This window comes from Lissotriton helveticus, chromosome 2_1, assembly GCF_964261635.1.
Source record: "Lissotriton helveticus chromosome 2_1, aLisHel1.1, whole genome shotgun sequence".
In the NCBI taxonomy this organism is placed as follows: domain Eukaryota; kingdom Metazoa; phylum Chordata; class Amphibia; order Caudata; family Salamandridae; genus Lissotriton; species Lissotriton helveticus.
The window spans coordinates 1,465,205,937-1,465,278,025 of record NC_136059.1 but is presented as its reverse complement, the minus strand read 5'-3'; positions in this window follow the sequence as shown (position 1 = coordinate 1,465,278,025).

Genomic DNA, 72,089 nt, shown 5'->3' with positions numbered 1-72,089 from the left:
GTATGACAATATATTAGCAATAAATTGACTCAAAAAAGGAAAAGCCCCTGGACCTGACTGGATACCAGGCGATTTATACAAATCTGATCCTATGATATGGGCTCCTTACATAAATCTCTTGTCAAAATTGTGCATCAACCGGTGGGGATACTCCAATACCTTGGAAGGGAGCTGAGATAATCACAATATACAACAAGCATTGGCAAAGCCAATAGGTCTCGCTTTTGGGACCTATTGGTTTGCCAATACCAGTTACCCATGCTACGAGCATCCACACTGTTGTGTAGCATCGCTATATAAGAAAAAAACATGTACCTACAAAATTATGAAGCTTAGTTTCTTCTTTTTATTTGCTACTTCAACTCTGATTGGCAAATAAAATGCACAGAATTGTTTAAATATATATATATATTGGTCGATGATTTGAGAAAATAAATATTTGATTGGCACAAGAGATGTGGGTCCATTTTTAGTTCCTGGCCTAAAAATCGACGTTTGAAAGTGACGATTTTGAATATATATATATATTACCTACTGGCGGTCGCCAGTAGGTATATATAGTTAGGATTTTTTCCCTATGGGATTTTTGAAAATTCTATGTCTAATAACTTTGGCGTTTGTGGACGGAATTGGCTGAAATTTTCTGGAAAATGGAACATTTTGTTTCTGAGGAGCCCCTGAAAATTTGGGGGGGGTTTGTCAAGGGGGGGCCGAGAAAAAAGGGGGGTCCCAAAACGTGTTTTTAACATTGAGTTTTCCATAGGGCGGTTAGCCTCACTTTTAGCCCGAATGGCTGAATGGATTTGCACGAAACTTGGCAAAATTGTAGGGACTGGTAGCCCGATGTGCCTTTTGTAGGTCTCATTATATGTGCTGCAGTGGATTTTGAGAAATTAACGTTCAAAAAAAGATATATATCTGTAAGCGCGGACCAGGCAGCGCCCCGGTTCGCGTACCTTACGCGTATCGGAACTTCGCGTAGCGAAGCTGATTGGCTCTCCGGTGTCTGTCAACATTCTAAACAGTCCGGAGCGGCCGCCATCTTGTCTCTCGGTAGGATCGAGAGACAAGAGGAGGCCAAAAAAAAAAGGGGAAATAACTATAAAGGGGCATAGTAGATCCTCGCTGACCCCCTAGGTTTAATGTGGAGGTTTTAAAGGGGACCCGCAGGGCAAAAAAAAAAAAAAAATTTTTTTTGTTTTTTTTCGTGGTTAGCGCCCGGTCCGCGAACCGGGAAGCGTTCTGGGGAGCGTACTACAATGAAAAATGAATGATAGTCTTTTCAAATGCTGTATGTTAATTGATTGTTGGATTTTAATTATTTTTTATTTCCTTTATCTTCCCAGGGAGTGACCAGGTACGCGAACCGTTGAGCGCCTCGGTTCGCGGACCTTAAGCGTTCCGGGAGTCCACCATTTTGTGTTTCGGTCGAATTAAGATACAAGATGGAGGGCAATTAATGTTCGGAATGGGTAGAAGGGGGCACGGTAGAGTTATCTTGACCCCCTAGGTTTTCTGAGGGTGGCTGAGGAGGTTTATATGTGCGAAAAAAAAACATTTTTTAAAAAAATTTTTGCGAGGTTAGCTCCCGGTACGCGTACCGGGTAGCGCCCCAGGGAGCGTACTTTGTTGAAAATTAGTGAAAAAAGTTAGAGTAAAATAATAATTGTGAGTGATTAGATGTAGGGTAGCTCTGAGAAGAGCTTTTGGGTTTATGGTACATTTAGGTACTTATAAGTAGGTACCAATGCACATTCTTAAATTCAGAGTGAAAACTCTGTTGCCCTCATCTGAGAAGTGAACTCCATCTCCTCTGTAGATATCTTGCATGTAGTAACGCAAGTTATTGTTGTACAGGGAGCCCATTCCATGGTCTCTCATGTAAGCTGAAACAGATTTGTTTACATGCTTCCTCGACTTCTCAATTTGTGGACAAAATTGGTTTGACCACCTCCATTTCTGTCTTTGGCATATATTTGAATATACCAAGGCAGTCTGAGGAAAAAGTGCCATTAATTGCTCAAAGGTGTCCTTTAAAAGCATTTCCAGACCTACACCAGTCAAAGTGCCCAAGTCATTACCTCCACAGTGCACAATTAACAGGTCAGGTTTTGGCAAATGCATAAAGGTTTTCACCAATGGTATCAATTGGTGACATTTTAATCCTCTGTGGCCAAACCACTTAATTTCCACATCTTGTAAATTGAGGTTAGGTAAATTCCTGCTTTCAACGTACCTTTGAGCCCAGTGAATATAACTATGACCAACAATCCAGACAGAAAACATGGTGAGAGAAGGTTCTCCTGCAGTCAGATGAAGTGTGGCAATGAAATGGCAGTTGAAAAAATGAGAGTGTAAAATGAAAAAAAAACTGTGGAGTTTCTGTGTTCATGAAGCAGTAACAGTGATTGGTGGATTTTGATTGATGAAAACAGAAAGTTAGGGTGCAGAGATGTGTTCTTTGAAAGATGTATTTTGAGTGGTCAATAAAAAATCATTAAATGAAAGAATGCACTGGATATGCAGGTGCACTGAGAGTTCAGAGTTCAATTGCAACATTGTTGTGTGAACTTGCAAACACCAGAGTTTTTCCAAGAGGTGGTTGCTATGGAAAATAGGCAGAAAGGGCAGAGGGGGAAGGGTTTTCATTTGAAAAAAAGTGAGGGAAGAGTTTTGATTGGGTGACATGAGAAATATGTGTGAAGAATTACAGCATTTCTGTGCTTTTGATAGCTGCAGACTCTGGAGTGCATACCTTTTGCTCTGCTGAAGACAAATTGGTGTGTTTCTTAGACTGTTTTCAAACTCAAAGTATTTGCTAAGGTGAGAAAATATTTCTTTACTTTAGATAGAGAATAGTGTGCTTTAAGGAGAAAATTATGATTTATGTGGCGCAAATTGCTTGTAAATATGCTCTCACATGTGTATGGAAAATTTTGATTTTGAATGTTTGTGTTACATAGCCATGTTAAAAGTGACCCAACCATGCTGGAAAGCCAATCAAAAAATGATTTCATGTGTTTTAATGACATTTTAAGTCATTTTCCCATGTGCAGTGTTTAGAAATTATGATTTGAAAATCGTTTTTGGGGAAAAGGAATTGTTTTTAAATTCATGACAAGGACATAATGGTGTATGGTTCTTTATAAGGCAATTGACTGTCCCTGATGTTATTTTTCTCATTTTAGTGTAAGACCTTTCTCTGTGGCGCAAATTGCTTGTAAATATGCTCTCACATGTGCATGGAAAATTTAGATTTTGAATGTTTGTGTTACATAGCCATGTTAAAAGTGACCCAACCATGCTGGAAAGGCAATCAAAAAACGCTTTCATGTGTTTTAATGACATTTTAAGTCATTTTCTCATGTGCAGTGTTTTGAAATTATGATTTGAAAATCGTTTTTGGGGAAAAGGAATTGTTTTTAAATTCATGACAAGGACATAATGGTGTATGGTTCTTTATAAGGCAATTGACTGTCCCTGATGTTATTTTTCCCATTTAAATATAAGAACTTTCTCTGTGGCGCAAATTGCTTGTAAATATGCTCCCACCTGTGCATGGAAAATTTTGATTTTGAATGTTTGTGTTACATAGCCATGTTAAAAGTGACCCTACCATGCAGGAAAGCCAATCAAAAAACGCTTTTATGTGTCTTAAGGACAATTTAAGTAATTTTCCCATGTGTAGTGTTTTGAAGTTATGATTTGAAAATCGTTGTTGAGGTAAAGGAATGTTGTTAAAATTTATGTGCGCCATATGCCCCCAAATTTCTTTTTTAGGGTTGCAGCAGGGTGTTCTTGAGACACCCCTGCACCTTTGGAATAAATTCCTAATTTGTGATGAGCAAATTGTTAATCGCAAATTGCACCTTCATTTATATGAGCCTCCTAGCCCATGGAAATGAATGGGTAAAATAGCAATTAGCAATTTGCTCATTGCAAATTAGGAATGGTAAAGAATTGCTATTTATTCCTTAAAATTCGCTATTTAGGAAATGCAAAGTAGTTTGATGATACATATGGCGGTTGATCTCTAACAAGATAAGAAGCTTATGGATTCATTTATGGTGACTGGCGCAATGAAGTAGACATCACTTACTTCATTGGTAGAGCTTTACATATATTATCTCCTCTGTATTCTTCATCAAGCGTAAATTTAATCTGCAATCCTGAGTAGGCCTCACTTTAAACAAACCTCTGGATAGGCTACATCTTATTGTTATCCTGTATTAATCATTTAAAATGCTAGGGACAGATTTATGATAGGTGTATACCTCTTTTGTGCCACTTAGAAAACATTGTCCATGGGGAAATGACTTAAAATGTCCTTAAGACACATGAATGTGTTATTTTAAAACGTTTGCAATTTTTTTGGGTCACTTTCAACATGGCTATGTGACTGAAACAGTCAAAATCTAAATTCGCAATGCACAGGTGGGAGCATATTTACAAGGAATGTGCTTCATGGGGAAAGGTCTTATAATGTAATATGGGAAAAATGACATCAGAGACACTGAAATGCCTTATAGAGAAGCATACACCATTATGTCCTTGTCATAAATTTGCAAACCATTACTTTTCCCCAAAAACGATTTTCAAATTATATTTTGAAAACACTGCACATGTGGAAATGACTTAAAATGTCAATAATTCAAAATTTGCGATTCCTTAAATGCAATGTATCAAAAAAAAAATATGTAAAAAATGATATTAAGGATTTGGAAACTACCACCAACTTCTAGTTTGTGGTAATTTGCGAATTCTTTTCAAAAAGCATTTTTTTCAAAAAAAAAAAAGGTCCCATATGACGCCCATACATGCCATTAGGGCATGTAGGTTTGCCATATGCTCCCAAATTTCTTTTTCAGGGGTGCAGCAGGGTGTTCTTGAGATACCCCTGCACGCTTGAAAAAAATCCTATTTTGTGATGAGCTAATTGCTAATCACAAATTGCAACCTTCATTCCTATGAGCCTCCTAGCCCATGGAAATGAATGGGTAATTTGCAATTAGCAATTTGCTCATTGCAAATTAGGAATAGTAAAGAATTGCTATTTATTCCTTAAAATTTGCTATTTAGGAAATGCAAAATAGTTTGATGGTACATATGGTGGTTCATCTGTAACAAGATAAGAAGCTTAGGGATACATTTATGATGACTGGCGCAATAAAGTGCACATTACTTACTTCATTGGTAGTCCTTTATATGTATTATCTCCTCTGTATTCTTCATCAAGCGTAACTTTAATCTGCAATCCTGAGTAGGCCTCACCTTAAACAAACCTCTGGATACGACACACTTTATTGTCATCCTGGATTAATCATTTAAAATGCTAGGGACAGATTTATGATAGGTGTATGCCTTTTTTGTGCCACTGTGCGTCACTTTTATGATGCAGCGGTGGTGCAAAAGATTTGCTATGAGGTGACAACATTAAAAATTGATGCATTTAGGCAGATATGTCATGTTGTAAAAAAAACGTACCACATAAAACCCAAGCAGCAGTGATGCAAAAGATGCACCATGTCGCAAGACAGGCCTCACTTGGGGCCATACGTATCAAGCTAATTAGCATTTGCAAAGATCAAAATTCTATGAATTTCGGCCTTTGCGAATGTTAATTAGACAAATGGTATGTATCAAACAACTTTGATGCAAAATAAGGAGTAGCAAAATTTGCTATTTTTTATTTTGCGATTGCACTGAAGCATTTGCAAATTTTGTGACTACTTAAATGCAATGTATCAAACAAAAACTATGTAAAAAATGACATTAAGGATTTGGAAACTATTGTGGTAAATTAGTGGTAATTTGTGAATTCTTTTCAAAAAGCTTTTTTTCAAAAAAACAAAAGGTGCCATATGACGCCAACACATGCCCTTAGGGCATGTATGTGTGCCATATGCCCCCAAATTTGTTTTTCAGGGGTGCAGCAGGTGTTCTTGAGACACCCCTGCACCCTTGGAAAAATTCCTACTTCGTGATGAGCAAATTGCTAATCGCAAATTAAACCTTCATTCATATTAGCCTCCTAGGCTATGGAAATGAATGGGTAACTTGCAATTAGCAATTTGCTCATCGCAAATTAGGAATGGTAAAGAATCGCTATTTATTCCTTAAAATTCGCTATTTAGAAAATGTAAAATATTTTGATGATACATATGGCAGTTCATCTGTAACAAGATAAGAAGCTTAGGGATAGATTTATGATGACTGGCGCATCACCAGGGATGTGACAGTCATCCTGCGCCACTGTTCCGCCACCCATGTTGTGCTGCATTTACAATGTGGCGCAGCATGGGGCAAAAACGGCACAGATGCGTGACGCATCTGTGCCGTAAAGGTGGTGCATTGCTGGAGTTGTATCGCAAGTGCGATGCAGCTCCAGCAAGGCTCAGGGGTGCCCCATCTCCACAATGCTGCGTCAAGACCTATGCCAGCTTCAATCAGGCGCAGGGTTTTGACGCAGCTTTCTCCTATCTGATTGTAAATGCGGCACACCATGGGTGGTAAAGCAGTGGTGCACATTAACTGGTGCATGCCTGGGGATGTGCCATTTAATATAAATCTGCCCTTTAACATTTAAGTATGTGCAGGGGGCACAGAGTCGTTGAGGCTTATCCAAGGTTAAGAAGAGATGAGTCCTGTTCAGTGAAAAATTAGACATAGGCTTCACCTGCTCAGCATTGCTGGACATGGCTAAATAATAGCTGCAAAATGTTAATCTTGTTAAACAATTTTACTATTATAATCTCTGAGATTTGTTTCTTACTCTGCAACATCTCATTGTTGTTATCTTTCTTTAAAGATAAAGACAACCTCAACATGAGCGACAATCTGCAATCAGTTGATTTTGACCTCATCATTGAACTTGTAATTGAAACATCAGTGGATGTTGATCCTTTGGATGATTTAAATCCTGAGGATGAAGAAGAGCGTGATGAGGATGCAGATTTGTCCGAATTATATGATATAGGATGGGAAGCTGACCTGCTTGAGCCTTTGGAATTATAAACATTTATTTTTAAAATTTATAATCAATAAAAAGTAAAAAGGTAAACCGTTTAATTTAAAAATAAAGACACCTTCAAAAACAGGTTATGTGTAGTGTCTTCAATAAAATATTAAAATATGCTCATAAAATTAGATCAGATTCACATATAAAATAGCATAGGTAACATAAATATAAATGTCATTTCTTTTCTGGTATTTCTGTATTGTAAAATTGCCAATGACTAAAAAATCTTCAAATTAAAATGTCAAGTAGTGTGTTATGTTTTTGATCACTATTACTGATTTACTGTTTGATAATAATGTTTATTAACATTTTTTATTATATTTTTCCTCAGATTCAACTGCAGATCATTTCAAGATTTTAATATGCCTACAATACAAAGACAGATAAAGGCTGCAAAACGTCAAAGACAGCAGGAGAAAAAAAAAACGCAGCAGTCCTCTAACAAAAAGATTTCTCAAGCCACGAAGAAAGCACCGGGTAAGAGCTCTAAATATTTCATAAGAAATATTTGTAATAAAAAAAATATTACTACAGAAAATGTTTCAGTCCATAACACGAGAAGGAAATCAAATGGAAAGAAAAGGACAATGAAAAATGTTACTGCTAGAGCAAGAGATAAATCTGTGCATGATAGTAGAAGGAAACAACAGTTTAGGGAGATTCGTAAACGAATGTTCCGCAACAGGATAATTGGCAATTTGTTAAAAAATATTAAGAAAGGTCAACAGAAACTAGTTTTTTATAAGAGAAAAAAAAAAGTTGAGAAAGTTATTGATCAGGCATTTGAAATTAAACGTAAGTTATTTATTTTGATAATCAATAGAATTAGGAAGCTAAACAAGGCAATTTTTGATTTCAAAAGAAATAGTAGATGGAAGAGAATAGTTAATCGTAGTAATTTTTGTGAAGTTTTTTCTGGAGAATGGATGCATAGTTCAAGCTGTGAGGCATTTTTTAATGAAGAGAGTTATTTCCAGGATAATGATTTGGTGCATGCAGTTGACACCAGTGGTCGTGCTTATGAAGTGAAAGATGGTTGTCCAGTTGAAAAAGAAAAACTTGTGACAACAGAGGCAGAAGAGTTGTTAGGTAATGAGGTTTTAGGAAGACGTGCTAAGGGTCCTGTGTACACCTGGAAGTGTAGTAGTATTTGCAGTGTGCGACAGGATTCCATCAATTTGCTTTGTGATTTTGTACGGTCATTTAACAAAAAAAGTTTGAAGCAGAAAATGAGGTTCTTGCAAGAATTAGATCCTTGCAGAGTAAGAGAAGTGACAGGTTTGCATGGTCATTCACTGGCTTGTCTTTCCAGGAGAGTATGCCAGAGTGTTTTTCATCATTTCAGGATGCTAGCAGTGCATCATAACAAAGTGAGGAAATTAGTTAGAATGTTGTATTATGCTAAGAGTCCAGCAATTATGCTGAAACAATTATGCGCTGCTCTTTTGCATGGTTCTGAAATAGATGTGAAGAATATATGTGAAGAAATTGAGTTTTGTTACTTTGGAAGTAAAGAGGAGAATGTTGAAATTGAGCAAGAAGTAGAGGGTCATTTGGAAGATAGTGTACATGTTTCCAGTACAGATAATTTCCAGAGGGAAATTGCGACGTTTGACGTGAAATCAAGTGAGAGGCCTAATTTCACTTGTGTGTGTTGTAGACGCACTTATTATAAGAATCAGACTAAGTTAGTGGATTTATATGCAAAAAGTGAAAGGGAAAATAATAGTGAATGGAAGGATTTTGCAACATACTTGATGGTAGAAAATTGTTTTGATTTGGGATTGGATCAACCTGTGTGTACTTATTGTTGTAACAAATTAAAACAAAACCAGATGCCCGCTAGAGCAGTTCATAATAATCTGGAATTGGTTGAGATTCCTTCTGAATTGAAGGACTTAAATACTTATGAATCTATTTTGATACAAAGTATCCATCCCTTTCAGGCTATTGTAAGAATGGAGCCAAAGACAGGGAAATTGCCTCCATCAGATTTACAGAGAGGATTAAAGGGAAGAGTTGTTTATTTGCCTCTAGATTTGAAGAAAAACATTAACACAATTGGAGTAGAAAAAGTGGACGAGGAACCTCTGGTTATCTTAGTTAATGGGGTTCCGACAAAGAATAAGAAAATATGGCAAGATTTAGTAGATGTTAGGAAAGTTAAAAAGGCAACATTGTATTTGAAAAAAAATAATAAATACTATAAGAATGTATATGTTGCAGAAGAGGAAGTAAGTGAGGAAGAGGATAGCGATTTGTGTGCTGGTCAAATTGAGAAAGTAGAACCCTCTACTAGCGAAGAAATATATGAACATTATAGTGTTCATCCTTTGCATTCCAAGGAAGTTGTGGGGAATGCTATTGAGTTGTTTCAAATGAAACAAGCCAAAGGGAGTCCCATTAGTGTTTGGGAGGAAAGTTTGGAAGCTCGGTGTTTCCCACAGCTTTTTCCAACAGGTCAAGGAGGAAGATATGATGAGCGACCTCATCAAATTCCTGCTTCTGAATACCGGACTTTGCGATTGTATGCAGGAGATGCTAGGTTTCGACAATGCATTCCTTATTTGTTTCATCTCCTGTTTGAAAGCGATCTGTCTGGACTGTCATATGCAGTGAACCACATCTTGAAAAGTGGTATACACATGCAAAACATCTCGGCAAGTGATTTTATGGATAAAGTGAATGTCCAAGATAGTATTTTGGATTCTCACCTGATTAATCTCATGGCGTGTCAGCGTGGTACTAATGAGTACTGGTACCGTCGTCATGGTGATTTAAAATGTATGCTGAGGAACTTAGGTACTCCCACATGGTTCCTCACTCTGAGTTGTGCCGAGTATGGCTGGGAAGACTTACTTCAATTTCTACGAGAGGCAAATGCTAACGTAGATAACATCGAATTCAAGACACCCGGAGAACTGTGCTCTTTGGATCCAGTCAATGTATGTAGGTACTTCAATCATAGATTTGAAGCTATGATGTCTTTCATCATGAATAAGAAGAATCCACCTCTTGGAGAGGTGTTGGATTTCTTCTGGAGAAAGGAGTACCAAGCAAGAGGTGCTCCTCATATACATATGTTGCTGTGGATCAAGGATGCACCTAAATTTGGAACGGATCCAGAAGACTCAGTGATGAGTTTCATCCAACAGTATTCTACGTGTGCTGTTCCAAACGCAAAGGAGAAGAAAAGCCTAAGAGAAAAAGTTCTGCGTTTCCAAAGCCATCGATGTGGAAAGTACTGCCGTCGTAAATTCCGAAACAAAGACAAGTTCTACACCAAATGTCGTTTCGGCTTTCCACGACCGGTGATTTCTAAAGGAAGAGTAAACAGTTTGATGTCTTCGCTGCGACATAATGTGATGAAGAAATCACCTAAAAACACATACAATTTGAAGAGGAACGAAGAGTCCAAGTACATCAACGACTACAACCCGGTGATTTTGTCCATGTGGAATGCTAACATGGATATACAGTTTGTGGCTGATAACTGTATGGCTGTGGCTCGGTATGTGACGTCTTACATCACCAAAAAAGAGAAGACAGAATTGAAGGATATGTGGGAGGATATTTCCCATGAAAAGAGCCTCAGCAAGAAGTTGTACAGTTTCAGTCTGAAGATGTTGTCGCATCGAGAAATCGGAGCGTACGAATGTTCTGACCGGTTGTCTTCAGCAAGTCTCTATGCCAAGTCCAGGAGTATCGTTTGGGCGAGTCTTGGTCTTGCTGCAACGCGTAATCGAGTTCTCAAACCTGTGCGGGAAATTGAGTATTTGGCGGAAAAGGAGCCAAACAGTACCGACATTTTGAAGACAAACATGTTAGATACATATTATCCAAATCGAAGCAGTCACCTCGAGAATGTTTGTCTGTATGAGGTTCTGCAAAATTACATATTCAAGGAACATCAAAGAAGATACTGAGAAAGGAGTGTATGCTGTAATAGGAAGTGAGGGATGTCTGGTCAAGCAAAGAAAATGCCACTTGATAAACCATCGAAAATTGAGTGGCGAATCTCCTGAAAAAAAGGAGTTTTTCTATTTAGCACTTTTGCAACTTTTCAAGCCTTGGCGTGCAGAAGAGGAACTGCTTGGAGATTTCCTCTGTTACGAAGACTCTTTCAATGCCGCCAAGGAGACCATAGAATGTCCTGCTTTTCCCAAATATGTAGAAATGTTGAATGCGGAAATTGAGCAGGAAGCAACGATTGCAGCCGAGATTGCCAGAGACAGTTCTCAGGACAGTCAGAGTTCTGCTTCATTGAGTCAGGATCCACTAGGAGGACCTCTTATTGAAAATGAAGCTGCCACTGCTATGAATGAAGTGGAAAGAGCCATGGCACATGCTCAAGAGGATGCGGTTAACTTAGAAGAGTTGGAAAGGCAACTCAACGTTGAGCAGAGGAAAATATATGACGAAGTTACCATGCAAATTGATCATGGATTAAGTCATGATAAGAAAGAGTGCTCATGTACGTCGTTGAAGCCTGTCCGACTGTACGTGAGTGGAGAAGCGGGAACTGGAAAAAGTTTCCTCATTAAAGCAATTTCATGCTATTTGCAGGAAAGGACAGAGTCATCGCTGTCTTGTGTTGTCACTGCTCCAACTGGACTGGTGGCACATAATATTAAAGGGATTACTTTACATTGTTTACTGATGCTGCCAGTGGAGCATGACAACAAATTAGAATATCACAAGCTATCTGGAGATGCTTGTTTTGAAGTTTCAAGAATCTTGAGGAAAATGAAACTTCTTATCATTGACGAAGTAAGCATGGTTTCCAATGTCATGCTTGCCTTTGTGCATTTGAGGATGCAAGAAGTTCTCAAAACAGAGTATGATGTGTTATTTGGTGGCAAACACATCATTGTTTTCAGAGATCTTCTGCAGCTGACACCAGTGAAAGGGCAACCTGTGTTCAAAATGCTCACGCATGAAGATACCAGGAAGTGCCTAGGCAGCATTGGCAACGTCAATATATGGTTAAACTTCAATTATGCTGAACTGCATGAAAATATGCGTCAGGCGAAGGATGAAGTTTACAAGACTATTCTACAAGATGTTAGAATTGGAAAAGTGACTGAGCATGGGAAAGAAGTTTTAAATGCACGATTACTGTCAAATTTATATCCAGAACAAGATGTTGTGCCTGAGAATATTTTTCAGAAAATTACTGAAAAGAAATCTGGAATATGTTTGATGCCAACTCTTGCAGAATGTGCCAAATTTAACAACAAAATGTTGCATTTAGAAAAGCAAGAGATTGTGAAACTGGAAGCTATTGATAGAGTAGAGCATATGGGATCAACAATTATTTTGTCTGAGAATCTGAAAACTAAATTGGATTCATTAGAGAAGAGTATATCTAAAACTGCAGGTTTTGAAAAGACTCTGAATGTGTGCTTGAACTGCCGTATAATTTTAAGAAGGAATTTACATGTTGAAAGAGGTCTGGTAAATGGATCAATGGGTAATGTTGTTGATTTTGTGAAATACAGAAATAGAGATGGAATTGAATTTTTAAAAATTAAATTTGATGGCATTGAGGAAGTACAGCTAATTGCTCGTTGTTCTGCTAGATTTTTGCTTGTAAAAGACTTATATGTTCGCCGTAAGCAGTTCCCTGTTTGCTTGGCATATGCGGTGACAATCCATAAATCGCAAGGTTTAAGTGTAGACAGTGCATTGGTGAATATTGGCAGTTCTGTGTTCAAGGAGGGTATGGCATATGTGGCATTGTCACGAGTTAGAACTTTATCGGGATTGTACTTGATTGAGTGTGATGTCACAAACATTTGTGCAGATCTAGATTGTGTTAAGGAATACAATAGGTTAAGAAGAGAGTATGCGCCACATTTGCCTCAGTTTCCTTTGTTTGAGAAACGTCTGGTAGGCCGGAAACGAAGAAATGAGAACAATACTGGGGAGGTTGTAGCAAAAAGACAAAAAGTGAATGAACCTAAAATTACAAGCAGAAACAAAAAGGATTCTGTTGAAGATGTTGTTGGTTTTCAGTTTGAAAACAGTTCTGGTGTCAACTGCTATGCTAATGTAGTAATTAATGTTTTATTTTCTCTAAAAAATGTAAAAGAAGAGATTGTGGTCAATTCTGATCAAAGATTTTGCAGTTTGTTAAATTCTGTGTTAGAGAAATGTACCACTGATAGAAGAAACATAGAAAGTGTGTCTGAAATTCGAAATCTGTTAGATAGATGTTCAGGCCAAACACAATTCTCTCAAAATATTCAGCAAGATTGTCAGGAGTTTTTAATGTATATGCTTGATGTATTACATGCTGAAGGTGTAGATGTAGATCAGCTGTTTGGGCTTTCTTATCAATGGCAGCATGACTGCGAGAACTGTATGGTATCAAGTACTACTAGTGTAGACTCAGAAAGATTTATATATTTAACTTTGCCAGACAGTAAATCAGTCTCCTTTAATAAGCTAGTAAAAGCTGCTAATCACAACATGGAGTGTAGCCAATGTAAATCTGAAATGATGTCCACATTATTTATACGAACATATGGCCAGTACGTCATTTTAATGTTCCAACGATGTAGGACTGATGGAACAAAATTGACAACTTTAATAAAAAAATTTGTAGCTTCGCAGTTGTCAATATCAGGAAGGACTTTTGTAACTACAGCAATTATATATCATGACGGCCCTTCAATAACATCAGGACATTACACAGCTTATTTAAAGTCTAGAAATGGCTGGTCATTCTGCAATGATTCTGTTTTAGTTTTCAAAAAAAAATTGCCGTATGACCTTAAAAACTCTTACCTGGTGTTTTTAAAACCAAAATTTTAGGGAAATAATCTCGGGATGTGCTCTGTGGAATTTCAAGAAGTTCTAATGGCTCCTACACAATTTGGCCTTGAGGATAAGTGTAGTTCAGAGACATAACTTCTAATCATAGGACTGGACATCATGGAGATATATGTGCACTTTGAATGAGTTCAGAAAAACTGTTTCTTTTTATAAGCTAATTGAAGCAGCCAATCAAAACATGGAGTAGAGGGAATGTAAGTCTGCAATGCTGTCTACTGTTTTACATCGCTTTGTGATTAAAAGTGATGTAGAGAATTAAATAATTGTAGTAGTCATAGAGGTAGTGTAAGTCTGCTTCATATTAAGCAGTATCAGTGTCATAGGAAATGTAGAACATGACTGAGCAAGAAGGGAAAGATATTACTATTCCAGGATTGTGAAAATGATCTTCAACATTTTAATTGTGAAAGTTGCGGAAATGCCAAATGATGGGATTGGCTTACAAGAAATCCAAGAGTTATAAATAGCTCTGACTAGATTTGGCCTTGTGGAAAATAGTGGTAGAGAGCAAGAAGTCATTTATTGCATGTAACGTGTTTTTAAAAACGATGGAGGTTTTCTTTCAGAAAGTGGCGGGCTGAAAGTAATAACAGCACAAAAGAGTGTAAGCTGTTCATAGGACATCCTTGGACGTCATGGAAAGTAAGTTAACTTTAAGGAGTTCTGAATTTTGATTTCTGATGTTGTTTGGGTTTTTTAAACACAATCATTTTGATTGTGTTTTTTTTTCCCCGCTGTTACATGATGAATACCTTCAAGTCACTGTTTTTAGTGAATTTTGATACATTCTGAGAACAGCAAAAATAAACCATTTAACATGTATAATTAATTCTGTACTGTTTGCATTTATGATGTATATGTAGAACTGTGTAGGAGGCATGGAGAAGGTGAGTTTTCTGTAAGTGTTAAATTTATTGCATGCAGTGCTGCACTTCTACGTATTCTTTCATATGCTGGACTACATCTGCACAATGAGATACCTAAGCAAAGGAAACACAAGTGATGTGATTGTGAAATGAGCAAAATAAATTGCACATATTTCAATTACATCACCTGTGTTTCCTATCATTATGAATCACATTGTGCAGATCAAGTTTAGGTCTGTCCAGGGAAACATAGGAGGTTTCTACTTTGTTGAAGAGTGCAGTGGACATGACTGACTTCGTTGGTAGACTTTCACAGATATTATCTCCTCTGTGCACTTCAACAAGTGTAAATCTCATCTTGAACTCTGAGTAGGCCTCACCTCAAACAAATCTCTGGATAGGAGACATGTTATTGGCATCCTGAAGCGACACTTTTCTGAAACAAGAGCAATGCAAAAGATGCACCATGTTTTAAGATAGGCCTCACTTCATCTGCATCAAGATACTGTTAGTTTAAAATGTATATCTTTAGGATTGTGTAGGGGACCTGGAGAAGCAGAAGCTTCTGTCAGTGTCAAAGTTGTTGAAAAACTATTTGTCCTTCAATCTTTTCCCTTGTCTTTTGTAATTTTTAAATACATGTTTTAATATTTTTCAAATGTTGGTTCTCTCTTTCACAGATTGAAAATATAAAAATAAAAAGTGATTAATTTAACGGCAATTATAAGGTAAATAGTTGTACTCTTTTCGTTACATTTCTATCACATTCACCTACTATTAGATCCACTGCTTCACTTCTTTAACCCTCAGTTTCCTGCCTTTGCTACTTTCCTCATTCCTTTCTCTATTACCTACTTACTCAACTCCTTCCACTCTTTTTCTCAGTCCCTCTGTTCTCATAATTCCTCAGTCTTGTTCACTCACTCCATCTCTATTACTCTTAGTGTCTGTGAATTACTTTCCCACCTTTTTTTTTGGACCGCTTCCCGGGAAGTGGCCCGGTTCGCAAACCAGCAGCGTTATGGGAGTCCACCATTTTGTGTTTCGGTCGAATCAAGATACAAGATGGAGGGCAAATAATGTTCAGAATGGGTAGAAGGGGGCACGGTAGATGTATCTTGACCCCCTTGGTTTTCTGAGGGTGGCTGAGGAGGACCATAGTTCTTCACTCTTGTTCACTCTCTCTGTTTCTATTAATGTCACTGTTTATGACTGATCAAAAAAATTTTTAAAAAAAAAGAACAGTAACTATAAGGGAAGGAAACAGACAGTTATGTTAAAAGAAAGACAGCTATAGGGAGTAAACTAAGGATACTGTTACCTACAATCCACTGCTGTTGATGTTACTGACCATGTCATGAATGATGTAATATGTGACATCATCAGCAGTGGATTGTAGGTAACAGTATCTCTTGTTTACTCCCTAGCGCTGTCTTTCTTTTCACATAACTGTCTGTTTGCTTACCTTATACTTACTGTTCTTTTTTTAAAAAAATATTTTTTTTGGTTAGCTTCCGGTACGCGTACCGGGTAGCGCTCCGGGGAGCGAACTAAGAGAAATAGAGGTTGGCAGAGTTCTAAATATTCTACCAATTTTTTTATAATGGGGAGATAGTTCTGAAAAGAACTTTTTTTTTATGTTTTTGTTGTTTTATATTTTTTTTAGTATTTTTTGAACATTTTTTTACTTTTTTTGTATTTTCTGAACGTTTTTAAAAAATTTTTGGTTTTTTTGGGGGGGGGGAAACAAAAACGATCCATTGTAAAGGGCTCAACAGGAGCAACAAAAAAAAAAGAATTTATTTTTTGGGGCGTTTCGTACAAACATTAACATGATTTTGAATAGCTCGCAAAATCAAAGTGATGCTACTTTCCCTGTAGCAGATGAAATCGCCACATTCCACGCACACTTGCTTTACGTGCCCAAACAACATTTGGATGTTTGCGATCATCTCCCTCGCCTCTGGTCCCGACACCTCTGGAACAACTGATCTTCTTGCCATTGGGAGGGGATTTTGTTGCTCATCACGTAGCTGGGCAGCACTATAATTATTTGGGTGCCACCTACTCATATGCCGATGCATAGTGTGATTGCCGTAACTGTATTTTTTATCAGTTCCCCTTGACAATCTATCACCGCATATACGGCAAAACACGTAGCGTGCATTCACTTTTTTTTGCCCCTCAGGAATTCTATAGAATTGCCAAATGTAATTCTCCTTTCGATTGTACCTCCTGGGCTCCTCTGGCAAAAACCTTGGCTCTTCCTCCTCTTCCTCCTCTTCCTCCTCTTCCTGTTCTTCCTCTTCTTGCAAAATTACTTCTGCAGGTGGTCCTCTCTTTCTTGGATTTGGTGGAGGTGGTGGGTTAGCACCAGCTGAAGCTACTAATGAAGCCATGTCAAAGTGTAAATAAAGGGTCTTTCTCTCACCAAGATGAAAGTCAGAGTGAGGAAAGAAGGAGGGGTTTTCATCATTTGGGAAAAGCAAAAGTTCTAAACCAATGAAAAGTGTTCATTTTAGATCACATGACCTAGTATTACATCATTAGGAAACCAAAAGTGAAATGAACCAATGAAAAGTGTTATTACCGAGTCACATGACCTGCTGTGTTTACGTTACGCGGTAGGCGCCGCGCCGCGGATCGCTTCCGGTTCGCGTACCGCTACGCTTCCGGGTACGCGAACGTAGCACGTAATATGACGTATTACGCGAGAACGCGAAACGTCATGCTGACGCGAAGCGTCACGATGTTGTTTTCTAACGCGAGAGGTGCGCAAAAGGAACGTTTACCGGTTCGCGGACCGGGTCGCGCCTCCGGATTGAGCTAACGGGAAGCTAACCGGTTCGCGTACCGGGAGCGTAACAAAAAAAATAATTAAAAAAAAATTGTATTAAAAATATGTAAAAAATATTTTTCTATTTAAAGAATAATACATTGTAAAGGTTTTGATATTAGCTATTAAAAAACCAATGAAATTCACTGAAAAAACCATAGGTTATAGACCATATATAGTTAGGAATTAGCATTTACAAAACCTTGAAAATTCACTGAAAAAACCATAGGTTATAGACCATATATAGTTAGGAATTAGCATTTAAAAAACCTTATTTTACTCACACAAAACCATTGAAATTCCATATATAGTTAGTTGCACTAACTATATATCGCGCACCCGCAATCCACTGCTGATCATGTCACATATTACATCATTCATGACATGGTCACTGACATCACTGATGACATCACTGATGACATCTCAAATGACATCACTGATGACATCACTGATGACATCTCAAATGACATCACTGATGACATCACTGATGACATCTCAAATGACATCACTGATGACTACATCAAGTGACTGTATAATTCTGTAAAGTTAAAATATGTCTTACATATTGAAGAATGAGTGGATGTATAAGTGTCTTGATGAAGGATTTAGTAGGGGCATGGCTGACTGTATGAGTGACTGATTAAATGTGTCTCACTGAGTGCATGGGTTAGTGACTAAACTGTCTTAATTTGTGCATCATTATGTCTGTTGTTCTGTAAACTGCTGCATGTGTTGATCATTAGCTATATGATTAACTGTATGGGTTATTGATTGGTTGCCCAAGCATTTGTATGGGAGACTGAGTGTGTGTCTGGGTGGCTGGGAGGTGTATGACTCTCTGCATAGATGTGTGAGCAGTTGATTGACTAGATGTATGGGTTCAAAAGTGCATGTGGAAACAGCTGTATGGGCGGTTGACTGTGTGCATGAGTGTATTGGTGAGTGAATGGATATCTCAGTGCTACATGTCAAAGTAAGTACATATGTAAAACACAGTACATGTGAGAGTTGACATATATAAATAACTGTGCATAAGAGCCAGTGAATGTGTGAGTGGCTGTATGGATCATTGTGAACTTGTATCCAGGATTGTATAAGTGAGTAAATATGTTTTAGTATATGTTTGAATAAGTAAGGTGTGTATAACTGTATAGTTGAGGAAATGGAGGTGTGATTGATTCTTTGCATGACTGACTAAGTGTCTGAGTAACTCCATGGATGAGTGACAGTCTATGAGTGTCTGTTTACACTGAGTGTATCTAAGGTTATATTAGAGTCTGAAGAGGTTCATCGTATTATCACATGAATGATGTCATCAGTGATGTGATCAGTAATGTCAAATGAGATGTCATCAGTGATGTCATTTGAGATGTCATCAGTGATGTCATCAGTGATGTCATTTGAGATGTCATCAGTGATGTCATCAGTGATGTCATTTGAGATGTCATCAGTGATGTCATCAGTGATGTCAGTGACCATGTCATGAATGATGTAATATGTGACATGATCAGCAGTGGATTGCGGGTGCGCGATATATAGTTAGTGCAACTAACTATATATGGAATTTCAATGGTTTTGTGTGAGTAAAATAAGGTTTTTTAAATGCTAATTCCTAACTATATATGGTCTATAACCTATGGTTTTTTCAGTGAATTATATATATATATATATATATATATTACCTACTGGCGATAGCCAGTAGGTATATATAGTTAGGATTGTTTTCCATAGGGAAATCGCAACATTCTATTGGGAATAACTTTGGCGCCGGTTGAGGAATCTTCCTGAAATTTTCCTTAACTTTGCCTTGCGGCGCTCCACTCCTTCCCTTAAAGTTTGGGGGGGATTTGTCAAGCGGGGGCCGAGATAAGGGGGTCCCAAAACATGTTTTCCCCATGTTAATTTCCATAGGGCGGTTGGACTCACTTTTAGCCCGAACGGCTGAATGGTTTTCTACCAAACGTGGCAAAATTGTAGGGACTGGTAGCCCGATGTGCCTTTGCTATGTCTCAAGATATGTGCTCCAGTGGTTTTTACGAAAATTAACTTTGAAAAAATATATATTGGGCTACATTGGGCTATATATATGTTAGAGCCCAAATGTAGCCCAATGTAGCCCAATGTAGCCCATAGATGGCCAACAGAGACAAAAAAAAACTAATGTAGCCCAAATATCAGCCAGATGTAGCCCAACTATAGCCCAATGACAGAATGTCCCAGAGTGTTCTAAAGAACAACTAGAGCGCTAACAGTCTTACTTATGACAAACTTATGGCACACCTGAAGTCATCTTGATTGGAATAAAGTGTTAACACTTAAAACATTTAATTTGCAAAGGAACACAATGAGGGGGTTCATTTTGCCATAGAAATTATGATTAGTGCTGAAGAAAGAAAAATGAGGGCACATTTTGAGTGACTTCTCAAATCTTCTTATATTTCATAAAAAAATTCTGATATGCAGTCTCCCAAGATGGCCACCAGAGACAAAAGAGCCCAAATGTAGCCCAAATATCAGCCAGATGTAGCCCAACTATAGCCCAATGACAGAATGTCCCAGAGTGTTATAAAGAACAACTAGAACGCTAACAGTCTTACTTATGACAAAAGTATGGCACACCTGAAGTCATCTTGATTGGAATAAAGTGGTAACACTTAATACATTTAATTTGAAAAGGAACAAAATGAGGGGTTTCATTTTGCCATAGAAATTTTATATATATATATATATTCACTGAAAAAACCATAGGTTACACACCAGTTATAGTTAGGAATTAGCATTTAAAAACCTTTGAAATTCACTGAAAAAAACATAGGTTTCACACCAGTTATAGTTAGCTGGAAATTTTACTCGCATAAAACCATTGAAATTCCCACGTTATAGTTAGTTGGACTCACTATAACTTGCACGTCTGCAATGCACTGCTGATGACGTCACATATTACATCACTCATGCATATATTTAAATATTTAAACATTACTCGCTAATATATGTATTCACTAAGATACACTTAATAAGCCAGTTAACCAATCCATTTTTTTTTTTAAAAACACTGAAAAAACCATAGGTTTCAGGTCTTATATAGTTAGGAATTAGCATTTAAAAAACCTTTGAAACTCACTGGGAAAACCATAGGTTTCAGGCCTTATATAGTTAGGAATTAGCATTTAAAAAACCTTTGAAATTCACTGAAAAAACCATAGGTTTCAGGCCTTATATAGTTAGGAATCAGCATTTAAAAAACCTTTGAAATTCACTGAAAAAAACATATGTTTCAGGCCTTATATAGTTAGGAATTAGCATTAAAAAAACATTTGAAATTCACTGAAAAAACCATAGGTTTCAGGAGTTATATAGTTAGGAATTAGTTTTTAAAAAAACCTTTGAAATTCACTCAAAAAACTATAAGTTTTAGTGGTGTTATAGTTAGCTGGACATTTTACTCATACAAAACCAATGAAATTGCTCCTATATAGTTAGTTGAACTAACTATATTTCGCGCACCCGCAATCCACTGCTGATGATGTCACATATTAGATCATTCATGACATGGTCAGTGACATCACTGATGACATCTCAAATGACATCACTGATGACATCACTGATGACATCATCCACGTGACAATCACATACACCTTTTCATACACTATTACAATTTTTCATCACTGTTTGTAAAATACAGAGTATCATATTTAAATCCATTGTCACAGCAATACAAGTATCTAAAAATCCACTCAGTGATTCATAGATGTATACACACATCTAATCACTTACCTATGGATTCACTCATACATGCTGTCAATGAACAATAGAACACTATCAAAAATACTTATACATCTATATCGACATTAAACAACAGCACGCATCCTATTCACATATGAAGTCATCCTACTCACTTATGCAAACAATGGATCATACTTACATATTTACTTAGCAAAACACTTATACAAACACCACTTCTTCTATTCATTTAGATAGTAAGTCATACTTAGTAAATTATAAAATCATTATTACAAGTATACAGTTATCCATACAGTCACTCACACAATCATTGCGTCTTATGTATACTTATTTATTTACAACGACTGACACATACACTGCCTTTTATTTTTCTAGTTTGTTGGACCTGTACCTTTGAGAAATATATTTGCTCATCACCAGACCCATCAAGAGATTCCCTCACCCAAACTGTTAGAACATGTAGTTTTAACTTCATATATCTACTGAATCAACTATTCACACATCTTTGGACAGTCACACACACCCCACCGAACCACACACACTTTCACACTCCCATACAAATACTCAGTTAACTAATCAATAACTAATATAGACTTTCACATAGCTAGTAACCAACTGTAGAATCAGTTTACACAACAACTGACAAAGTGATACAGATATTCACACAGTTTAGTCACTATCCACTATATTTAGTGAGACATTATAAATTGGTCAAATAAACAGTCAATTACACTGCTACTAAATCCTCCATCCAAATATTTATTTATATATATCCACTCATTCTTCAATGTAAATTGCTATATATATAATGCATATTTAAATAACGAAGCAAACCACATTCACTGGATGATGTCATCGGTGATGTCATCAGTGATGTCATTTGAGATGTCATCAGAGATGTCACTGACCATGTCATGAATGATCTAATATGTGACATCATCAGCAGTGGATTGCGGGTGCGCGAAATATAGTTAGTACAACTAACTATATAGGAGCAATTTCATTGGTTTTGTATGAGTAAAATGTCCAGCTAACTATAACACCACTAAAACTTATAGTTTTTTGAGTACATTTCAAAGGTTTTTTAAAAACTAATTCCTAACTATAGAACTCCTGAAACCTATGGTTTTTTCAGTGAATATATATATATATATATATATATATATATATTACCTACTGGCGGTCGCCAGTAGGTATATATAGTTAGGATTTTTTCCCTATGGGATTTTTGAAAATTCTATGTCTAATAACTTTGGCGTTTGTGGACGGAATTGGCTGAAATTTTCTGGAAAATGGAACATTTTGTTTCTGAGCAGCCACTGGAAATTTGGGGGGAGTTGGTCCAGGGGGGGCCGAGAAAAAAGGGGGGTCCCAAAACGTGTTTTTAACATTGAGTTTTCCATAGGGCGGTTAGCCTCACTTTTAGCCCGAACGGCTGAATGGATTTGCACGAAACTTGGCAAAATTGTAGGGACTGGTAGCCCGATGTGCCTTTTGTAGGTCTCAATATATGTGCTGCAGTGGATTTTGAGAAAATAACGTTCAAAAAAAGATATATATCTGTAAGCGCGGACCAGGCAGCGCCCCGGTACGCGTACTTGACGCGTAACGGAACTTCGCGTAGCGAAGTTGATTGGCTCTCCGGTGTCTGTCAACATTCTAAACAGTCCGGAGCGGCCGCCATCTTGTCTCTCGGTAGGATCGAGAGACAAGAGGAGGTCAAAAGCGAAGGGGCAAATGACCTTAAGGGGGCATAGTAGATACTCCCTGACCCCCTAGGTTTGATGTGGAGGCTTTAAAGGGGCCCCGCTAAGCAAAAAAATAAATAATTTTTTTTTGTTTTTTTTCGTGGTTAGCGCCCGGTACGCGAACCGGGAAGCGTACTGGGGAGCGTATCACAATAAAAAATGAATGATAGACTTTTCAAATGCTGTATGTTAATTGATTGTTGGTTTTGTTGATTATTTTTTTTTTTTAAACTTTTTTTATTGTGTTTCATAATTTATTAAACTTTCTAACATTTCATTGTCAGAAATTTCATAATCATGGAATATAGATTGTAGTCTCTGAGGTTGTAAAATGTCCTCATTTGCAAGGAGGTTATCTACTGCTTGCACACATTGCAGTAGTTCTTGGTCCCATGTTTCATCCATAAATTCAATCTCATTTGGATCAATGATTTCTGTGTTGGACTCTGGAAGGATAATTTCAAATGAAATGTTTTGTTCACTTTCCATTTTTCCTGAAATTTGCATAAAAAAAATATATATTAGTAGAGGTAGGGCACTGTTGGGATTAATTTTAGATAGGCAGTTTTTATCAGAGAATTTATCTTTGGGCAGTGTATAGTATCAGAGTGGAAGTAGGAATATAAAAAAGTGTATCTAAATTTATAAGTACTACAGAGGGATAGTATATAACTAACAGAAAAAGTTTGCCATATTAACTTAAAGTGCACAATATACTTCAGTTTTAAAAATAAAAACTTACCTTTAAAAAGAAGTTGAAGTTATTAATGAAAATCCAAATGAAATGTACACCAGGAAGTAGTAGTCAAAATGGCTGTGTTTCCTTCTCTTCCTTTATATATATTCGGGTACATAACCAATCAAATGTCAGGTAAAAAAAGTAGAAAATGAAAGTAACATTTTAATTGGTTGTCAATTCCAACACTTCAGATGTGTTTTGTGAAGTAATTTACCTCACGGTATTTAGAGAGGACTACAGGCTAAATGGCTAAATGGAATTCCAATCAAATTTGTGAAAATGGTAGGGATTGGTATGTAGTATGAGCTATTCTATATTTGGTGAAATTGTCTCCAGTGGCTTTTCTGTGAACTACTTTCCCACCTTTTTTGATGGTGCGCTTCCCAGGAAGCGACCCGGTACGCGAACCGGTGAGCGCCCTGGTACGCGAACCTTAAGCGTAACGGGAGTCCACCATTTTGTGTTTCGGTCGAATTATGATACAAGATGGAGGGCAAATAATGTTCAGAATGGGTAGAAGGGGGCACGGTAGATGTATCTTGACCCCCTTGGTTTTCTGAGGGTGGCTGAGGAGGACCATAGTTCTTCACTCTTGTTCACTCTCTCTGTTTCTATTAATGTCACTGTTTATGACTGATCAAAAAAATGTTTTTTTAAAAAGAACAGTAACTATAAGGGAAGGAAATAGACAGTTATGTTAAAAGAAAGACAGCTATAGGGAGTAAACTAACGATACTGTTACCTACAATCCACTGCTGTTGATGTTACTGACCATGTCATGAATGATGTAATATGTGAAATCATCAACAGTGGATTGTAGGTAACAGTATCCTTAGTTTACTCCCTAGAGCTGTCTTTCTTTTAACATAACTGTGTATTTCCTTCCCTTATAGTTACTGTTCTTTTTTAAAAAATATTTTTTTGGTTAGCTTCCGGTACGCGTACCGGGTAGCGCTCCGGGAGCGAACTAAGAGAAATACAGGTTGGCAGAGTTCCAAATATTCTACCAATTTTTTTATAATGGGGAGTTAGTTCTGAAAAGAACTTTTTTTTTAATGTTTTTGTTGTTTTATATTTTTTTTAGTATTTTTTGAAAATTTTTTTACTTTTTTTGTATTTTCTGAACGTTTTTAAATTTTTTTTGGTTTTTTTGGGGGGGGGGGAAACAAAAACGATCCATTATAAAGGGCTCAACAGGAGCAAAAAAAAAAAAAGAATTTATTTTTTGGTGCGTCTTGTGCAAACATTAATATGATTTTGAATTGCTCGCAAAATCAAAGTGATGCTACTTTCTCTGTAGCAGATGAAAGCGCCACATTCCACGCACACTTGTTTTACGTGCCCAAACAACATTTGGATGTTTGCAATCACCTCCCTCGCCTCTGGTCCCGACACCTCTGGAACCACCGATCTTCTTGCCATTTGGAGGGGATTTTGTTGTTGGTCACGTAGCTGGGCAGCACTATAGTTATTTGGGTGCCACCTACTCATATGCCGATGCATAGTATGATTGCCATAACTATATTTTTTATCAGTGCCCCTTGACAATCTGTCACCGCATATGCGGCAAAACACGTAACGAGCATTCACTTTCTTTTGCCCCTCAGGAATTCTGTAGAATTGCCAGATATAATTCTCCTGTCGATTGTACCTCCTGGGCTCCTCTGGCAAAAACTCATGCTCTTCCTCCTCTTCCTCCTCTTCCTGTTCTTCCTCTTCTTGCAGAATTACTTCTGCAGGTGGTCCTCTCTTTCTTGGATTTGGTGGAGGTGGTGGGCTAGCACCAGCTGAAGCTACTAATGAAGCCATCACAAAGTCTCAATAAAGGGTCTTTCTCTCACCAAGATGAAAGTCAGAGTGATGAAAGAAGGAGGGGTTTTCATCATTTGGGAAAAACAAAAGTTCTAAACCAATGAAAAGTGTCCATTTTAGATCACATGACCTTGTATTACATCATTAGGAAACCAAAAGTGAAATGAACCAATGAAAAGTGTTATTATCGAGTCACATGACCTGCTATGTTTACATCACGCGGTCGGCGCCGCGCCGCGGATCGCTTCCGGTTCGCGTACCGCTGCGCTTCCGGGTACGCGAACGTAGCACGTAATATGACGTATTACGCGAGAACGCGAAACGTCATGCTGACGCGAAGCGTCGCGATGTTGTTTTGTAACGCGAGAGGTGCGCTAAAGGAACGTTTACCAGTTCGCGTACCGGGTCGCGCCTCCGGATTGAGCTAACGGGAAGCTAACCGGTACGCGTACTGGGAGCGAAACAAAAAAAAATAAAAAATAAATTGTATAAAAAACATGTAAAAAATATTTTTCTTTTTAAAGAATAATACATTGTAAAGGTTTTGATATTAGCTATTAAAAAACCAATGAAATTCACTGAAAAAACCATAGGTTATAGACCATATATAGTTAGGAATTAGCATTTACAAAACCTTAAAAATTCACTGAAAAAACCATAGGTTATAGACCATATATAGTTAGGGATTAGCATTTAAAAAACCTTATTTTACTCACACAAAACCATTGAAATTCCATATATAGTTAGTTGTACTAACTATATATCACGCACCCGCAATCCACTGCTGATGATGTCACATATTACATCATTCATGACATGGTCAGTGACATCACTGATGACATCACTGATGACATCTCAAATGACATCACTGATGACATCACTGATGACATCTCAAATGACATCACTGATGACATCACTGATGACATCTCAAATGATATTACTGATGACATCACTGTTGTGATAATACGATGAACCTCTTCAGACTCTAATATAACCTTAGATACACTCAGTGTAAACACAGACTCACAGATTGTCACTCATCCATGAAGTTACACACACACCTAGACAGTCATGCAAACAATCAATCACACCTCCATTTCCTTAACTATACAGTTAAACACACCTTACTTACTTATTCAAACAAATACTAAAACATATTTACTCACTTATACAATCCTGGATACAAGTTCACAATGATCCATACAGCCACTCACACATTCACTGGCTCTTATGCACAGTTATTTATATATGTCAACTCTCACATGTACTGTATTTTACATATGTACTTAATTTGACATGTAGCACTGAGATATCTATTCACTCACCAATACAGTCATGCACACAGTCAACCGCCCATACAGCTGTTTCCAACATGCACTTTTGAACCCATACATCTATGCACAGAGTCATACACTTCCCAGCCACTCACACACACACTCAGTCTACCATACAAATGCTTGGGCAACCAATCAATAACCTATATAGTTACTCATATAGCTACTGATCAACACATGCAGCAGTTTACAGAACAACAGACATAATGATGCACAAATTAAGACAGTTTAGTCACTAACCCATGCACTCAGTGAGACACATTTAATCACTCACTCATACAGTCAGTCACGCACCTACTAAATCCTTCATCCAGACACTTCTACATCTACTCATTCTTCAATATGTAAAACATATTTAAACTTTACAGAAACACACAGTCACTGGATGATGTCATCAGTGATGTCATCAGTGATGTCATTTGAGATGTCATCAGTGATGTCATCAGTGATGTCACTGACCATGTCATGAATGATGTAATATGTGACATCATCAGCAGTGGATTGCGGGTGCGTGATATATAGTTAGTACAACTAACTATATATGGAATTTCAATGGTTTTGTGTGAGTAAAATAAGGTTTTTTAAATGCTAATCCCTAACTATATATGGTCTATAACCTATGGTTTTTTCAGTGAATATATATATATATATATATATATATATATATATATATATATATATATTACCTACTAGTGGTCGCCGGTAGGTAGTTATAGTTAGGACCTAGTTTCCATAAGAAATACGCAACATTCTATAGGGAATAACTTTGGCGCCGGTTGATGAATCTTCGCGACTTTCTCTAAGACGATGGCCCGCTCCGCTCCGCTCCTTCCCTGAAAGTCTCGGGAAGATTCGTCAAGCGGGTGCCGAGAAAAAAGGGGGGTCCCAAAACGTGTTTTCCCCATGTTAATTTCTATAGGACGATTAGACACGGCTACAGCCCGAACCGCAGAACGGAATTACACCAAATTTGGCAAAATGATAGAGTCTGCTTCGCAGACCGCCCTTTTGTTTAAATGGTGTAAATCCCTTCAGTAGTTGTTGAGAAAATCAAATGTGAAAAAATGTATATATCTATAATCGTGCACCCGTTCGCGCACCGTGCGCGCACCCTTTTGCGCACCATGCGCGCACTCGTGCACGCACAGAATTCTGATTTGCTGTTGGACATCTGTGAACATTCGATTCGGTGGTAAACAAGAAGTGTTGGCCGCCATTTTGTCAGAGTGAGGCTGAAAAGAGGGGAAAATAAAAGTGAAGAACATGAAAAGGGGGCAGGGTAGAGAGTCCCTGACCCCCTAGGCTTTCTCAGGGGGTCCTTGAAGGACCCCGAAGCCCAAAATAATTATTTTTTTATTTTTTTTAAATTGCGAGGTGTGCGCACGGTGCACGCACCCTCGAGGCTCACGAGAGTGAAAAACAAAAGTGGAGAACGTGAAAAGGGGTTATGGTAGAGACTCTCTGACCCCCTAGGCCTTCTCAGGGGGTCCCGGAAGGCCGCCATTTTGTGTTGTTTCAGAAGAGAGTGAAAAACGAAAGTGGAAAACGTGAAAAGGGGGCAGGGTAGAATCTTCCTTACCCCCTAAGCCTTCTCAGGGGGTCCCTGAAGGACCCCAAAGGGCAAAACAACTTTTATTTTTTTTAAATGTTGCGAGGTGCGCGCACGTTGCGCGCACCGTGCAGCTGCCATTTTGTGTAGTTTCAGAAGAGAGTGAAAAATGAAAGTGGAAAACGTGAAAAGGGGGCAGGGTAGAGTCTCCCTGACCCCCTAGGCCTTCTCAGGGGGTCCCTGAAGGACCCCAAAGGGCAAAAAATCCTTTTTTTTTTTACATTTTGCGAGGTGCGCGCATGTTGCGCGCACCCTTCAGCCGCCATTTTGTGTCGTTTCAGAAGAGAGTGAAAAACGAAAGTGGAAAACGTGAAAAGGGGGCAGGGTAGATTCTCCCTTAACCCCTAGGCCTTTTCAGGGGGTCCCTGAAGGACCCCAAAGGGCAAAAAAACCTTCTTTTTTTTGTTAATGTTGCGTGGTGCGCGTACGTTGCACGCACCCTTCAGCCGCCATTTTGTGTAGTTTCAGAGGAGAGTGAAAAATGAAAGTGGAAAACGTGAAAAGGGGGCAGGGTAGAGTCTCCCTGACCCCCTAGGCCTTCTCAGGAAAGCAGAAACAGACTTATTCACATGTTTCCTTGCTTTCTCAATCTGCGGACAATATTGGTTGGACCAGTTCCATTTTTGCCTTTGGCATATATTACAATATACAAAGGCAATTTGTGGAAAAAGTGACATCAATTGCCTAAAGGTGTCCTTTAAAAGCATTTCCAGACCTACCCCAGTCAAAGTGCACAGGTCATTTCCACCACAGTGCACAATTATGAGGTCAGGGTGTGGGAGATGCAAAAAGGATTTTAACAATGGCATCAATTGGTGATATCTTAATCCTCTCTGGCCAATCCACATACTATCCACATTTGGTAAATCAAGGTTGAGAAAGCATCTATTTGCTGCATAAGTTGCACTCCAGAATTTAAAACGGTGTCCTACAATCCACACTCTAAGCATCTTGAAGGCAGATCTGGTTGTATTCAGATGGGCTCTGGAATGAAATGGCAGTTTGAAAACTTGTAGTTTAGAAATAAATGTGGATGAGATTCAGTGCACTTGAAAAACAAATAAATGATTGGTGGTTTCTGATAATTTAACATTGAAAACTAGGGTGCATACTACTGGTTTTTAAAAGGAATAATACTATTGGTTTAGAAAAAGGCATTGAAAAGAACATTGCACAGGATACGCTGGAATATTGAGAAGTCACACACACTTGCTGCTTTGGTTTGCAACATTGAGAGATGAACGTTTCACCTTTTGAGTTCAGTTAGGTGTTCTATGGAGAGTTACCATGGTATCAGGCAGAGAGAGCAGTGGGGGAAGGTTGATAGTGTTGAAATGTACAACCAATTAAAATGTTAGTTTGGTTTTGAATTTGTGTGGGAAGAAATTTAATTGGTTATGTACAGGGATATGTGTGAAAAATGAGAGGGAATCAGGGCCATTTTGTGGTTGCAGTGTCTGAGGTACATTTCACAGATTCTGCTTAAGAAAATCTGGTGTTTGATTGACACTGTTCTAAATGTTCAAAAGCATTTTTAAAGGCGAGTTATTAATTTGTAAGGGGATATATGTTGTGCATTGTAAGTTAATATTAAAAATGTGTTCTAATGTTGAAGTTACTCACTTTCCCTCTCTTTCACTCTCTCTCACTGTCTTCCTTTCACTCCACCACTGTTCTTTTTCCTTCCTCTCTTTTTCTATAAATCCTTCTGTTTCACTTACTCCTTTATCCTTTTTCTTAATATGCTTTTTTTCTCACACTCTCCTTTCCTTACCCTCATATCCCTTTCCTCACTGTCATTATCCCTTTCCTTTACTCCTCTTTTGTAACTCCCTCTCTCCATCTGATTTACTCCCTCTTTCTCTCTCCCTCACCCTTGCTCTCTTTATACAACACTATTAGCAAGACCCCCCCTTCACTGTAGTAATCATTCGACTGAATTGTAAGGATTTCTGTTATGTGTCTAGGACCACAGTGTGAGTCAGTATTCATTTTAGAAGATTCTGGCATAATATTTTTCTTTTTTCTTTCTGCCTGTAGCTTTTCACCCTCTTTCTGTACCATTTTCTCTCTGTATGTATTATCTCCCTCTCTGTGTGTTCATCTCCCCTCTGCATGTAATATTTCTTTCTCTGTTTGCAGCATTTCTTTCTTGCTGTACCGTGTTATCCCTTTGTGTGCATTATCTCTGTGTCTGTGTGCACCATTTGTGTTTCTGTGTGAACCATATTACCCTGTCTCTGTTTTATCTGCTCTCTGTCTGCAGCAACTGCCTGCAGCCCTGCATCATATATTGTTTTTGGTTGTAATGTATTGTTTTACATTTTTGGTCCAGGATCACACTGAGTGTCTGTCTACATGAAATAATTACATTTTGATCTTTTTCTACAATTTCCCCTGTCTGTCCTCACAGTCTACCTCTCTCTGCTTATACTGACCTTTGTTTTCTGAAATTTCCACTCTTTCCTTATTTTTTCTTGTCTTTGTTGAGAGTGCTATTTTTTTTAACTGTTTCTTGTGTTCTCTCTGTTGTGGTTGTCTTTACTGTCCCCTAATGTTGCCCTTTCTTTTTGTACTCCCTCCTCTGCTTTCTTCATAATACTCAATGACCCACTTAATATAGATAGAGTGATGTATACACTCTTGGGCAGATTAACAAGCATATTCGGCCTCTTTCTTCTTGCATTGTGTCTCATGTTTGGATGTAATGCTGGCAAAAAACTAATGGTGCATATTGAAATGTATTTTTGTAATGAGTCAGGTTTCTGCACTGTAAAGTAATGCTCATTTACATGGGCTGTGTTCTGTCATTTAAACGATTTACTGTGGTATATGTGTTTTGCTAAAATGTATGGTTCTAACATTTTTTACTAGGATCACACTGAGTGTCTGTGTAAATTAAAGAATTATATTTGCACCTTTTTCTATAATGTCACCTGTGTCTCATGTTTTGATTAAATGCTGGTATAGAGATAGTGCTGTAATTTGGAAATGTATTTACTGGCTGCACTATCCCTCTCCCTCTGCCTGCACCTTCTGCCTGCATCCTCTCATGTTTATCTGCAGATGGCTATTATGATATGGTTTCTGGTGTGTATTAGACGGCGGTTTCATGTTAAATCTTTTTTTTCTCTGACAGTAGTTTTGCACCCTCTTCTTGTACCATTTTATCTCTGTCTTCACTATCTCCCCCTCTGTGTACACCAGTTTGCCTCTGCATGTAGCATTTGTGTCTCTCTGCATCATCTTTTCTTTAACTGCAGCATCTGCCCTCTACCTGCAGCCCTGCACCATCTATCCTCTGCTTGTACCAGTTTAGTCTCTGCCTCCATTATCTCATTTTCTGTCTGTACCATCCCTCTCCCTCTGCCTGCACCCTCTGCCTGCACCCTCTCATGCTTATCTGCAGTGGCATATTATGATTTAGCTGCTGGTGTTTATAACACAGCGCTACCATGTCATTTCCTTCTCTGACTGTAGTCTCGCACCCTCTGCGTGTACCATTTTATCTCTGTGTGCTCCAATTAGCCTCTGCATGTAACATTTTTCTCACTGTTTCCAGCATTTCTTCTCTGTTGTATCATTGTATTCTCTGTATGTACCAGGTCTGTGTCTGCTTGCACTATCTGTGTCTCTGGTTCAACCATTTCACCCTCTCTCTGCATCATCTTTTCTCTGACTGCATCATCTGTCCCTCTACATGCAGCCCTGCACCATCTATACTCTGCTTGTACCAGTTTAGTCTCTGCCTGCATTATCTCAATTTGTGTCTGCACCAACCCTCTCCCTCTGCCTGCACCCTCTGCCTACACTCTCTCATGTGCATCTGCAGAGGCCTATTATGATATGGCTGCTGGTGTGTATTACACAGTAGTACCATGTTGAATCTTTTCCTTCTCTGCCTGTAGTCTCGCACCCTCTGCGTGTACCATTTTATCTCTGTCTTCACTATCTCCCTCTCTGTGTGCTCCAATTTGCCTCTGCATGTAGCATTTGTCTCACTGTTTTCAGCATTTCTTCTGTGTTGTACCATTGTATCCTCTGTGTGTACCATGTCTGTATCTACTTGCACCATCTGTGTCTCTGCTTGAAACATCTCACCCTCTCTCTGCACCATCTTTTCTCTGACTGCACCATCTGTCCCTCTACCTGCAGCCCTGCACCGTCTATCCTCTGCCTCTACCAGTTTAGACTTTGCCTGCATTATCTCATTTTGTGTCTGCACCAACCCTCTCCCTCTGCCTGCACCCTCTGCCTGTACCCTCTCATGTTTATCTGCAGAGACCTATTAAGATATGGCTGCCGGTGTGTATTAGACAGCGCTATCATGTTAAATCTTTTCTTTCTCTGACTGTAGTTTTGCACCCTCTGCTTGTACCATTTTATCTCTGTCTTCACTATTTCCCCTTCTGTGTACTCCAATTTGCCTCTGCATGTAGCATTTGTCTCACTGTTTCCAGCATTTCTTCTGTGTTGTACCATTTTATCCTCTGTGTGCACCATGTCTGTGTCTGCTTGCACTATCTGTATCTCTGCTTGAACCATCTCACCCTCTCTCTGCATCATCTTTTCTCTGACTGCACCATCTGTCCCTCTACCTGCAGCCCTGCACCATCTATCTTCTGATTGTACCAGTTTAGTTTCTGCCTGCATTATCTCATTTTGTGTCTGCACCGCCCCTTTCCCTCTGCCTGTACCCTCTGCCTGCACTCTCTCATGTGCATCTGCAGAGGCCTATTATGATATGGCTGCTGGTCTGTATTACACAGCAGTACCATGTTAAATCTTTTCCTTCTCTGCCTGTAGTCTCGCACCCTCTGCGTGCACCATTTTATCTCTGTCGTCACTATCTCCCTCTCTGTGTGCTCTAATTTGCCTCTGCATGTAGCATTTGTCTCACTGTTTCCAGCATTTCTTCTGTGTTGTACCATTTTATCCTCTGTGTGTACCATGTCTTTGTCTCCTTGCACTATCTGTGTCTCTGCTTGAACCATCTCACTCTCTGTGTGCACCTTCTTTCCTCTAACTGCACCATCTGTCCCTCTGCCTGCAGCCCTGCACCATCTATCCTCTGCCTCTACCAGTTTAGTCTCTGCCTGAACTAGCTCATTTTCCGTCTGCACCAACCCTATCCCTTTGCTTTCACCCTCTGTCAGCACCCGCTCATGTTTATCTGCAGAGACCTATTATGATATGGCTGCTGGTGTGTATTAGACAGCGCTATCATGTTAAATCTTTTTTTCTCTGACTGTAGTTTTGCACCCTCTGCTTGTACCATTTTATCTCTGTCTTCACTATCTCCCCCTCTGTGTACTCCACTTTGACTTTGCATGTAGCATTTGTCTCACTATTTCCAGCATTTCTTCTGTGTTGTACCATTTTATCCTCTGAGTGTATCATGTCTGTGTCTGCTTGCACTATCTGTGTCTCTGTTTGAATCATCTCACCCTCTCTCTGCACCATCTTTTTTCTGACTGCACCATCTGGCCCTCTGCCTGCAGCCCTGCACCATCTATCCTCTGCCTGTATCAGTTTAGTCTCTGCCTGCATTATCTCATTTTGTGTGTGCACCAACCCTCTCCCTCTGCCTGCACCCTCTGCCTGCCCTCTCTCATGTGCATCTGCAGAGGCCTATTATGATATGGCTGCTGGTGTGTATTGCACAGCAGTATCATGTTAAATCTTTTATTTTTCTGCCTGTAGTCTTGCACCCTCTGTGTGTACCATTTTATCTCTGTCTTCATATCTCCCCCTCTGTGTGCTCCAATTTGCATCTGCATGTAGCATTTGTCTCACTGTTTCCAGCATTTCTACTGTGTTGTACCATTTTATCCTCTGTGTGTACCATGTATGTGTCTGCTTGCACTATCTGTGTCTCTGCTTGAACCATCTCACTCTCTGTGTGCACCTTCTTTTCTCTAACTGCACCATCTGTCCCTCTGCCTGCAGGCCTGTACCATCTATCCTCTGCCTGTACCAGTTTAGTCTCTACCTGCATTATCTTAATTTATGTCTATACCATCCCTCTCCCTAATGCCTGCACCCTCTGCCTGCACCCTCTCATGTTTATCTGCAGAGACCTATTATGATATGGCTGCTGGTGTCTATTAGACAGCGCTATCATGTTAAATCTTTTCTTTCTCTGACTGTAGTTTCGCACCCTCTGCTTGTACCATTTTATCTCTGTCTTCACTATCTCCACCTTTGTGTACTCCAATTTGCTTCTGCATGTAGCATTTGTGTCACTGTTTCCAGTATTTCTTCTCTGTTGTACCATTTTATCCTCTGAGTGTACCATGTCTGTGTTTGCTTGTACTATCTGTGTCTCTGCTTGAACCATCTCACCGTCTCTCTGTACCAATTTTTCTCTGACTGCACCAACAGTTCCTCTGCCTGCAGCCCTGCACCATCTATCCTCTGCCTCTAACAGTTTTGTCTCTGCCTGCATTATCTCAGTTTCTGTCTATACCATCCCTCTCCCTCTGCCTGCACACTTTCATGTACATTTGCAGAGGCCTATTATGATATGGCTGCTAGTGTGTATTAGACAACACTATCATGTTAAATCTTTCATCTCTCTGCCTGTAGTCTTGCACCCTCTGCCTGTATCATTTTGTCTCTGTTTGTACTTTCTCTCCCTCTGTGTGCTAAATCACCTAAATCATGAAGTGAGTCATGAATTAGGAGATGTAGTTGTAGAAAGTCTTATGCAGTATGTGTGTCAGGCCTCTTAATTTCCAAAATGTGTTTATGCTTTGCAATTTAGATACTGGTTGTGCTGTTGAAACGCAAAAGCAACTGTCTCTGTAGCATGTAGTAATCATTTCAGTGAATTTTCATTAGTAGATTCTCAGTCCCACCTTGACTCTGTACACTGCTTGAACACCACTTCCTTGTCCTAAACCCTGAAATTCCATCCCTAGAAAAATATTCTAAACTCTTTCAACACTACTGCAGTGCTGTAAACTCTGAAAGAATACTCCCAGCAAGATCCCCTTTTACTGTAGTAATCATTTTACTGAATTTGAAGGGATAGTGTTATGTGTCTAAGATCACAGTATCAGTCAGTTTTCATTTCAGAAGAATGTGGCAGAATAATTTGCTTAGTTGATGTGTTTAAAAATATGGGAATACATGTACTTATGAAGTTGAAAAAGCTAGTTTTGTATTATCTATTAGTGAAAATTATATAATTTAGTGTTTATATTTTTTTGCAGCAACATTATACTAGATATAATGGATCAAAATCAGGACAACATTCAAGTCAATTTTGAAATTTCCATCGATGTCATAGAAGACTTAAATGTACCTTTTGAGGATGACATTGATCAACAAGATAATGGAGAAGGAGATTTAAGCAGTGATTTTTTTTATCAAAGTTTGGACATTGAGTTGATGGAAGCAGTAGAAGAGATTGAGTTTCAAGTTGCAAATTTTTAAGTTGAGGACAATGGAAACAAAATCTCAGATGAAATCATGCTGGATGTTTTGCTACAGTATGAAATGTTTGAAGAATAAATTTATGATTTTGAATTAAAAATGATTCGACAGAGTCTTTTTATACAATTGTAATAATTTACTTAGTTGATGTGTTTACAAATATGGGAATACATACTCTGATGAAGTGAGTCGGGCTTTAGGATATGTAGTGCTAGAAACTGCTATGTAGTACGTCTGTCAGGCTTCTTAATTCGCAAATAGTCTCCATGCTGTGGACTGAAGATCCTGGCTGTGCTATAGAAATGCCATACTAACTCTCTCTGTAACATGTAGTAATCATTTTAGTGAATTGCAAGGCATATTTCTTTTCATTCACAATGCGAGTCAGTGTCTTTTTTTAAAGATTGTGACAGAATCACTTGCTCGGTGTATCTGCTTTAAGACATGGGAATACATGTGCTCATGGAATGTGTTAGGCTTTAGGACATCCAGTGCTTTTTACTCGTAGCCCTTGTATGATACCATACACTGCCTACACACAACTGTATTGTTTAAACCCAGAAATATCAATCTCACCACGAGCCCTTACACTGTCTGAACAGCACTGCACTGTTCGTAACCCTGAAACACCATTCTCAGCAAATTACCCTACCACTGCACTGCCATAAACTCTGAAACAGCACTCACTGCATGCTTTCCTAATCTGCTCAGACACAGTTGCTGTGCCTTAAACTTACTTATGAAGTAAACCAGTGTTTATATCATTTAGTGGTTGTAATTGCTATGTAGTATGTTAGTAGTGGTCTATAACATGTTCTTTTTTCTTCACAGCAGATTGAAATTATCTACAGAAAGAAACACCAACATGCCTACTAAGAACGCAAAAAGAAAAAATATAAACAGGCTTACTTTTCCAAGAAAACACAATTACAAGATGTATCTAAACAACAATGTATGGAGAAAAAGAAGAATGCTCCTGGTAAGACAACAAAGGATTTTATAAGGAAATTAACCCAATGTAGAAAAAATTTCATCTGTAACTACAAAGAAAAAGCAGACCCCCCCAAAAAATGTTGGAAAAGTATGTGGCGATCATATTCTCTACAGTAATAGATGAAAAAAACAGTTTGATCAAATTCGCAAGAGAATGTTTTATAACAGAGTAGTTTTAAATGTATTAAAAAATGTAAAGAATTGTAAAAGGAAAACAGCTTTTTATAAGAAAAAGAAAAATATTGAGAGTGTAGTTGATCAGGCTTTTGCAATGAAAAAGAAGTTGTATATTTTAGTAATCAATAGAATTCGCACACTAGACAAGGCAATCATTGTTTTGAAAGCGAAAAGTAAGTGGAAAAGACTAATTAATAGAACTAATTTTTGTAATGTTTTTTCTGGAGAATGGAAGCATAGTTCAAGTTGTGAGCCATTTTTTAATGAAGAGACTTACTTTCAGACTAATGATTTGTTGCATGCAGTTGACACCAGTGGTCGAGCATATGAGGTGAAGGACATTTGTCCGATTGAAAAAGAGACAATTGTGCCTAGAAATGCAGAAGAGGTGTTAGCTGATGAAGTTTTAGGGAGACGTCCTAAGGCTCCAGTGTACACTTGGAATTATAGTAGTATTTGTAGTGTACGACAGGATTCAATTGATTTGTTTCGCAATGTCTTACATAAGTATACTAAGAAAAGTCTTAAACCAAAGATGAAGATGTTGCAAAAATTAGATTCTTGCAGACTGAGAGAAAAAATGGGTTTGCAAGGGCATTCACTGGCTTGTCTTTCTAGAAAAGTATGCCAGAGTGTTTTTCACCATTTTAGGATGTTAGCAGTGCATCATACTGAAGTGAGGAAATTAGTGAGAAGGTTGTATTATGCAAAAAGTCCAGCTCTTAAGCTAAAACAGTTAAACAGTGCTCTTTTGCATGTATCTGTATTAGATGTAAATAACATTTGTGAAGAAATTGAGGTTAGTTACTTTGGTGAAAACGAGGACAGTGCAGAAATGGATACAGTAATAGAAGGAAATGTGGAAGGAAATGTACAGAATTTTAGTACAGAAAATGTTGACCAAGAAATTACAAGGTTTAAGGTCATTTCAGGTGAAAAGCCAAACTTTTCTTGTGTGTGTTGTCGACAAACTCATTGTAAGAATCAGACTAGGTTAGTTGATTTATATGTAAAAAGTGAAAAGGAAAATAATAATGAGTGGAAGGATTTTGCAAATTATTTGTTGGTAGAGAATTGTTTTGATTTGGGTTCTGATCAACGTATTTGTAAATATTGTTATAATACATTAAATGATAACAAAATGCCTGCTAGAGCTGTACATAATAATCTTGAGTTGGTAAATATTCCTTCTGAACTGATGGATTTAAATACCTATGAGTCTATTCTGATTCAATGTGCGCATCCATTGCAGGCTATTGTTCGCATGGAGCCTAAGACAGGGCAATTGCCTCCTTCAGATTTACAGAGAGGATTAAAGGGAAGAGTTGTCTATTTGCCTCTAGATTTAAAGAAAAATATTGAAACAATTGGTGTAGAAAAAGTGGAAGAGGAACCTCTAGTTATTCTAGTTAATGGCGTTCCTACAAAGAGTAATCAATCAATCAATCAATCAATCATGGACATTTATATAGCGCACTACTTACCCGGAGGGTCTCAAGGCGCTTGGGGGGGGGGGGTGCTGCCACTGCTCGAACAGCCAGGTCTTGAGCTTCTTCCTGAAGGAGAGGTGGTCTTGGGTCAGGCGCAGGTCGGTCGGGAGGGAGTTCCAGGTCTTGGCGGCCAGGTGGGAGAAGGACCTTCCTCCTGTTGTCGAACTTCGGATGCGGGGGACGGCGGCGAGGGCGTGACTGGCTGATCGGAGGTGGCGTTTGGGAGCGTAGAAGTTGATGCGGTTGTTGAGGTAGCTCGGGCCTTGGTCGTGTAGGGCTTTGTGTGCGTGGGTGAGGAGACGGAAGGTGATTCTCTTGTTGACGGGGAGCCAGTGCAGGTCTCTCAGATGTCCGGAGATGTGGCTGCGTCGGGGGATGTCGAGGATGAGTCTGGCTGAGGCGTTCTGGATCCGCTGGAGTCTCTTCTGGAGCTTGGCGGTGGTTCCGGCGTAGAGGGCGTTGCCGTAGTCCAGTCGGCTGGTGACGAGGGCCTGGGTGACCGTCTTCCTGGTCTCGGTGGGGATCCACTGGAAGATCTTTCGTAGCATGCGCAGGATGTTGAAGCATGACGAGGAGACGGCGTTGACTTGTCCGGTCATGGAGAGGGAGGAGTCCAGGATGAAGCCCAGGTTGCGTGCGTGGTCTGTCGGTGTGGGTGCGGTGCCCAGGGTGGGGGGCCACCAGGAGTCGTCCCAGGCGGAGGGCGAGGAGCCCAGGATGAGGACTTCCGTCTTGTCTGAGTTCAGTTTCAGGCGGCTGGTCGTCATCCATTCGGCTACATCTTTCATCCCTTCGTGAAGGTTGGCTCTGGAAGCGGCGGGGTCGTTGGTCAGTGAGAGGATCAGCTGGGTGTCATCGGCGTAGGAGATGATGTTAAGGTTGTGTTGGCGTGCGATGGGCGCGAGGGGGCTCATGTAGACGTTGAAGAGGGTGGGGCTCAGCGAGGATCCTTGAGGGACGCCGCAGATGACTTCGGTGGCCTCTGACTTGTACGGTGGTAGGCGGACTCTCTGTGTTCTTCCGTCGAGGAAGGAGACGATCCATTCCAGTGCCTTCTCCTGAATTCTGACGTTGCTGAGGCGCTGCACTAGGGTGCGGTGGCAGACAGTGTCGAATGCCGCGGAGAGGTCTAGGAGGATGAGGGCCGCTGTTTCTCCGTTGTCCATCAGGGCTCGGATGTCATCGGTGGCAGCGATCAGGGCGGTCTCGGTGCTGTGGTTGGCTCGGAAGCCAGACTGTGAGGGGTCGAGGGATCCATTCGTCTCGAGGAAGGCGGCCAGCTGTTTGTTGACGGTCTTCTCGATGACTTTGGCTGGAAACGGGAGGAGCGAGATGGGGCGGTAGTTCTTGAGTTCGGTGGGGTCCGCTGTTGGTTTCTTTAGTAGAGCGCTGAGTTCGGCGTGCTTCCAGCTCTCCGGGAAGGTGGCGGTGTCGAAGGAGGTGTTGATGATGTCCCGCAGGTGGGGTGCGATGACAGCGTCGGCCTTGTTGAAGACGTGGTGAGGGCAGGGGTCGGTCGGAGATCCGGAGTGGATGGAGTTCATCATGCGGACAGTGTCATCGGTGCTGATCGGAGTCCAGGCGCGGAGGGTGGTGGTGGGTGGCGTTGCTGCGGTCGTTGTGTGCGATGGTTGACTGCTGAAGCTGTTGTGTATGTCCGCGATCTTGTTGTGGAAGTAGGAGGCGAGGGAGTTGCAGAGGTCTTGCGATGGGGTGATGTCGTTGTTTCCGGCGTTGGGGTTGGAGAGCTCTTTCACGATGTTGAAGAGTTCCTTGCAGTTGTGTGCGTTGTTGTCCAGTCGGTCCTTGAATGCGGTTTTCTTGGTGGCGCGGATCAGTTGGTGGTGCTTCCGGGTGGCAAGCTTGAGGGTGGTCATGTTGTCCGGTGTTGGTTCCCTTCTCCAGACTTTCTCGAGTTCTCGGCAGTTCTTCTTGGAGCTCTTGAGTTCGTCGGTGAACCATGGGGCTTTCTTGCTGCCGGGTCTGCTGGGCGGGGTCCTCAGAGGGGCAAGTTCGTCCGCGCAGTTGCTGATCCACTTCGTGAGGTTGTCGGCGGCCTGGCTGGGGTTCGCTGAGCTGGCGGGAGGATGCTGACTCAGGGAAGCGGCGAGCTGGTCGGCTGTGATCTTGTTCCAGCTTCTTCGGGCAACCTGTTGCTGGTGGTGGTGGGTCGTCGTTCTTCTGAAGGTGAAGTGGACGCAGCTGTGGTCCGTCCAGTGGAGTCCTGTGGCGTGGCTGAAGGCGATGTCTTTGCTGGATGAGAAGACGGCGTCGAGTGTGTGTCCGGCGAGGTGGGTGGGGGTGGTCACCAGTTGCTTGAGTCCCAGGTTTGCGAGGTTTTCCAGCACGGTGGTGGTGTTGCGGTCGTCGTTGTTCTCCAGGTGGAAGTTGAGGTCCCCGAGGAGGATGTAGTCGGCTGAGGGGAGGGCGAGCGGGCTGATGAAGTCTGCGATGTCTTCGCTGAATTGTGTGCGTGGTCCCGGGGGTCTGTAGATGAGGGTGCCTCTGAGGGTGGTCTTGGGGTTGACGTGGATCTGGAAGTGCAGGTGTTCGGTGGGTGCGATGGTGTCGTCGGTGTTGGTCGTGATGCGGATGGTGTTCCTGTGAATGATGGCGATGCCTCCTCCTGTCTGGTTGACGCGGTCTCTCCGGATGATCTTGTAGCCGTCCGGGATGGCGATGGCGATGTCGGGTTCTGAGGAGGCGTTCATCCAGGTTTCCGTGAGGAAGGCGACGTCTGGGGCTGTGGTGTCGAGCAGGTTCCAGAGCTCGACGGCGTGTCTGTGGACGGAGCGGGTGTTGAGCAGGATGCACTTCAGGTGGCTGCTGCTGGAGTTCGGCTTGGTGGGTGCTGGTGCAGTGCAGGTCCGGGTGCAGGAGAACTTGCAGGCCTGGCAGATGAAGGGTCCGTGGGTGCGTCTCGGGGTGGCTCGGTAGCATCCAGGGGTTCGGCCGGCGTTGAGTGCGTTGAGGGTGGCGGCGTCGTACGTCCGGCGGGTGGGCTGGGGTCTGTGGGGGCCAGGGGTCCTGGCACTGGGCGCGGTCCAGGCGCGGACGGGCGCAGACGGGCTTACCTTTGGCGCACCTTCGGCGCTCAATCGGTGCTCCTGCTGCGCTCGTCCGCTGCGCGGTCGCTGAGGGGGCGTCATAAGAGGTGAGCAGGGAGGGCGGGTCCGCTGGGAGGCGGGAAGGGGTTAACCAATCGTGTGGCGGGGGGGCGGGGCCGCAGGCAGGAGGCGCGGGAACGGGACCGGCAGAGCGGGCGGCCCAGCGGCGGCTGGGGCGCTGCTGGCGGCGTCAGCGAAGGAACTCTGTCAGCAGGTAAGCAGGGGCTGCAGTGGCAGGCGTGGAGAGGAGCAGGGGGGTGACCAGGCCAGAGGCGCAGTTGTCGCTCCCTAGAAGCAGGCGAGGTCCCCTTAAGAGGGGAGCAGGGAGGGCGGGTCCGCTGGGAGGCGGGAAGGGGTTAAGCAATCGTGTGGCGGGGCGGGGCCGCAGGCAGGAGGTGCGGGAACGGGACCGGCAGAGCGGGCGGCCCAGCGGCGGCTGGGGCACTGCTGGCGGCGTCGGCAAAGGAACTCTGTCAGCAGGTAAGCAGGGGCTGCAGTGGCAGGCGTGGAGAGGAGCAGGGGGGCGACCAGGCCAGAGGCGCAGTGGTCGCTCCCTAGAAGCAGGCGAGGTCCCCTTAAGAGGGGAGCAGGGAGGGCGGGTCCGCTGGGAGGCGGGAAGGGGTTAACCAATCGTGTGGCGGGGGGGCGGGGCCGCAGGCAGGAGGCGCGGGAACGGGACCAGCAGAGCGGGCGGCCCAGCGGCGGCTGGGGCGCTGCTAGCGGCGTCGGCGAAGGAACTCTGTCAGCAGGTAAGCAGGGGCTGCAGTGGCAGGCGTGGAGAGGAGCAGGGGGGCGACCAGGCCAGAGGCGCAGTGGTCGCTCCCTAGAAGCAGGCGAGGTCCCCTTAAGAGGGGAGCAGGGAGGGCGGGTCCGCTGGGAGGCGGGAAGGGGTTAACCAATCGTGTGGCGGGGGGGCGGGGCCGCAGGCAGGAGGCGCGGGAACGGGACCGGCAGAGCGGGCGGCCCAGCGGCGGCTGGGGCGCTGCTGGCGGCGTCGGCGAAGGAACTCTGTCAGCAGGTAAGCAGGGGCTGCAGTGGCAGGCGTGGAGAGGAGCAGGGGGGCGACCAGGCCAGAGGCGCAGTGGTCGCTCCCTAGAAGCAGGCGAGGTCCCCTTAAGAGGGGAGCAGGGAGGGCGGGTCCGCTGGGAGGCGGGAAGGGGTTAACCAGTAAGAAAATCTGGCAAGAATTTGTGGATTTTAGGAAAGTGAAAAAGGAAACGTTGTAGTTGGTAAAAAACAATCAATACTACAGAAATGTAAATGTAGGAGAAGAGAAAACAACTGTAGAAGAGGACAGTGATTTGTCAGCTGGGCAAATTGAAAAAGTGGATGTGTCCAGAGTTGAACAAATTTATGAACATTATAGTGTTCATCTTCTGCATTCCAAAGAAGTAATGGGGAATGCTATCGAGTTATTCCAAATGAAAGAAGCAAAAGGAAGTCCCATTAGTGTATGGGAAGAAAGCTTGGAAGCTCGTTGTTTTCCTCAGTTATTTCCAACACGTCAAGGTGGACGATATGATGACTGACCTGTGCAGATTCCTGCATCTGAATACCGGACATCAAGATTATATGCAGAAGATCCAAGGTTTCGCCAATGTATTCCTTATTTGTTTCATCTTCTGTTTGAGAGTGACTTGTCTGGACTTTCTTATGCAGTGAACCATATACTATAAAGTAGAGTACATCTGCAAAATGTTTCGGCAAGGGACTTTATGGATAAAGTCCAACAGAAAGACACTGTTTTGGAATCTCAGCTAATTAATCTCATGGCATGTCAGCGTGGTACTAACGAGTATTGGTAACGTCGTCATGGGGAATTGAAATGTGTGCTAAGAAACTTAGGAACTCCTACATGGTTCTTTACTCTAAGCTGTGCTCTATTGCTTAGTCTCTTCTCACTCACCCCTTACTCTCTTTCCATAACATCATCCCTCTTTCACCTTCACTCACTCCACTTCCCTTACTCCCTCACTCTCTTTCGTTCAGTTCCTTTCCTTTATTCCCTCCCCCACTCTATTTTCCTCCATCTGTGTCTAAATATCTTCCTCTGTCTCAGTCACCATAACTGATTTATACCTTCACACTCCCTCACTCTCCTTCTGCTTGTCTCTTTCACTGTCTCCCTCTCTCTTCATTACTCTTCCTTTTATTTTCTCTCTCTTTCTATAAAGATGCTTCTTTTTCAATGACTCCCTTTCCCTCAATCGTATATCCCTTCCCTCACTGTCACTGCCCTACATTCAATCTGAGTCCTCTTCCCCCACTTCATGTTCTCCTCACTGTGCATCAGTCCTATTTCCTTTCTCTTGCTTCTATTCCCTCACTCACCCTCACTCTCTTTCACTTACTCCATCTGACAATACCCTTCCCTTATTCCCCTTTCCTCATTCCCTTTTGCTAACTCTCATTCCTTTAGTCTCTCACTACCCTTCACTCATTTTCTCTCTCCCTCTGTCTCACTCAGTCTAACCACTTCACTCCCTGTTACTCACTTGCTCTCTCTCTCTCTTTCTGTCTCACTCTTCCCTCTCTCTCTCTCCTTCACCCTTCCTTTCTTTCCCTTTCTGTTTCTTTCACTTCTACTTTCTTTTGTATTGTGAATTATATATTATAACTCAATTTTTTCTTGTCTTCCACAGATACTATATTTATAATAAAAAGTACTAATAACTTGTCATTATTTATAAGGTAAGTATGACAAACAAAAAATACCTTTTCATCACTCTATTATTTCTCTATCTCTCATTCCCTTTCTTCACTCTCTCTTTTACTCACCTTCCTTTTCTTCATCTTACTCACCTTTACACTCCTTCTCTCACTATCAGTACTCTTCCTTCATCCTCACTCACCTTGTCCAACTTTGTCTTTTCCCTCTCTGTTCCCTACTTCTCTTTCCTATTTTCCTCCATCACTACCCTTGTCTTGCTGTATCGCTCAGTCTCTTCTCACTTTCCCCTTACTCTTTTTCCTTCATATTATCCCTCATTCTCTTTCACTCACTCCACTTCTCTCACTCCCTCTCACTCTCTTTCCCTCACTCCATCCGTCAGTCACTTGCTCTCCCTCTCTTTCTCTCTCACTCTCTCTCTCTCTTTCTCTCCCTCACCTTTCCTGTTTTTCTCTTTCTGCTTCCTTCACTCCTACTTTATCCCTCAGTCCCCTTTCCTCTCTCTTAATCTCTTTCCTTCTCTCTCATTCCCTTCCCTCACCCTCATACACCTTCCCTAAGTGTCACTGCCCTTCACTCACTGTCACTACCCTTCCCCACTTCACTTCCTCCTGTCTGTATCTCACACCCCTTCTCTTTTTCGATGTCTTTCCCTCACTCTCTCTCACTCTCCTTCCCTCATTGAAATCCTGACTCCCTTTCTCTCACTCCAGTTTCCTAATTCCCTCCATCCCCTCACTCCACTTCTCTCTCCCTCACTCCCCATCTCTCACTTTCCCTTACCCCCTTTTCGTATACTTATACCCCTTCTCTCACCATCACTCCAGTTCTTTTACTTTTACTCCCTTTGCCCTGCTCTACTTCTTCCTCTTCGTCTCTTACTCCCCTTTCCTGTCTCCGTCCCCTGCTCCCCTTTTCTCACTCCCCCTCTATCACTCTCCTTTCCTTACTGCCATTCCCTTACTCTCTCACTCCCCTTACCTCACTTCCCTACCCTTTGTCCCCTTGTTTCCGTCACTCTTTGACTCCCCTTTCCTCACTCATCATACTCATTTTCTCAGTCCCTTCCTCCTCTTCACTCAGTCATTTCAGTCATTCATTTATACACTACACATTCATTCAGAAAAAGAATGACACACTATATAAGAAATACAGCTCTTCTTGGAGAAGTGAAGTTAGTTCTGAAAAGAACTGTTTTTTTCGTCTTTTTTTTAACAGTTTTATATTTTATTTTTATTTTTTGAAGTTTTATATTTTTTTGGGTGTTTTTTATACAAAACAAAAAACAGGAAACAAAAAACTGCTCAACAGGAACAAAGTAAATAAAATAAAATACATTACTTTCTGGAGCATTGGTGCTGCCTAATCCTGTTTTCGATCAGATTGAGACTCTGCTCTCCATAACATAATATTTCATTGCAGAAATTGCATCTAAAATGGACATTGCCCAAAAGAGGGCGGCCATCTATTGCAGATGTTGAAGGAGATGCTGGTGGTGCTCCGGATGAAGTGCTGGGGAGAGCAGGTGGAACTTGAGTTGCGAGAGCTCTTGTTGCAGCCTGTGCATACTGGTGAGGGAGCTTATTTTTAACATGACGCAAAATAGTCTGAATACTAAAAGAGTATTTTTTTGTGGGTTTCCCCTTGATAGTACAGTGTCACAGAGAGTACAAGTTACTTTGGGTGCATTCACCTTTTTTTGCCCCTCAGGAAAGCTGAAGAACTTCCAAATAAATGAGTTCTGCTTCTTCTTGGAAGGTGGCTGTTGTTGATCCATGTCCACATCAGATTCTGAAGGGGAGGAATCCAGTGCCTGCTGTCTCTCTGCCATCTTTTCTGTAGAAATCTTTGAAGAAAACTCCAAGGCTGGAACAAATAACCAAAGCTCCTTCTCCAAAGAAAGTGAAAGAGATAGTGAGGGAAGTGGGGGGGGGGGGTTGAAGATTCTGGAACAGAAACTACTATAAACCAATCAAAAGTGTTGTTTTCAAGTCACATGACTTTACGTTCGCGCACGGGTGCGCGACTGTCGCATAAAAATGGCGTTTTGCCTGATTTTCGTAAGAGGCAGGGAAGAGACTCCCTGACCCCCTGGGCCTTCTCAGGGGGTCCCTAAAGGACCCCGATGGGCAAAAAAACCATTTTTTTTATTTTTTAACCCCTTCGACGCTCATGACGAGCTGGGCTCGTCATGAGGTAGCCTCCTCGCACGCTCATGACGAGCCCAGCTCGTCATGAATAATGGGTTTTTTAAAACATGAGCACAGGAGCGGAATTTCGCTAGCGCTCATGTGGTTAAAACCGCGAGGTGCGCGTACGTTGCGCGCACCCTCGAGGCTGAAGTGAGTCAAAAATAAAAGTGGAGAACGTGAAAAGGAGGCAGGGTAGTGACTCCCTGACCCCCTAAGCCTTCTCATGGGGTCCCTGAAGGACCCCAAAGGCCCCAAAAACAGTTTTTTTAAAAAACATTTTTGCGAGGTGCGCGCACATTGAACAAAATCACAAAAAAAGGAAAATAATAAATGTGAGTGTTTATTATTGATTAAAGATGTAGACTATACTGTTCAACTAAACCAAATCATAAAATTAGCTGTGCCATTGCATATTAATAGATACAGTCAAACTATTATAATATACCAAGGCAGTTTTTGAAAAAAAAATATATAACAAATATAAAAATAGATACAGAAATTAGCATGTTAAAAACTTTGGAAATTCACTGAAAAAAACATATGTTTCAGACCTGATATAGTTAGAAATTAGTATTTAAAAAACCTTGCAAATTCACTGAAAAAAACCATAGGTTTGACACACGTTATAGTTAGGAATTAGCATTTAAAAAACGTTTGAAATTCCCTGAAAAAAACATAGGTTTAACACACGTTATAGTTAGGAATTGGCTTTGAAAAAACCTTTGAAATTCACTGAAAAAACCATAGGTTTCACACACGTTATTGTTAGGAATTAACATTTAAAAAACCTTAGAAATTCACTGAAAAAAACATAGGTTTCACACCAGTTATAGTTAGCTGGACATTTTACTCATACAAAACCATTGAAATTCCCCAGTTATAGTTAGTTGTACTCACTATAACTCGCGCACCCGCAATCCACAGCTGATGATGTCACATATTACATCACTCATGACATGGTCAGTGACATCACTCATGACATCACTGATGACATCTCAAATTACATCACTGATGACATCACCGATGAAAACATCCTTCTGAAAGAGTAGCAGACCTCCTCTTACCCTAATATTATCTTTGATACAAACATTCAAAAATGGAAACTACAATTTACAAAAAAATGGAGATACCAATACCAATTACAACAATCTATTCACTAATACCAACATCTACATACACATCCACTCATCCACTAACAGTTCTATATAGTTACTCATACATGTATTCACTCATCATATGTACTTATACACCTATACATCCTGTTACACACTAATACTCATCCTTATAGTAACTCACACACATATCAAAAATCCATTTACTTGATTATACTGCTGTATACACACCACTACACTTACTTTTACAGAAATGTACACATATGTACTCTCTTAAACAATAAATTATAAAAACACATACTTATTTATACAGGTACTCTTCCAAATGCTCACTCTCACATATACATCAATACTAACATATACTAGTTTAAAACATATGTAGTTAAACATTAATATACTATTGAGACAATCATTCACTCACTAACCCACCCATACATACAATCATCCACCCATACAGTCTTGCACACATGCTGTCTTCAAAACACATACAAACTGTGAGTCACCCATTTATGCATCTGTGCACTAAGTAATATCGCCCACCGAACCATACAGACACTCATACTGATACTCAAAAAAACAACTTATAACCCATATACACACTCATGTAGCTACTCACCAAACCATGCAGCCACTTATACACAAAGTGAGACACAGATACATATATTTAAAAATGTAAACATTACTCGCTAATACATGTATTCACTAAGATACACTTAATAAATCAGTTAACCAATCATTTTTACAAAAATATCCATTTAGACACTTATTTACCCATTTATTCTTCCATCAACGTTTAGATATACATATATAAAAAATATGTATTTTTCAGAAAGACACACATTCACAGGATGATGTCATCAGTGATGTCATTTAAGATGTCACGTCATATTATAGACTGGTATGTTGAGAGAGGCGGTGATGGTATATCTACCCGCGATCTGAGCTTTTTTTACCCTCAATCTTTAGTAACCCGGGGGACATCTAGACCACACAGTAAGATTGGGAATAATTTTAGCTTTATTCCATCAGTTCCAACTCCTTTGATTTACAGTAGGCAGGAGGCTTATTACCCTCCACTTTTTATGGAGATATGCCCTGTCCATACCAATATGGGAGAGCACAGAGGTCCCCTTACACCCGGCCTTGGTCTATTCCCTAAAACAATCGCTATGAGGCGTTAACATCCCTTGACGATCAGGATTGATATAGGGGGAAAAATAGGGTGCAGAAAACAACTTTGAATGTCCCTACTCCACTATCGGATGACATCAATCAACACTGGAGAGTATCTCCAGGTAAGGAATCCCCTGAAAATAGGAGAGGAGAAGAAAAGGATGTGGAGATCACATATTGCCTGGGTATCCCCATACCCTATAATTCCTTTAAGGCTCAAAGGCTTAATTTGACACATGAGATAGAGCTACCTCCTTTTCTACAGATGATAAATACTAACAGCAACACCGATGCTGTTATTGCTCCCCAGACGGGAAGATCTACTCTTAACCTCCTATCCTGGAATGTCGCAGGGCTAGCTAGTAAAATTTCCTATAAACCTTGGCTAGATACCGTCCACAATTACGACATAAACTGCCTCCAAGAAACGTGGGCGGTGGACGAATTACATATAATTGGTTTCTGAGTATTAGCTGGGGCCATGTTAAAAACATGACCATAGTTAATTTTTATAATAATGTGCCTAAAAATAATGTGGAAAAAGTAATGGATAAACTTAAAAGTAGTTTATCTATTTTTCAGGACCACTTACCAGGTGAGATGGCTCTGATTTGGATGGGAGACTTTAACTGTACCATCTGTCCATACGGTTCGTCTGACATGTGCGGTCTAGCCGAACATATAGAGGACTCTCCCACCCATTTTATTCATTCCAAATTTGGAAATGTTTTTAATAGTATGCTATTCCACTTTAATTTGTCTTATATAAACGAATTATGTACCCCAACTATTCCGTTTGTCCTACTTTTAACGGCAGGGGATGTAATTCAACGATTGATTTTACATTGCTAACAACTCCCCATGCGGCTTTGATTTCCTCATGGGAAACTCTTCCGCTTATTTTTAGTGACCACTGCCCCATTTCCTTTATTTTAAAACTCAGAGGACAAACTAAGACTCCGAAAGAGAAATCTTTATATCAGCCGGTAATTAAACTGGCAACTAGCAACGGATATATGATAAAATGGGGAAAGGTGAAGCCAGTTGATTTCCTCATAAATTTGGAATCGGTCTGTCGTGAAGATCTACTTGTCTGTCTATCTCACAAAGAGGAGCCATCTAAAGTTGTGAGCTCTTTCATAAAAATTCAAAGTGAGATGAAGAAGTTATTAACTAAGGAACACCGACCAAACTGTAACAAACCGCATGGCTGGTTTGATAAATGTTGCACAAAAGCATACCCTATCTTGAAAAGGGCTTTGCACGCATCACCCAGATCCTCGCTCGTGATTCGGCAAGCCAGGACACAATATAAAGCGGCCGGTAAGAATAGGAAAAATCCGCTGAAAAAGGAGGCTTGGTCAGCTTTATGTGAAGCTTCCAAAAGCAGGGATAATACCGCTTTTTGGAATATTGTAAATACCCCTTATTTAACGAATAGAGACGCAGATATCATAGACCAAGCCATTGACAGGGAAACATGGGTTAATCACTTTATGCACCTCTATGATAAAATGAACCCCTCAGACAATGTAAATATTGGAACGGGGTTGCTGAAGACACACTATTATATCTTCCCACCTACCTTATTGCCGTTAAATATTATTTTTAACTGTGGGGAGGTCTTAAAAGCCATTAGCGACAGTCCGTCGGGTAAAGCCCCGGGTCCCGATGGAGTCCCAATAGACGTTTATAAAAACGAAACTGATCTGTGGGCTCCACTACTAACAAATGTTTTAAACAAAGCAAACCAACAGGGGCGTATACCCTCTTGGACGAAGCTATAGTGGTCCCAATTTTTAAAAAAGGCAATCGCAATGACCCCACCTGCTACCGTCCAATTTCATTGCTTGATGCCCTAATGAAGGTAGCAGGTCGGATAGTTTTACACAGGATTCAATCATGGGCTGAGGAAAATGATATCATGTCAAATTTACAATATGGTTTTAGAACGGGGAAAGGCACAACAGAGCAGGGACTAAACCTTGCATTGACAATATCGAAATATACTCAGGCCAAGAAGGGAAACCTCTTTATCGCCTTTGTTGACCTGAGTTCCGCTTACGATTGTGTTATCCACAAGTTTCTATGGGCAACATTAACAGACCTGGGCTTGTACAGCCAAATTTTCCAGTTTATCAAAGAACTCTACAGGGGAGCAGGCGCTAGGGTTCGTTATGGCAGACTGGGTGAGTGTTCAGGAAAGTTCCCCATCAAGAGGGGTGTGAGACAGTGGTGCATCCTTGCACCCCTTCTCTTTACCCTTTATAAAAACTCGATCAGTCAACATCTTAGGGAGTTCCAACACGATCATCCATCCATAATGGGAACACCAGTACCACTATTGTTATATGCGGATGACGCTGCTATTATGTCCCGTACTGCAGAGGGCTGTTCTTAAAGTTGCTAACTACATGTCAGATCGAGGTTTAAAAATTAATATTCCAAAAACATACACAATGTCATGTGGTACAGGGTCTAAGAGGACATCTTGTCCTATTTTTCTTGACGGAAGGCGAATTGAGTCTACAGATAGATTCAATTCAATTCAATTCAATATTGCTTTATCCGATTTTGGTTGCAAATCATAAAAGCATACATTACAAACATACATATTTCAAAAATACAAATTATCAATTAAACATTTATTATACATTTAAAATACATTATTTACAAACTAAAATGTAATTTGATTGGCAACCTGCAAATTGAATTTAAGTATCTAAGCATTATTTATTAGGTCTGTAAAATTAGGGTTTCAGTTTGTTCTAATGAGTGCTCAAATGTTAAGCGGTGGCAAACAACAGATTTAAGGAAATTTGCCACTAAGAAAACCAAACGTTCACCCTGTAACAGTTGTAGAAACAACAATGCTGGACGATATTGTTTAAAACCAATAGTCCCTAGAAAGGGAACAAGCCATTTTTTCCTAAGGTTATGGTAAAATGTACAAAAAATAAAATATGGGAAGTGGTTTGCAGCGAGTGCTCATCGCAAGGACAAGGGGGAAGTACTTTTGCCCAATTATTTCTTGTAGGGTGTGTGACCAATCTATGAAAAGAATTCATTCTAAACCTTACCAGGAGATGTCGTTCGTAACTCCTAGTATTGTAGGTGAGGTATGGTTGTATTGAAGGTTCTGTTTGTATAAGGAGGGCATGAGTAACAGAAGGTTTCGTAATTTCATTAGTTAATCTCAGAGCCTCTAGGTGAGCCAAACATTTCTTTTTTAGAACCTTTCTCGGTACCTCACTACTTAGGGAAGGATTAGAATAGTATTGGGGCCAGCCCAAATCTCGAAAAAATCTCGCTACGTATCGCAGCCACCTTGAGTTACTGGCATCATCCATTTGTACGCAGTCGGAAAGGATTTGTTGGGTAAAAATAGCTTTTTCTGAAGTCCATATCCTGTGCCACAGTAACAATGGTTCGATTCTGGCTAGGTCCGTGATGTATGGGAGACCAAGCTCAATGTGGCAGGCAAGTGTGCCCGTACTACCAGGTACACCAAGTAAATATCTAAGAAACGTATTTTCCACCCGTTGGATGCTATAGAGTACAACAAAGCCCCAAAGGCCCGCCCCGTACAGAGCCACGGAAAGACATTTGGCTCTGTAAATCTTTAACATTTCCAAGGGTGCTCTCTTCCCCAGCTTTCTGGTAAAATTAGTTAGGGCTGCTGTGGTTCTTAGGAAAAGTAGCTTGCGGGTGTCAACAGCAGCTCTCCATGAAAGTTTGTGATCAATAGTTATGCCTAAATAGCAGTATTTGGCAGTAGTCGCTATTTTTTCTTTATTAGGGTAAATCCCCCTCATTTTATTTTTACGACTTGAACGCGCCCTCATAACAAAGGTTTTGCTAATATTTATTTTTAAATCCAGACCTGCCAGAAACTTTGAATACCTATCCAGGTTCTTTTGTAATTCAATTGGAGTGCGAGCTAGTATTACTGTATCGTCCGCATACAATAATGCAGGGATTGGACGATTTTCCACCATTGGTAGGTCTTTGGAGTTTTCCAGCATCTCTCTTTCTAGCCCATTGGTGTATAGGGTAAAAAGGAGGGGAGCGAGGACACATCCCTGCCTCACACCTCTTTCTATAGGGAAATCCTCCGTCAACTCTCCTCCTGCTCCGTAGCGGACTTTGGCGGTGGCATTAGAGTAGAGTTCCCTCAGGAATTTCACTTCGTTTGGTGGTGCCCCCATATCGGTCAACAAGGACCAAAGTTTAGAGTGGGAGACACAATCAAACACAGATGATAAATCCACGTAGATCATATACAAGTCGCCGCCTTTAATGAAGACATATTTATCAATTAGGAGGGAAAGGTTCAAGGCCTGCTCCGTGGTCCCTAGCCCTTGACGAAACCCATATTGTAGGTCTGAGATGATTCTTCCTTCCTCCGCCCAATCTTGCAATAATTCTAGAATGACTCGACCTGCCACTTTGCCAAGGGAGTCTAAAAGCGAGATTGGGCGGTAGCAGGATACAGACCCCCTGTCCCCTTTTTTAAATATGGGAACTAATATAGAACGTGACTAGGACTCCAATAAACCAGCATTACAAGTGGCATTCAGGACTCTTGTGAGAAGGGGGGTCCATAGGTCCATTTGGGCTTTAAATAAGTAAATTGGAACGCCATCAGGACCTGGCGCCTTCCCACTTTTACTGGCTCTTAAGGCCTGTGCGACTTCTACCATTGTGAATTGGAGGTTAATAGGATAAGGACTGGGTAAGTCATTAGGTGATGGATTTCCAGAATACTGGGAGTCCAAGCTGTGTGAAAAGATCTTAGTAAAATGCTGGACCCAGTCTTTCTCTTGTATCGCTATCTCGATATTCGGAAGATTGTTGTTAATATTTAAAAAAGGAGATTTGACCACCTGCCAGAAAGCGGCTGCATTCCCAGAACCGCAGATTTTGTGTAGTTGGTCCCAAAGTTGATTTTTTAGCTCACTCTCCCTTGTTTTCAATGCTAAGTTATATGTCTTCCGTAACATTTTTATCTCATGAGGAATCCTGTCCGTCTTTCTAAGGGCACTTTTTAGATTAGAGTAGGCCACAGTACATGCGTGATTGAACCACCCTTTCTTCTGCCTTGATTTTTGTTTTATTTCAATCCAAACGGCCTCTTTTACCGTTTTAAGAATTGCCTCAAAGTTGGAAAGGATTTCTTTGTCAGATATCTCCATGCTAAGGCATTTTACGAAGTGTGGAAGGGCCTTTACTACCACCTGCTTTGTTATTTCTACTGGGTCTACTTTCCCCCACTTCAAAGCATAACCATTTATCCTACTTAGGACCAAATTATTCTGCATTAAAATGGAACTATATCCACTCCTTCTATTTTGTGACAATCGCATAGAAATACTGATTGGGGTATGATCACTCAATGGGATTTCATGTTGGGTAAACATTGCCTCTGCCGAATTAGCACTGTTAGAGACCAGAATAAAATCTATAACTGATTGATGTCCCCTCCCATGGAATGTTGGGGCAAGTAACTGATCCTTCTTATAAGATAGATACACCTACCTGGGTATACATTTTGATAGAAAAGGAAGCTGGCAGCCTGCTGTGACAGCTAGACAGCTAGCTTTTTTCAGGACCATTGGCACCCTGAACAATTTTGAGGCTAAAATAGGGGGTAGACCAGTGAGAGAGCTGATCCATATCTACAATGCTAAATGCGTTTCTACAGCTGTATATGGTTCAGGTCTCTGGGGAACGGAAAATGCCCAAAAAATCCAACACAGCGAAAACCAGTTTATCCGCCATCTACTGGCTGTACCTAAATCAACACCTACCTATCTTGTACATTTTGAGTTGGGGCTGCCCTATATATTGGACATTATAAAAACAGCGCCCATTTTATTATGGCATAAAGTCTGGGTCATCCCCGAGACCTTAGTAAACCGCGACTTAATGAATGACTGCCTTAAACTCGACGGGGTTGGTAACATTACATGGCTAACCAATGTGAAGAACATGATGACTGAGCTTGGACATTCGGAGTTCTATACGAGCCCATTGACCATGGAATTAGGGCCCAGGAAATCTTTAAAAAAGATGGTCATGGACCACCTAAATAGCAAGAGGTGGGGCATGGAAAAAATCAAGCCCACAGTTATAAGATACCAAAAAATTACTACTTTTGAAGGGCTCCAATGGTATCTTATGCCCAACTCTAGCTGTTATACCCGAATGTTACTCTCTCGTTTTAGGTTTGGTACCTTCTTTCATTTGATTACTTTCCCTCACGTTAATAACTGGGCTATGGAAAATATAATTTGTCCATGTGACGACATATCCCTCCAGTCAAACATCCATTGTGTATTTTTCTGTAAATTTTATCAAACACCACGGAGGACTTTTCTGAAACCCATTTTAAAGCAGTGGGGCATCCGTACTTGTAAACTTGCTTTCATTAGACTTCAGCAACTAGAAAATCATTTTGTAATTCATGCAGTTTCTGGTTTCTTAAAACTTGTTATAAAATTCCGGATTTTAATGCATTAACCTGGATGATGAATTCTACCATTAATTGCGATAACTGAAAATACTTGTTTTTATGTATTTATTATTGAATTTTAAAAATCTTGTATAACTATCAAATGTTTATGGCACTTTATACTGTAATATACGCTTTTATGATTTTCCTTTAAAAATCGAATAAAGCTTCTCTGAATCTAGTAAACCATGCCACTTTAGTTGGTTCTCTCTTGCCATATAATTGCAGTGGCCCTGCCTACAGCCTAGATGTTAATGCTGTCAGAGTGGCAAATTGAGTTAACGTTCGCCACTGAAACATGCTGTGATCTGCAGGTCACGGTTCAAACTACAGGAAGATCAACTCAGCCTTTCATTCTTCTGGTAGGTCGGTAAACTGTGCTTCATTAATACGGGCAATAGTGACACCTGTTATTTACAGTGCTCAGAAACAGAAGTGAGTTGTGAAGCTCTTCGTTAAAAATAAGTTATTGCGGGGGCGTGGCTTGGATGCCGCGCAAGATGGACGGCTAGGTGAAGAGCTCCTCAGTGCCGGAACACCTCCGTATATTTTTCCTGATGTGAGGGGGACCGTTCTTGCTGCACAACACCGGATTTCGGAACCGGACCATGCTGTGAGCAAAAGGTGTGTCTTTCCGACTTTCATTTACCAGCTTCAGAGACTTTATCACGACTCTGAACATCGAGCTGCCGGGACCCTCCATTTTGAGACTCGCTTCAGTGCTGGCGGTTTCATCGCGGACCTGTTGCCCTTCCACTTCTTGCTGCCACCTGCCTTATACCATCACCTATCCTTTGCCCCTGGACCTTGGAGGTGAGCTTTTGGAGCAATTTCCAGATTATTTCTGCCCCTCTTTCACCTCAGGTCGTTTCTGGCAGACTATTATGCAACCGCCATTTTACGATAATCGCAACTGATTGCGAGCTGCGGTTTCTGTTCTGTTCTTCACAACTTACTGCCTTCTGCATTGTCTTTATGCTGCCTACCACCTCCTGTCCTGCTCTGATATCTACCTCTGACGCACAGGCTTGCCACATGTTATTCTTTATGGTGTGCGCTTCTACAGCGTGAACACGCTATTTCTGAGGCATAGCTACTGTCACTTCAGGATATGACACTTTTTCTTCTTCAAGGGCCATATTTATCGATTTTCAATTCTGGTGAATATATTCTCGTCTGTCGGCCCCAGCATAGACTTGTCAGCATGATGGCACTGTCGTCACCATCGGCTTGGTCATATTCCTGGTATTAATGTGTGCTATTGCAGTTTTCGTCCCATACTAAAGAAATTCTCTGTCGGATATTTCTGGAATGTTGGTTTACTCTAAACAGGCACAACGGATTACAGTGCTCACACAACCGTGATACTGTCCCTCCACCTATCAGTTATAATTGCAGTGATTTTGTAATGACTCCTCAACAGTAATGTGCAGAACATTCTAGGCGGAGCACTCAGCGTCACCACACCACTCTTGTTGCCAGTAGCTCAGCTTTCTATTCTTCACTGCACATAATCCTCCACATATACCACTGCCAAAAGTGCTATTTTTCTTGACTTACTTTCTCCTATGGTGAATTTGCGCAAGCCCAAATTTGTGTTCACAGCCTCTACAGATATTCCTGTGAGTTCCTCCACCTTGAGTACCTCCTCACGGTCCGTCGAGATGGCGACTTCCTCTTCCCAATGCACCTCTTCAGGTCAACCGCCATCAAATAAATCATCACCTTCTGCATCTACTCCCAAAAGGCTGAAGCAGAACTCTCCTACACCAGATTCTCCTCCTTCGCAATCCATTGATTTAATTCTAGAAGAAATTCGTGCGTTGCGCCCATTCATTGAGGAAACACGTAGGGATATGCAACTCTTAAAGGACAAGTGGGAGGTCATGGATACTCGTATCTCCTCCATAGAACAGCAGATTCCTGAGGTTCAGTCCAACTCACGACGCATTGACTCGTTAGAAAAGACTGTTCTTTCTTTACAGCGCCACACAGAGGACTTGGAAAATCGAATTAGACGGAACAACCTCCGTATTTATGGTTTGCCAGAAATTCTTGAGGGGGATGACCCTGTCACTTTCTTTTCATCTTTCCTTCCAAAATTATTGGACATGCCACCTGCCACATCCCTCAGTATTCAAAAAGCACATAGACTTGGGGCACGCTCGTCAACCTCTACAAAACCTCGTGGTGTTATCATCCTTTTTTTGAGATTCACGGACCTGTTGTCCATTCTTTCTGCAGCTAGAGCCAAACGACAACTATCTTGGCAAGGTCAGCGTGTTTATATCTCCCAGGATGTTTCTACTGCCACCGCTGCTAGACGTAAGGAATTCCTGGCTCTTCGCCCCTCTCTGCGCTCTCTTGGAGCCCGATATGGCTTGTTCCATCCATGTACCTTCAGAGTTACCCACCAAAACAAGTCTTGGTCTTTTCAAGATCCTGGCGAACTCCGTAATTTCCTTCTTCTGCATAACAATGATGGAATGGATTCTTCGCCTTCAAATAGTGGCTGATGCATGCTGTTATATCTCTTGAATAACTGTTATTGTTTTTCTCTATGAACGGTCTTTCGATGTCTTTCCTTTATTTGTTTTCTTTCCGATATACCTTGTTGTAATTTGTTCTCAATTTTTCTTGTTCCCGGTCACAGCTTTCCATTGTTAACTCGATTTTTCTCTCTCTTTCTTTGTTCCCTCTATGTTGTTAAAATTGGTTCTCAATTGACTTTTCGGTATTTGAATTTTGCAATATTTATGTGCTGTTTCATGGTAATAATAGTATGTCAGGTATGTCATGTACTCCTATTAACTGTTTTCTTTCTTCCCTTGTACAAATATATCTTGGTTGCCCCCTTACCATGTATCATCCTTTGTAATTCTGTGAGGTTTCGGTGCGCTTGTGCTTCTGATCCTAGTCTACCCGTCTTGTTACGCATCACCACTTCCCCATCTCCCTTTGTGTTTCTTCCCCTTCAGGTATGTTTTTTGCAGCCATCCTTCTGGATTTGTACTGTCTTCTATGCATTCTCTCTTTTCTTCCTTCTTTTCCCTTTGCAGAACCTTTTCCTTTTCCTTTATTCTCTTTCCTTCCCTTCTTCCTATTCCTTCTCCTTTCTCCTTCTCTTCTTCTCTTTTCCACTACTCTTCCTTCTGTTCTTTTAATGGGTGTTTTTTTTGCTAATTCTTTAATGTTTGGCTTATTGCTTGTACAGTATGTTCTTGCACTTTTCAATTTTGAACAGTTTAATATGTTTTGACTTTCAAAGTTATTTCATGGAATGTGAAAGGATTTAATCATCTGATTAAGCAGCAGAGAGTACTTTCCCACCTCTCCTCCTATAATCCTGATATTGTTCTCATTCAGGAAACCCATCTTTCAGATATTGAATCCTTGAAACTAAAAAGATTATGGGTTGGCACTGTCTTGTTTTCTCCGGCCTCTCATAAAAAGAATGGTGTTGCCATTTTGATCCACAAACGTCTCAAGTGTAAGGTAATTCTTGAGGAAAAGGATGATCAAGGTCGTTGGATTCTTGCCAAGTTACTTATTAATGCCATCCCAATTACCTTGTTCAATGTTTATGGTCCTACATGTTTTGATTCCTCTTTTTGGCCCTCCATTACTGCAAAATGTATTCAACATAAAGATGATTCCTTCCTATTAGGTGGAGATTGTAATCAAATCATTGATCCCTTTTTAGATCGTAAATCCTCTGTTCGTTTTACCCCTCACAAACCTCACAAACAGTTTCTTGATACCATTACACAGGCTCATCTTGTGGATTCAAGGAGGCTTACCCACCCGGACACTGTAGATTTTTCTTTTTTCTCTCCTCCCCATGCATCTTTTTCTCGTTTAGACTATATCTTTCTTTCTCCCTCTTTATCTCAAACCCTTATATCTTCTTCTATTCAACCTATTGTCATCTCTGATCATGCCCCTATCATCACTGATTTCGATCTTCTTCCCCCTCTTCCTAAATCCTCTCGCTGGCGCTTTAATTCTTCTCTTCTTATAGATCCTCTCTTCTCTTCCTCTTTTCGTTCTTTCACCTCTGAATTCTTCCAAATTAACTCTGATCCTGATACTCCCCCCCATGTTCTTTGGGATTCCTTCAAAGCCACAGCTCGCGGATTTATTATTGACTTTGTCTCCAAAAAAAAGAAAAAATGTATCCACAAACGTAAAGTCGCTCTTGCACATATTAAGTAATTAGAACACCAATTTTATACCTCCTCTCCACATCATATGTCCCCTGAACTTCTTCAAGCAAAAATTGCATTTAACAAACTTACTACGGACTCCGCCTCTTCCTTCCTTCTTCGGGGTAGTGCACGGTACTATGGAGGCCGTAATAAATCGGGTAAATTACTTGCTAACTATCTGAAATCACGTAAAGAGCGAACTCTCATTGACTCTATCTATTCTCCGACTAATACCCTCTTACATACAGATAGAGAAATTCTGGAGCAATTCCACTCCTTTTATGAGTCTTTGTACTCCCCTGAGAACTCCCCTACCCCAGAACTCCTCCAAACATATTTTGAGAATTTGCCCAAACCAGACACTTCCCAACTTAATTTCTCGAACATTGATTCAGACTTTACCCTTTCTGAGTTATCCACTGCTTTATCTTCTCTAACCAAAGGTAAGACTCCAGAACCTGACGGATTTCCAGTTGAATTTTACTTACATTGTTCCGATCTTCTCTTACCTAACCTTCTCTTCCTTTTTCAATCTTTCTGTTCAGCTGGTTTAGCTCAAGGCTCCTTTCAAGACACTACCATATGCCTCATCCCTAAAGAGGGATGGGATCCCAAATTTTGTAAGAATTACCGACCAATCTCTTTAGTTAACGTGGATTATAAAATTTTTGCGAAATTGTTGGCTCTTCGTCTTGATCCATTCCTGCCACATCTCATTGGGAAGGAACAATGTGGTTTTGTTAAGGGCCGTCTTACTTCAGATAATTCCAGACTCCTTCTCAATGTCCTAAATAAGGCCCCCTCCCTTTCTCTTCCCCTTGCAGCTATCTCGGTTGATGCTGAAAAAGCCTTTGATCGGGTTGATTGGTCCTTTCTGATAGCTTCCCTGAAATGGCATGGCTTTGGTCCGAAATTTATTTCTTACATCTCTTTAATTTACTCTATGCCCAAAGCTTCAGTTCTCGTCAATGGTCAACTAACCTCCCCTTTCACACTTAAACGTGGAGTGCGTCAAGGCTGCCCTCTTTCCCCCTTTCTTTTTATTTTAGCACTTGAACCCTTCATATCTTCTATTCGTAACAATTCTTCCATTTCTGGTCTTCCGTACGGTCCTCATCAGCTGAAACTATCTGCCTATGCAGATGACATACTTTTATTCATTTCAGATCCAGTTACCTCTGTTCCTTCCTTATTAGATGAATTTGAGAAATTTTCCCTGGTTTCCGGATATAAAATAAATTCGGATAAAACGGAGATTCTTCCTTTAACTAAATTTTGCCTCCCACACTTCTTTGCCTCCACTGGCTTTGCTTGGAACAGTAAGAATATAAAAATTTTTCTCTAACTCTCTTTCATCCTCTATCCAACTTAACATGTCTGCAGTCATCTCTAGAATTGATTCTTTGCTCTCTTCTTGGAACCCCCTATACCTTTCCTGGTGGGGTCGTCTTGACTCGATCAAGATGATGATTGCTCCGATCCTGATTTATTTACTCTCTATGCTTCCAATCCATATCCCGGCTCTCTACTTCTGTCGTATTGACTCAGTTTTGTCTAAGTTTCTCTGGAAACAGAAGAAAGCTCGTATTTCTCTCTTAGCCCTTCGTCAATCAAAATCTAATGCTGGGGTTAATTTTCCAGATTTTCGACTTTACCATAAGTCCTTCTCTCTTCGTCAGGCTTCTCGCTGGCTATCGCACGACATAGGCCCTTATTCTCCCCTTTGGCTCTCTGTTGAACGTGAATTATTGTTTCCTTACTCTTTTCAAGATACAATTCGCTTCACTGCTAAGGCTCCATGTCTTAATCCCCCATTATTCAAACACACTTCTTCTCTTTTGAGGCCCTTGGTATCCACAGTCTCGGTCTCTCGTAAATCCTTTTTATTATCACCCATTTGGTATAACTCACTCATCCTCATACGAAATAGACCTATTGCTTGGACTTCATGGAGATCGAAAGGTATCATCTGGGTTCACCATCTTTTTGACGGGTCCACTCCTTGTTCCTTTCCTCAATTTCAATCCCAATTTCGATGCCCTTCCTCGTTTGCAAACAAATACAACCTCCTTATGGAAACCGTTCTTGATCGATACTATTCTCTACCTTCGGATGTAACACCCACTTCACCTTCCTCTCTACTTACTAATCTTTCTACTGTTCCTAAGGCTTCTCTTATTTATCGATATTTTTCAGCTCCTGATCCTGCTCGTCCCAAATCAAAATTGGAACTCTCTTAGGAAAAGGACTTTGCTTGCTCTTGGCCGACCTCTCTGTGGGACAAACTGTGGGCTAAATCCTTGAAGACCTCCCGTACTGCATCTCTCACTCAATCCCTATTTTTCTTCTATCATAGATTATACCTTTCTCCCCTCTCTCTTTCTTGCTTTCTCTCTTCTTCTACTGCTAATTGCTGGATCTGTAATGCTCCCAACGCTGATCTTTTTCATCTTTTCTTTCTCTGTCCTTCAGTCCGACTTTTCTGGACGCAGGTCTGGTCTCGCATTTCCCGTATTTTTAATCTTTCTATTTCTTTTTCTACTTCTTTGATGTTTTGGGTAGCCTTTCAGAGTCTTTTGACCTCCCCCCACATTCCCATGGTCTTTTTGACCTTATGCTAGCTCTTGCACTCCAACATATCGCTTCCAATTGGAAATCTTTGACCAAACTCTCCATAATTTGTTGGTGGAACCTCCTATGTCACTCTCATAGATTGGATGTTGCATTCGCATCCAGCTGTAAACCCTCTCGCAATGTTGAACTCTACTGGTTGCCTCTTACCCTATATTTAGATCAATCCGCCAAAAAGCCATATACTCCGCTTTCCTGTGACAATTTTAGGCCTCCTTGAGCAGTTGTACTCCTGCTTGTAGTTTCATGTTTTAGATTTCACTAATGTAGTTCTTTTCTTTACTTGTGTTTTTTGATAAGGTTCTTATTCCACATATTTTCTAAGTATTTGTGCATCTACTGTACTTTATTGCCACCAATTAACATGCGTATCTTTATTTTATTCTTAACTATCTTATCATTGTTTCTCATCCCCTTCCCTCCCTCTCCTCCCCCCCAAAACAATTTCTCTAAAAATGCTTTAATTTTTTCAATGTGCCACCAGCTGCCTATGTTTTATTTCTCCCATGAATGCCCCTTTTGCATTTTGTTTTGCTGATGTCACCTTACTGTATTAACAATTTTATCTCAATAAAGCTTTCAAACATAAAAAAAAAAATAAGTTATTGCACATTTGTCTTGCAGCCAGTTCAGGGGTCCGTTGAGCTATTTTCTAAAAGCTAGATTGTCTTCAGCGTGTCCAGCAGTAGGGTTAAGAGTGTTTGGTGGATTGTTTGGAAAAGAGAATACTCCCGAACCTTCTTCTTTTCAGCACACCCTGCAAGAGAGCATACGTAGGGGTGGACAGGTTTCCACGTGCTACTTCCCCACCTGAGTTCATGCTTTATTGAATAATACACAAATATTCATCTAGGTATCCTTTGCGAACCTGCCGCTCAGTTGCTTTGTGGCATTTTTCACCCCGAGTTCCTGGTAGATCAATCAAACTAATTTACGTCTTTTAATGTAAAAAATCTGCTTTCGATTAAATGGTTAATATTTCTTTCCCCTACAGCTGGTGCAGGTGGGCACTGCCCTGTGCTTGGTCTTGGCTCAGCTGCTATTGGAGGGAGGAAAAAAATGGAGATTGAGGAGGTCATAGGGTGGGTGGAGGGTAGAGTTGATTCTCATTTCTAAATCGAGATTCCAACAAAGGCCAACCATGGCCTCGAGACAAAATATACACTGGGGAAGAAAAGAACATCTGCTTTAGCTCATAAGAGTCTCACAAAATGGTGAAATCTCCATGAAATAAGTCGTAGTAATAAAATATTGGTTAATAAATATGCTGGTTAAAACCAAAAACTGAATGACATGTTGCCACTTATAGCAAATTATTATTCAGATTAATGGAATTTGTTTTATTGAGTCCAAGCAATGAAGAGTGAATTGGCCCTGCCGAGTTTGACCAAGAGACTGCGGGTTGCACTCATCTCTCTACAGCAGGTTTTTAACCACTGTGAAACCAAAGGGGACAATGAGTGAATAACAGGGTGCTCAAATCAACTGAGGTCAAAATGTTTCAACAACAGAACACAATGCTGGGAGAGCAATAGGAAAGCGGAGGTGAAGAGGGAAGAGTAAGAAGAAGTAACGTTTAGTGTTAATGTGGTTTTTTTTCCCCAGCGGGTTACAACATACGCCGACTGAGCTAATACTACTTTTTGAGCCTGTACTAATTTGCACAGAATATATGTACTGGTAGTTATATATCGAAAACCTAGGAATGGAAGCAATACAGTTCTGTACAATATACATTTTATGCATAGGATTGCTGCAGGTGAACTACAGCTGTGATTTTATAGCGCCACTCCTGGAATTAGTTAAGCACTCCACACAAGGAAAGAAAACAAGCCTTGGCATAGCCAACAGGTCTAGACTTGGGGTCCTCATGAGTGTTTAGGTAGAACTTTTGGCTTTGCAAACTGTATTTACCGGAGACCTGCCCATCTATATTTGCAGGTGTACAGTTAACACACCGTGTGCACCTGGCATCTGTTTATTGGGGAATGTGCTGCGCTTTTGATATACAACTTGTGTATGCATTTGGTTTTGCAAATCCCTGTGTGTATCTACATGTTCAATGCACAACACATGCACCTGGGAACTGCCTAAGTCAACTTAATGTAGGTGGTCATGTTACAAACATCCTGTGTACCTGGGATGTGTCAATTGGGGAAACTGCGCCCATTAGCCTTGCTGCCTGCTTCTGGGATTTCCCTCCAACTGATGAATTTCCACATATATTTAGTACACGCTGTGTGCACAGGGAGGAGCTGAAGCAAATGTTAAGTACATTTAACACACCTGTGGGGTGACTAGCACCTGAGATATGACTATCATCAATGGATTTCTGCATTTAACACACTCAGTGTGTTCATGGGATTAGCGAGTTATGTACATGTGCATTTAGCTCACACACACTGCATGCCTAAGATGTGTGCCTGCGCGTGGTGATGTATGTTGAACACGCACATTGTGCACCTGGGATGTGTCTACCCATGGTGAATTCCTCCGTTTTATTACATGTTTAATTAGAGTGAGTGCTGGCCCACAGTAGGGGTCATCTCTAGTCTTTAATAAAATTCTAATATCGTCACCCTACACTCCTTCCACTCAAAAATTTAAATAAATACAAGAACCCCAAATTAAATGATCACTCTTGAATGGAATTAATACAGCTGCACTGGAAGGGGCGGGCTTCCAAAATGACACGTGTGTCTATAATGTTTGCCTGCTGTGCACCATGGCACACCTATCTGTGTGCAGAACATTATATGGCCAATGCTTGAAATGGAAAAATAGAAGTGCAGGGACCCTGTACCAGAGTACCTGCTTGTTTCTGAGAAGTGCCGGTACTCCCCAATTAAAAGTATCATGTTTTTATTGAGAAGTCCAGGCACTTTCACGTACAAAATAAAAAAGCGCAGTTTCTCAGTACTGGCACAATTAAAGCACTATAAATGGCAATGCATGTCTATTTGGCGACCCTCAGATAACTGTATGTCAATATACCAAATTGGTTTACAAGTCTGGATCTAATTTATAGATGCTCATGCTTATGCATGTCTACAGATATTCATAAACACGCGTATCAAGTATGCATAGATCAATAATCTCCAAATCTGCATGAGGCTATAGCGATCAATGTACAATACTCGTATATGTATTCATCATACTTACACAAACCTGTTTGTACACATATTGTTCCATATAGAATAATCTGTTTCGCACGCATAGCCATAAATATGATTCTGTCTACTTCACAAAACAAATTGATTAGAACACATATCGATTCATACGAAAATCTCTGGGTATGAAAATCGAAGCACATACAAGTCTGCATGCATTGGGCCATATACAATGATGTATGTGTGTACATCGATTTTTGTACACAAGCAAGTCTGTATGTGAAGCGACTACTTTCGCTGAGCCACCAATAACTAAACTATAGAAATGTTGACAACATAAAACGAGCACATATACAACTCTATATGTGCATAAATAGAAACACGTACATGTCTAAAACCGCTCACATGAGTATGCCCAGATCGATCCACACACACTGCTGACTGCATGTGCCTATATCGAGCAGTATCACATCTCAATGCACACACAGCAGTCTGTGAGTGCACTCAGGCACCTAGTTGCAAATGTGTATGTTCATATAAGGGCCCATATACAACAGCCAGAACAATATATGATGTAATGTGCACATATATCGACGAGGTCCGCGTGTGTTTGCATATGGTCCATGCACATTAATATGCATGAATATATCTAGACATGCAAGGACTGACCAGTGTCTGCGTATGGTGTGATAACCACTTTCACCTTGTGCCACGCTGCAGAAGCCTCGACATGGCAGTGATTTAATCGCACGGTCAGAGAATGCTTGACCTGGTTACAGGGACAAGAGTATTTGCTCCGCATTTTATCATTTCAGACACCTGAAGAATGACAAGCAGGCAGACAGACCACCCCTCAGCAGAAGGAGCTGCAGTGCTCTACACGGGGCTGCAGAAAATGGGGAGCGGAGGAGGGTGGTGTAATGAGGGCACCCTGAACTCACAGTAAACTAGTGCACCACGGAAGTAGTACTGTATCAGCCAGCAGTATACCACCCTTTCTTCCAAGTTTGTACGCTCACTCCCCGTCATGTCAGAACTACAAAAACCCGCGCAGGACATCTGGAGAGGAAGTGACGTCAGCAAAAACCTAACGTCTCTGCAAACGTAGGCACGCCCAGCTACAGAGTTTACCACACTGAATCGCAGTGTGGCTGTGTCTACATTAAACCGATTCTCTATAAGGTGTTTTCTAAACCCAAATAAATACTTGTTCTCTACTACCAGGCCACGCCTTCTACAGCAACACCGTCCCAGGCTCAGAGCCTCACCGGAAAGGACGTTGCACAGCTGGTGGAAATCCTGTTGTCGCCATGCTTTGAAGACGTCTAACGCACAATGGAAGTAGTACTGTATCAGCCAGCTGCTTACCACTCTTTCTTCCAAGTTTGTCCGCTGCACCTGTACAGCCTCCTCACTCCCCGGCATGTCAGAACTACAAAAACCCACGCAGGACACCTAGAGAGGAAGTGAAGTCAGCCAAAGCATAAGGGCTCCGCAAACGTAGGCATGTGCCAGCAGGGGGAGGGGGCCTGCCGATTCCCTTGCAGGAGCCAGTGGCAATAATTGCCACTCGCTCCCGCAAGACAGTCGCCTCACGTGCATGCGTTGCCATTGGAGGAAATGGAATGCATGCACATTTTTGCCTCAAAAAGGGAATCAACGGCATTAGGTCTCTTTCCTATGCAGCACATGCACACTGCGTAGGCCAGACCTAAGAAGGGAGATGCTTCCATCTCTTCCAATTATAGACCAAACAGCCTGATTGATCATTTGCCAAAGATCTTTGTGAGGCAAGTCCTAGAAAAACTTCAAATCTGGATATACGAGAATTCTATCTTGTCTCCCTAACAAGCGGGCTTATGATCAAGATAAGCACATGCAACCAGGCCTTCAGCTTTACTTTACTCACGCGGAAATAAGTGCTGTTAAAAGAAACAAAACTTTATGTAGCATTTGTTGACCTGAGGGCCATGTTCGATCTTGTGCCCCACAAATTGTTATGGAGAATTATGCTAGATCTAGGTGACCCACTTAATTTGGTAAATCTGATAGCAAGATTGCATGAAGATAATTATGCACAGGTTCGATCGGGAAAAAACAGTGAACAGCCAGGATATCAATACAGCATGGGGTGCCCCAGGAGTGCATACTCACTCCCACTTTATTTTCCTTGTTCATTAATGTTGTGGGAAGTAGGCTTATGGATTGCAGGAGTGATTCTCCTAGTATGAGTGGCAAAAAAGTTCGGATCCTGCTCTTTGCCGATGACTCCCTACTTATTTCTACAACTCCTATGTCTTTATAAAATCTAGTAGACATATTTTGGGAATTGTGCAGGAAGAGGGTTCTGGAACTCAATGTTGCAAAAACAAAATTTATGGTCTTTGGGAAGGCAAAGGGAATAACATGAGTGGTTAGGTTTGCATTTGAACCACTCGAGAGGGTGTAAAGTTTTGACTATCTGTGGATAAGACTAAATGATTCGCTTGGTTGGAACGTCAATTAGCCAAAGTTACCTCACCCTATATCATAGGTCAAAGTGGATATTAAGGTTCTAAAGGCAGTCACAAACTCATCACTGACCGCAGCACTAGAGGTTTATCGGGCAAAAGCCCAAAGTGGTGCTTTGATGCAGCCGAAATATGGGGTTACATTAACACCCATAAACTCGTAATAAGTGAAAACATTTTTTTGTCAGATCACTTGTTTCAGTACCTGTTACTACCCTGTTGACTCCATTATTTTTTAAAGTAAGGATGAAAAGAATTGAGGATATGGCATTGATTAAATGGTTAATGTATTGGCTTCACATGTGGACAATGTCCCAGCTGACTGATTATTGTAACTCACTACGGGAGATCTTGAAGATTAGTTGCAAACTAATGTGGTTTAAACACGTTGCAAATTGGTGTAGATCACTGGGAATGCCTAATTTGTGGGATCACACAGAGGAGGCAAGCAAAGAGGCTCTACTCAGAGTAAAAGCGAAATGTTGGGCATTTGTGGTTGATTATTATGTAGAGAGAACGACCAATGGGCTTTTAACAACACAGTTTTTAAATGTTAAGTCCTGCCCCAGGTTTGAACCCTACTTGGACCTGGTTTCTCCTACACTTGCCAAAAGTCTATACCTTAGGTTTCGACTGGGCCGTCTATTTTTAAAGATTCCTAATAAACAGGCTGTTGGTTTAACATCAGAAATATGCCCCTCATGCGGTAGAGTACAAGAATCTGAAGAGCACATTTTGTTCTTTTGAAGTAAATATGAATAGATCCGCAAGAGGTGGATACGACCAATCTGCTTAAATCATTAAGTCATACAATATCGGGTTGCTTACAGAATCTTGAAGACGGACACGTCTAACCCATTAGTTTTTGCAGTAAGCCATTTGTTATTTTATCTTTGGATTAAGCGCCAGAAGTTTGTAATTTAGACTGCACTGGATTGCCGTAACAATGGAATCAAATTTTGATTGTGGAAGTTATGACCATAGACGCTGATGAACTGTGTCCTGTATATAGTTTGTACTCTTTACATTTTTAAATGGTGTGGATTTTTAACTGGAAGTTCAACTGTTTTATTGTTTTTATCTTTTAATCTCATGCTTATTTATGATGTTAAATTCAATAATTTTACTCTTTCTGTAATATCATTTTAAGATTGAGATAGTGATAGATTTCTTTGCATACATTGTTGGATTAGAAAAACAACAGAGTGAATTTTATAATAATAATGCATCCTACAATTATCAGATGTGTTAAATACATACAAACTCGTAATTCCGACCCCTGCATAAACAGGGGTTATGCACCAGTCAGAATATACCGACCAACTCTTAATTAGGGCTGGGTGTTTAACCGCTGTATGCATCACTAAGCACTCTATACAGTGTATCCTTTTCACATTAATAGCAAAGAAACACTCAGGCTAGATAAGTGGGCCAAAGGTTTGGGATAACCTTGACAAGTCTCTCTTCCAGGCATGGGCTACGTAATGGACACCACCTACTGGGCTGGAGAAGATGCCTGCCTTCTATGGTTTATGGGCAGACCATCCAAACCTGGAGGTCACTAAAAGGAAGCTACTCACAAATGTTGTCCATTAACATTAACCTTGCTTCAGATGAAAAATAATGCTCCTAGGTACTGTGACGGACTTTGGCGTTTTAGAATTATAGAAATATAGTGTTAGGTCTAAGGGAATCAGGAGATCTACTCAAAAACAAAATTTTCATATCCCTGAATCATTTTAAAGAGGGATAAGATATGTCCTGTTGAATATATTTTGGTTAAACAATTGGAAAGGCAATGAAAGATTAGCGACCCATGTACCACTCAGAGCCTCCCATATTTAAAGTGCACACTTCTTACATCTGGCTCTGCTGAGGAACATTCTAGAAGGTATATGGTGCACTGGGAGGCGAAAGATCATCCTCAAATAGAGAATTGCACAAAAAGTGGGAGTGACATAGGGAAGGTTTTCTCGTATGACCACAATATGTATAAAGGTGGTGTGAGATGTATGCAGTGTGAGAATGCAAATACTGACTATTTGCATCTGGTTGCATAGAGTAGCCTGGCTGTGGGGCATTTCTGGACCAAAGAGCTAAAAGAACTTTCTAAATGAACCCGTCATGCCGCTGGTTGCTCCACTTGGTTACAGTAGGCCCATACTAATTGAGTGAGAAGATTTGTTGCTATTCCTTGCCTACTTACTAAAATAAGGGTTACCATTGACTGTGACATGGGTAGTGCGCCAAAGTTTGAGAAGTGGATGAAGGATATGATTATTTTGAAATGCAAATTCAGAAATGTATTCTGACACTTTACCATAAAAATCCAGACCAAAAGATATTTGGACTTCCTCAATCCAACTTGAAGGTCGAGATGTGACAAATTAATCTGCCAGTAGTGAAAGTGCTAATGTCTCTTTTGAGGCATAGTTGTGCGACACATGGGCTAATGCCGAGGAAAGTGAGCCTGCTAATATTTGATCGTTATGGAGAAGGATGGACAAAGCTATCTAAATAGTTGTCTGCATTAGTGACTTCATCCTTGTGGCTACCTGTGGATCCTATGTGTTTTACAAGGGAGACAACCTTTACAACGCAACTTTTACTACGCAGTGCCATTACGACGCAACTTTTACAACGCAAACCATTACACTTCTCTGGTTCTATATAAGTAAAAGATAAGTACCACTGACACAACAGTGTACCCTAGTATTTGATGTGGATGAGGTTGTCTTAGCAATTAGCGGCATCACTGGCCACAATGCCCCTGGCCCTGATAGGCTCCATGCTGATCTGTTGAAGATGTCAACTAGTTTGTGGACCTGATATTAACTCTGCTACTTATTCTGGTTGTACGCAGCGATTTACCACACTCTTGGTCCCAGTCCATTATTATCCCTGTCTACATAAAGGGTTATAGAGACCTACCCTGTTGGTAAAGGTTCATTTCTTTGATAGACTTGGTCACCAAATTAATGGGCAGGGGGATTTCAGAAAGGACCTTGTCATGGGCAGAGGATAGGTCTGTTCTTTCAGGTTTGCAGTATGGCATGTGACCAGTGTATTCATTTCTTTATGCTGATCAGCAAATATACTATGGCAAAAACATGGTCACAGTTTATCACATACATGGATCTATCTGCCACCTTCGGTAAGGTGATTAGATCAAAACTGTGGCAGGTCTTGTTGGATATGAGCTTGGATACTGCCACTGATTACTTCCTTAGATGAGTTAAATAAGAATATGAGGGCAATTGTCTGTTACAACATGGACAGTCTAGTTCCAGCTCCTTTCACCTAAGTAGTATTGAAAACTGAACTAACGCTTGCACTAATGTTGTTTTCATTGTCTGTGTGTAGAACTGCCACTAAGTGTGACTGCGGTGCCCGCCTGTAAAAGCAAACCCGCTTTCTAAGGTCAGCGCTCTAGTTGTTGATTGTTGGCCCCATAAAGAACACAATGCTACAACTGCGCAGCTGGTGATGTGCACTTGACTTAGCCTGCGCTGCTGGTGCGCGAGGTGCTGCCTGAATTACTTTTTATACCTGATTTTAATAATTTTACAAAAACTGAACTAACACTTGCACCAACATTGCTTTCATTGTCTGTGTGTAGAATTGCAGCTACGCGTGACCGCAGTGCCCGCCTGTAAGAGCAGACCCGCTTTCTAAGGTCAGCGCTCTAGTTGTTGATTGTTAGCCCCATAAAGAATACTCGTCGCCGAGTGGATGAAGGACAGCTGCCTGAAACTGAACTCGGACAAGACGGAAGTCCTCATCCTGGGATCTTCGCCTTCCGCCTGGGACGACTCCTGGTGGCCCCCAGCCCTGGGCACCGCACCCGAGCCAACCGACCGCGCACGCAACCTGTGCTTCATCCTGGACCCCTCCCTCTCGATGACCAGACAAGTCAACGGCGTCTCCTCATCGTGCTTCAACACCCTGGGTATGCTTCGCAAGATCTTCCGCTGGATCCCGACCGAGACCAGGAAGACTGTCACCCAGGCACTCGTCACCAGCCGACTGGACTACGGAAACGCCCTCTACGCCGGAACCACAGCCAAGCTACAGAAAAGACTCAAGCACATCCCGAACGCCTCCGCCCGACTCATCCTGGATGTCCCCCGACGCAGCCACATCTCCAGCCACCTGAGGAACCTGCACTGGCTCCCCGTCGACAAGAGGATCACGTTCCGGCTCTTCACCCACACACAC